Source organism: Notothenia rossii, assembly GCF_949606895.1.
Source record: "Notothenia rossii genome assembly, chromosome: 4".
In the NCBI taxonomy this organism is placed as follows: Eukaryota; Metazoa; Chordata; class Actinopteri; order Perciformes; family Nototheniidae; genus Notothenia; species Notothenia rossii.
In genome coordinates, this window is record NC_136902.1 from 1,739,707 (window position 1) to 1,811,795 (window position 72,089).

General features: G+C 41.0%; 3 protein-coding genes across 3 annotated transcripts in view; all 3 read left to right on the top strand.

Annotated features, from left to right (window-relative positions):
- The window catches only part of LOC307035628 (zinc finger MYM-type protein 1-like), a 4,893-nt gene extending 1,918 nt beyond the window's left edge, over positions 1-2,975 (top strand). Inside the window, exon 2 of the mRNA XM_079675214.1 lies at positions 1-2,975. This exon is cut by the window's left edge and continues 905 nt beyond it. Within this exon, the coding sequence (XP_079531340.1) occupies positions 1-1,122 (1,122 nt within the window). The 3' untranslated portion in view covers positions 1,123-2,975.
- A 27,859-nt stretch (positions 2,976-30,834) lies between these two features.
- LOC307035617 (NLR family CARD domain-containing protein 3-like) lies at positions 30,835-43,975 on the top strand. The gene is made up of 8 exons (XM_079675194.1): positions 30,835-30,921; positions 32,252-32,330; positions 32,470-32,695; positions 32,840-34,646; positions 34,734-34,907; positions 41,150-41,296; positions 42,313-42,362; positions 42,451-43,975. Exons 1-8 carry the CDS (start codon positions 30,884-30,886, stop codon positions 43,050-43,052), a joined length of 3,123 nt encoding a protein of 1,040 aa, XP_079531320.1. The 5' UTR covers positions 30,835-30,883; the 3' UTR covers positions 43,053-43,975.
- Positions 43,976-62,872: 18,897 nt separating this feature from the next.
- The window catches only part of LOC307035686 (NLR family CARD domain-containing protein 3-like), a 19,504-nt gene continuing 10,287 nt past the window's right edge, over positions 62,873-72,089 (top strand). Inside the window, exons 1-4 of the mRNA XM_079675317.1 lie at positions 62,873-64,536; positions 70,009-70,116; positions 71,842-71,920; positions 72,060-72,089. The exon at positions 72,060-72,089 is cut by the window's right edge and continues 178 nt beyond it. Of these exons, the coding sequence (XP_079531443.1) occupies positions 64,511-64,536; positions 70,009-70,116; positions 71,842-71,920; positions 72,060-72,089 (243 nt within the window). The 5' untranslated portion in view covers positions 62,873-64,510. The remainder of the gene's footprint in view (positions 64,537-70,008; positions 70,117-71,841; positions 71,921-72,059) is intronic.

Genomic DNA, 72,089 nt, shown 5'->3' on the forward strand with positions numbered 1-72,089 from the left:
CGAAATATTGCCTTTAGAGGGACGACAGAAACACTTAACCAGCCAAATAATGGCAACTTCCTGAAGGAGGTAGAGCTCATGGCGAAGTTCGACCCAGTCCTCAAACAGCATGTTGCTGAGGTCCAAAGAGGAACCACCAATATTTCCTATTTGGGAAAAAGAATTCAAAATGAACTGATAGATTGCATCAGTGGGAAGATTGGGGACCATATGGTCAAGGAAATCAAACAATCCAAATACTTTTCAATTATTTTGGATTGCACCCCAGATTTGAGCCATACAGAGCAACTATCAGTCATTATTCGACTAGTTACAACCCAGGACACACCCCAAATAAAAGAACATTTTATGGGGTTCCTTGAGGTAGAACAGTCCACTGGAGAAAGCCTTTCAACCCTGATTCTAAAGAGATTAGAACAGCTTGATATCCCTTTTGAAGACTGTAGAGGGCAGTCTTATGACAACGGTGCAAATATGAAAGGAAAGAGGAAAGGAGTCCAAGCCAGACTTGTTCAAATCAATCCAAGGGCTTTATTTGTGCCATGCGGAGCACATACATTGAACCTGGTGGTAGCTGATGCAGCAAAAAGCTCTGCAGAAGCCACTAGCTACTTTGGCTACCTGCAGAAGCTTTTCACACTCTTCTCTGCCTCCACTCAGAGATGGTCCATCCTAAAAAGCCATGTGAACATCACATTGAAATCATGGTCTGATACCAGATGGGAGAGTCGGATCAACAGCATAGAGGCTGTAAGGTATCAGGCTGCAGAAGTCAGAGATGCACTTCTAGAGGTGAGGGATAAAGCCACAGATGGAGTCGTAAAAATTGAGGCACAATCTTTGGCTGAAGAGGTTGGATCATACCGCTTTGCAATATGCACTGTGGTATGGTATGACATCCTGACCAACATCAAACATGTCAGCAAAATGTTGCAATCAGTGTCAATGCAGTTGGATATTGCTGTTGACCTCCTGAGAAAAACAGAAGTTTCTTTGGTCAGCTACAGAGGCAATGGATTTGCTTCTGCCCAAGCATCTGCCAAAGACATCTGTGGCCAAATGAATGTGGAAGCTGTTCTCAAGCAGAAGAGGCTGAGATCAACCAAGAGACAGTTCTCCTAGGAGTCCCAGGAGGAGCAAGTGAGTGATGCACTAAAGAAACTCAAAGTTTCTTTTTTCAATATGGTGGTGGATGTTTCCATTGCATCACTGCAGGAGCGATTCAAGGCCTTAGGTGAAGTAGAGAAAAAGTTTGGGGTGCTACTCAACTTCCCTGACCTGCCAAAGGAAGATCTGACGAAGCAGTGTGAAACACTCAGCAACACCCTGAGCTGGGGTGGGCAGTCAGACCTGGATAAGAGGGAACTTGCACTGGAGATGCAGAATTTCCCAGCTTTGCCAAAAGCCAACATGACTACCCTGGAACTTCTGACTTTCCTACAGGAGAAGAAAATGAACGAAGTGTATCCAAATATGTGGGTGGCCCTCAGGATCGCTGTCACTATTCCAGTGACAGTTGCTGCTGGGGAGAGGAGCTTCTCCAAATTGAAGCTCATTAAAACATACCTGAGGTCGTCAATGGCTCAAGAACGCCTCAATGGATTAGCTTTAATAAGCATCAATCGCAAGGTTTCGGGGCAAATATCATTTGACGACACAATAAATGAATTTGCAGCAAGGAAGTCCAGACGTGTCCGACTTTAAGGATGTGGACTAATTAAAGGACACAATAACATAGCAGAGACTTGTTGTTCTGATTGCCTGTTTCATTTGATTTATAGTGTGTGTAATGTTGTTCATTATCTTAATTTATTTGCAATAACCTCAGTTGTAAGAGCTCCGTTGGCTATATTTTTGTCCACGTTTGCACTTTCTTTTCTTGAAGTTTTAAGAGAAGCTACTTTTGTTTGATGAGTGATTTTCATTTAATAACTACAATAATAATAATAAGGATAAAATAAATAAAAAATATGTTACATTTATTTGTTATTGGCTGTGGGTTATTGGTTATGTTCACATACTTATTTGGTTATTAAAATGTAAACCGATCTTTTTCATATGGGTGTTTGGAGTTGTACCCCTAGATCTAGTCTCTAGTAATTCTGCTCAAAGTGCACCAGATTGAAGCATTTTACTTTAAAATGTTAAAACAAATCTTTCCGAAGGGGGCATACCCCCGGACCCCCCTAGAGGATGTGACATCCACCCCCCAATTAAAACATGTTCATACAATAATGAATACATTTGAAACCTTCTTTATGTATATTACCTATGTCAATAAGTTTCAGTTTTTGTAGTGTATTGGTCTTTTGTAGAGATTTTTCATTTATTCTTTATATATTCTATTGTGTATTGCTTGGAGGCGGGGGGGGGGCACCAAATCATAATCTCGCCTAGGGCACCAAAATGTCTAGGGCCGGCCCTGAGTAGAAGAGCAAGGCTATGTGTTGTGCGCTTACTCAACCCAGATAAGATTCTTACTCCAAGTAGTGGGGTTCTGAGAGACGAGACACCGCAGACCGGTCTCTAACTCCTGGTGGAGCCGCTCGGTCTGTCCGCTGGACTGAGGGTGAAGGCCGGAGGAGAGGCTAACGGTGGCACCCAGGAGAGCACAGAACTCCTTCCAAAACTTGGAGACAAACTGGGGACCACGATCCGACACAACATCTTTAGGGAAACCATGTAACCGGAAAACATTGGACAGGACAACCTCCGCTGTTTCCTTGGCAGAGGGTAACTTGGGCAGAGGAACAAAGTGCACCAACTTTGAGAATCTGTCGACAATGGTCAAAATGGTTGTGTTACTTTGGGACAGGGGAAGACCCGTTACATAGTCCAGAGAGACATCCGACCAAGGGCGAGTAGGTACAGGAAGGGGACGTCGGAGACCAGGAGATGGCCGACGACAAACTTTGTTCCGAGCACACACCGGGCATGCAGCAACATACTCCCCCACTTCACTCTCCATCTTGGGCCACCAGAAGCGTTGCTTGAACACAAACATGGTCCATTTGATCCCCGATGGCAGGAGAGAGGGGACGCATGAGCCCAGTGGATGACCTGAGAGCGAAGAGGAGAGGGCACAAACAACCTGTTCTGAGGGCAACCATTCGGCCCTGGGTTACCAACATTTGCTTCTCTGACCCTCTCCTCAATAGCCCAGGTAACAGCACCGACCATACATGAGGGAGGCAGGATAGTAGTGGGGGGAGAATGGTCAGAGCCCGTATCAAAGAGACGGGAGAGAGCATCAGGCTTAGTGTTTAGAACCAGGACGATAAGACAGTGAAAAGTTGAACCGATTAAAAAAAAAAGAGCCCATCTGGCTTGACGAGGGTTGAGTCTCTTCGCTGTGCGCAGGTACTCCAGGTTCTTGTGATCGGTCCACACAAGAAATGGCACTTCAGCTCCCTCTAACCAGTGACGCCACTCCTCCAGTGCCACCTTAACAGCCAACAGCTCTCGATTCCCCACATTGTAATTCCTCTCAGCAGGAGAAAGCTTCCGGGAGAGGAAAGCACATGGGTGAATCTTGTTGTCCTCTCTGGAGCGCTGGGAGAGCACAGCACCAACCCCCACGTCTGAAGCGTCCACCTCCACCACAAACTGCAGACGTGGGTCCGGGGAGATCAGTATAGGGGCCGTGGTGAAGGCCTTCTTGAGCCTCGGGAAGGCTTTGTCCGACTGAGAGGTCCACTGAAACCTTGTGTTTGGGGAGGTTAGTGCATGCAATGGAGCAGCAACAGTGCTAAAGTTTCTTATGTATCGCCTATAGAAGTTGGCGAACACTAAAAACCGCTACACTTGCATGCGGTTTGCAGGGACAGGCCATTCAGAGACATCATTAACCTTAGCCGGATCCATCAAAAACATTGCCCACTGACACAAGAAAGCCCAAAGATGAAACAGTGGAAACATCAAACTCACACTTCTCGGCCTTGACAAAGAGGTGGTAGTCCAGGCGACGCTGTAGGACACGGCGTACATGATCTCTGTGGGTCTTTTTGTCAGGGGAGAAGATGAGGATGTCATCCAGGTACACGAAAACAAAGATGTTAAGCATGTCTCGAAGTACATCATTGATCAAAGTCTGAAACACAGCTGAGTCTCTTGCGTTTCAGGCTTTGGATACGCTGTTCAGCCATGCATCGGTTATTTGGCATGCTGGGATGTTCTTGTCTAAATGGTAAGTCTAGGCAGTAGGGTCCATCTGACATTGTTGCAGAGTGATTCATAATGTTCAGGAATTGTTTGTCTTCTCTGGACATTTCCTCTGTTTCCTTGCTTGTATTTTCATTGAAATCATGATTGTATTGTTTGACCAATAGCTCCTCTAGGTGTGTAATGGATATCCGATTGACAGCAGCAGCAGGGTGGCCATTAGCATCTCTAGTGTCGTTGCTTCCTTTTAGGGGACCATAGAAGACCCACCCCAGTAGGGTCTTCACAGCGTATGGCCCTTCTCCTTGGCTATTGATCAGCTCCCGAGGTTCCAATACCTTAGGAGAATGTGTCCCAATGAGTAGGTCAATGCCAGAAGCAATTTCATGAATTTTGATGTCCTTTAAGTAAGGCCATTTTTCCAGATCTTCCTCTAGAGGAATATTGTGCTTGGAAACAGGCATGGTCTTATGTGTGAAGACATCGGATAGTTGAAGGAAATTGTCTTCGTCCAGACTCGATATTTCCAAACCTGAGATATGATGATTAAACAAAATGTGTTCCTGATTCATTGTCTTTTGGAGAATGTTAGTCCTTTGTCCTGTAAGGTTTAGCCTCCTCATTAGACTTGCTGTGCAAAAGGTAGATGAACTTCCCTGGTCCAGAAATGCATAAGTTTGTAACCCTTTGTCCCCCTTGTGGCTCTTTACTTGTACTGGTACGATGGAGAAGATGGAGTTTTCATCACCGGCCCCAATGTGCCCACATGTGTGAGGTGAGATGACACTATTACTTTCCATTGGCTTCCCATTCTGTTCTGTGTGTTCTGCTTCCTCTCTTTTGCCTTTCTGTTCAATGTGGAGTATTTCAGGATGACTGTGGTTGCACATATAACATGTCAAACGACTGTGGCAGTGTTTGCTCATGTGTCCTATTTTTAGGCATCCAAAACAGACTTTCCCTCAAGAAGTCCAGCCTTTCTCTGTGTGTTTTCTTCAGGACGTGTGGACACTGCTCCAATGAGTGATCACTTCTACTGCAGAACAAACACAAATGTAGGGAGTTGGTGCTTGATGCAGGTATCTTCCTTCCATTTGTCGTAGCGTCTTCTAGCACTGGTGTTCTTGGACGCGTAACAGTTGTTGCAAAACTACTTCCTCTTAGGCTTGGTTTTTCCCTTGAGAAGGTAGAGCTTCTGACAGTGGTAGATGGTTTATCATCTTAGATGCTTCCAAACAGAGGATCTGAGTATCTTCACTTTCCTCTCTATGAAGTCGACAAGGTCAGGAAATGTATCTCGATGCCCACGCTCTCCCTGCAGCTGACATGCTCTATTCCTCCACTTGTCTCTGAGTTTGTAGGGTAGTTTCTGAAGTATGTGTTTCATGTTTGAAACAACATTCATTTCATCCATACAGGTGAGATGTTCCATTGCATTGCACCAGCCTCTTAGGAACAAAGAGAAGGCTTGCAGTGCTTTCACATCTCTGGCTTTGATCATTGTCCAGGTAAATGCTTTGTTCATGCATGCAGTGGCGATCTTGTGTTCATTACCAAAGTGTTCTTTAAGCAGATGTTTGTCCTTTGATAACCTTGAGCTGGAGGCAGATGTTGGCAGCTGCGCACTAGGTCCTTTGGTTGTCCTCTAGTGTATTGCTCTAGGTAATGCAGGCAGTCACTTTCATCATCAGTTTTCCGCTCTACTCCTCTTTCAAATGCACGGATGAAGGCTTCAAACTGCAATGGGTCACCGTCATAAACAGGAATGTCTCTTGGAGGTAAAGTAGAAGTGAGATGCTGTTGAGCCAGCATAGCAGTGATGTCATTTTGCCTCTGGATTAAGTTATAGATGTCACCTTGATTACCATTGTTGATTACAGGTGGTGTGATGTCAACATATCCCTGCACATGTGTCTCTATACTTGGTCTGGGAATAGAGGTTTGGGCTTGATGAGGTAAGTATTCAGTTGCATGTAGATTAAATCTTGCTGTAGGGTTTCTGAAGTAAGAGCTCATCCCATCTGATGCTCTAGAGGTGTGTCTTGAAACCCATGCTGAGCACGTTTAGCCTGGCATTGGCCTCTGTCAGTTTAGTTTGTAAATCCAATTGTTCCTTCTTTCGTTTCACCTGTTCTTCTTGTTGTTTCAACTGTTGTTTCAATTGTTCCCCTTGTTGGTTTAACTGCTCCCCTTGTTCATCAAGCTCATGTTGAATATCCAGTGCTGCAGCCCTCTCGCTTAAAGCCGCCCTGTCTGCGTGGGCTTTAATTCGAGCAGAAGAGGTGGATGATGCATGTGATGAATCAGTTTTGTGTTTTGACTGAGGGTGTGATGCCTTTGAAACGCTGTCATCAGGTCCGATGTCCTCTGAGCTGACACTTTGTTCTATGCTGGCACTTCCCACAATAGAGTGTGTGATTGACTGTCCACTCTCAGATAACCACACATTTGCATCTTGTATAAATCCATCATATACATGCATCTTTTCCTGCAGCCACTGCTTTTGCTTTCCCATTTCTTCTTCAGGCAGTTGAAGGTCGGTTAATGATTTGTGAATTTCCTTTAATTCATCACATAACCTCATAAAGTTAACTCATTGTAACTGTATTTCCTTTGCATTGTCTTTTGAGTTCGTAAGCTCTTTCAGTCTTTCCATTAACTTCTTTACTTGTTTGTAGCTGAAGTTTCTTGCTTTTTGACAGTTTACAATGAACAATTCCAATCCTTTGGCAGTGTGAGTGATAATCCTTTTTTCTCTCACAACAATTCAATGAAATTACAAATTAAAATGTGAACTGGATAGAGCTTAGGCGAGGGCTCGGTCCTGGACACAACATGTAATATAAAATGTAAAAAAAACACAAAGGTCAAAATGGCACCTTTATTCTTTAGAGATATTCTAATGTCAACAACATAATGTTTTACAGTGGAGAAATATTATGAGCTTAAACTTATAATTCTGTTTAAAATGTGAATTCTCCCTTTAAAATATGTCATCCTCATGGTTCAGTCACAAACCACTTTTAATGTTTGAACTATAAATATGTAGTAATATGAAAGTTTTAAAGATCATTAAAAGGGCAACTCTTTCAGTGAATGATACACACCAACTTTAACATATACTCTGTTTCATGTTGTTGCTGCTATAAAACCTGAACATCTCCCTGGGGATTCATGTTTGATTTGATCTTAAAGATTTAAATCACACATGGTAACATTTCAAATGTATTAAAGAGAGGACTTTGTAGGCAGGGTTTATCATTGACAATGTGTTGATGAGGAAAAGACAAGGTTTAGAAAGAAATAAGGAACTCACCATGACGAATGGAAATATATGGGTGTTAGTAATCTGTTGGTCTTCATGTTCCCCATTTGTATTTGTCTGTGTGCTGTGTTCAGTTATCTTCACTGGCTGAGTGAACTTTCAAATCATTTCACTCAGACGTGAGTGATCATATTTGGCTGTCTGTGCAGAAACTCCCTAAATAATCAAATCTAAATAAAGTGTAGTTACAGTGAGACATCGTCAATATGAAACACAACTGGAAGAACAACGAACAGACAAACTGTCCTCAGGGTGTGAACGTGTGCAATGTGGTTTTAATGTAACAGTGCCTCCAAAAGTCCCTTAAGTCCATAGCCGTGGGAACATGTTTCAAATGGGGGGTGCTGTGGGGATGACACCAGGGCTGGTTCTGACCAATGTGCTGCCCTATAGGCAAGATTTTAGCTGGCAATGAAAAACCTCTACAAAAGACACTACAAACAGAGAAACATATTGACATGGTGGACAGCTTATATAACAAGGCTTCAAATGTATACTATTTAGTATTGCATGAACATTGAACATGTTTTAATTGGGGGGTGGACTTCACATCCTCTAGGAGGGTCCGGGGGTGCCCCCCCGGGAAGATTGTTTTTTAACATTTTAAAGTAAAATGCTTCAATCTGGTGCACTTTGAGCGCCCAATTACTAGAGACTGATCTAGGGGATACAACTCTAAACACCCATATGAAAAAGATCGGTTTGCATTTTAATAATCAAATAAGTATGTGAACCAGTGCTTGAATTGGGCCGGTACTCACCGGTACGCAGTACCGGCACTTCTGATTTTTACACATGTGGTACCGGCACTTCTTACTGAGTACCGGCAAGGTGCCGGTACTCAGTAAAATGCCGGTACTCAGCCGCCGGCAATATACGTATATATTGTAAACGCAACGCAGCGCAAATGTGGGTCTGACTCTGCCTCACAGAGGGTGACTGGCTGTCTACATGACGTGGCCTGCCGACATTGCCACTTTCATACAGATCATACTAATGCCCTCGATTGGTCTCTGTGTGTCATTCAAGCTCGGGAGGATGTGTGTTGGTGTATGTGTGGCGCGCGCGAGCGAGAAAGCGCGCGCACCGGTTACGTATATTGTTGTTAGCATCTGGTGCTAGCTAGCTGCGCTAACGGATATAAGGAGCTGTTTCAACAACAAGGTGGAGGGAGAGTCCTTTGCTGTCAGACTGAGAGGCTGATAACTACAGCTCTGGTGAGGTAAATTACTCTCTGAGTCTTTAGTTAGTTAACTTAGATTAAGTTATCTCATTGGGTCTCAAACGGTTCGGTCACCATTTATGTAAACACATATTTCCATTTGAGGGGGTAGTGATTCGTAAAATATGCATGAATAATACAAACAAAATGTTAACTAGGTGAAAAAAGGTAAGATAAACTTGTTGAGAGCTAAAACTAGTCTTTGCTGTTGCCTCAAAGAGGAGCAGGGGGGAGAGGAGGGAGACAGGAGAGGCCGATTCAGGAGCCCAGACATACTCACAACTATAAATGAACCAAAAACAAATAAATAAACAAGTTTCAATGTTTTTCATATTGGATATTGTATGTTATTGGTTATGGCCATGTACTTATGATTTTATGATTATTTAAATGTATACATTTTTGTTTCATATGGGTGTAGTCTCTTTATTTCCCCCTCAAAATGCACCAGATTGATGCATTTAAGTCCAACATTTAAAAGAAAATCTTACCGGGGGAGCATGCCCCCGGAGCCCCCTATAGGATTTGAGGCCCGGCCCCACTGTTCCCAAATAGATTTGCAATTTTTTTAAAATAGTAACCCATCTCCATATGTTTCTTTTGGGGTAGTAGATTTAAACTAGAGGGCCATCACTTTGTGCAGCAACGCTATTGACAAATAAATCCAGCAAAATGGCACAAAAACCTGGTAGTGGCCTCAGGGACGAGGAGTCATTTAACCAGCCAGTAGGAGTCAAGCTTTACTTTCTTTTATATCCATAAAGAAAAAGTAAATCTGTTTACAGTTGTTTCATTGTGGATGTTGAGAGGTATCCATATATCTCTTCATTTTGCTCTCAAAGTGCACCAGATTGATGCATCTAACTTCAATATTTAAAAATAAATGTTCCCGGGGGAGCATGCCCCCGGACCCCCCTAGACTAGAGGGTGTCAGGTCCACTCCCCACTTATAAAAATAGCACTTTACCACTGCACCCCCTCTAATCTCAGATGCACCCTGAGTCATTTTGTTTAAGTACAGTGAGCCTTTCTAAAATATACAGTAAAGAGACAAACCCACCAGCATTATAGGATATACTATGACTTTGTGCCAAATACTTGTTGCTGATTTAGAGTACTGGCACCTTTTTTATTCCAATTCAAGCACTGACTGAGACAGGACAACACATGGAGAGAACAGTACACCTATTGTGTAAGTACATACAAGCAGGTCACACAGTATGATCACAAATACATACAATCTGTTACAAATCTGTTTTTATTAAAAAGTGCAGGCTGCATTATGTGTTCTCAGCCTTGGAGAAACTTGACACGTTTTGGTATGTGTCTGAACCTCTCTATAGTGGTTCATTAATAAAACAGATATTTCAACGTGTGCCTACTTTGTTCATGTTCTGTTGAGGTTAATTTCAGTAGTTGTGTGCTATAATGTATATACAAAGTGTGAAGAGGAGGCAACTTTAGAATAGGGAATCTGTTCAGGTCAATTAGAGTCAAACTACTAGCTTATTGGTTATGATGAACAAGACTTCTCTTTAAAATAGGGAACATCTTCTTAGATAGAAATACCTCATTTTGAGTTATTTAGACACAATTAACACTTATAGTTTCATGTCTTGTTACATAAGAAGAGATCATATGTGTTAAGTGTTATTATGGGAGAATTACTATTCTTGTGGTACTACTGCCTTATTAGGCCCATATTGAGCAGAGCATATTAAGACCAAAACTCATGTACAACAACTTCCTTACCTGCAATAAATAAGCACTAATTAGAGGGTTATTGAGGAAAGACTCAACTAATGGCTTATTACTTATAATATGGTCATGTAGAATAAGGCATTGATAAGTGTTTTATAATGACTAATAAAGAGCCCATATACTGCTAATATGCATGTTGATTAACAACTCATTGAGGGTGAATTTGTGTACCTTAATATAAAGTGTTACAGTGATTTTATTGAAGGTAATTAATTAAAAGGCCTATTTTATCAGTATCAAAAGTATGCCTTTTTCTATTTTAGAGCAATAGCCCCTCCAAATGTCTGTGCACGTCCCTGCATGTAACGGAGTATTGCCTCTTTCCTGTTCTGTTTACGTGGAGCTATGAAAAACACGGACGTCTTCTGGATATCCGGGCAGAAGAGAACATTTCACAACTTTTGGAAAAGGTGCACAAGAACGAGGAGGTCTTCAAAAATCTTTAGTGAAAGAATGAAGCAGAATGGATTTAACCGGAGTAATGAACAGTGTCATGTAAAGTTAAAAGCTCCGTTGACAATACATTAAAGTGCACGACGCGCTGCAGAAGAGTGGCAGCTCCCCGATATTAGAGACAAATGTATTTGTTCTGACGACCTCGACAATATCTGGAACACAAGACCCATAGTGAGCCCCGTAGATGAGGGAGTCCTATGAAGCAGCTGTTAGGTGTGAATGACCAGAGAGAACATGCTCAGTGTGAAATGAGACTCCATAATGATGTGTTTAATGTGAGGTCACACTGACATCTAGTGGTGATCTGCAGACATCAACACAAGGTCAACATTAAACTCCTCATAACGTTAAGCATTATTGAGAATATGATTAATTCACATGGCTTTGGTAACATGATGCTTTATTAAAGCTCTTTAAAAATGCATATCGTTAAAGCTGGTTTAAGATCACCCCATGTCTGTCCTCCTGAGTCCTACATTTGATTGTTTTTATTGAATTTTCATTGACTTTTTGTTGTATTTTATTGTATTTTTATTGACTTCTATCTTGTCTTTTTATTAATGATTTTCTATATGTTTGTTAACAATGTAAAACCTACTGAGACAATCGTGTTTTTTTACATTGAACCAAATAAATAAACTTTTCTCTGATCAGCTGTAGCTATGGCAACAGGTGGCAGTTAGCCTACATTAGCTTTGATGCTAGCTAACATTACCCACCGTTTAAAACACATTACCGTAATTACCTGAACATTTTAAAACGCATTCATTAAAACATGTAAGGTGCTTTAAAAGTGATATAACGTAGTGAAAGGTCTTAACAAGTACCTTGAGCGCTGTTGCTGAGCTGAGGTATGTCAGTGTTTGGAAATGAAGCATCACAGAAAGCACCGGGAGGAGGACCGGGGATGTCCTCTCTGTTCATCCGGGAGAGGGAGCAGGCAGAGCGGCCAGCAGACAGAGCAAAGACCCCTGGTAGTGCGCCAGACGCTGATGCAAATCGTGGCCAAACGGTGGGACTACATTTAACATTTCACACACAATACACCCTGAAACTACACACTGCGGAGATTTAGACCTGAGATTAGGGAAGAGCATTTCCACCACAGAAAAGAACATGATCTACTCTGTTAGTCATTGATATGACATCTCATATGATTTACTATACTCAGATCTAGTACTTGAGTAAAAGTAGAAGTACTCAGATATTGTACTTGAGTAAAAGTAGAAGTACTCAGATCTTGAACTTGAGTAAAAGTAGAAGTACTCAGACCTTTTACTCATTATGCAGATGAAATACAATATAAATAAAATGTTATGTAAGAGCTCTTATTTTGAAGTGCTTCCTGTTTGCTGTTTAGTTTCACTTCGTGCTCGTCGGTCGTGTCGCACCTTCTTCTTCTTCTTCTTCTTCTTCTTCTATCGAAAGGTTTGTAACTTTTTGTGACTTTAGAGTTTTTAGAGACAACTCTGATTATCAATCATTGCTCAGAGAATAAGAACAACTCTTTAGTTTAACTTTCAGAGACTCAGAGACAGACTTTAACTCTCTTCCTGTTTTTAGCTGAGATACACCTCTCCACAATAACTAATATTATTATTATTATTGTTATTATTATTATTATCAATCGTTACTCAGAGAATTACTCAGAGACCCTCTCTCTCTTTATTTCTGTCCTTACTACAGTAACTGTGTGTGTGTGTGTGTGTGTGTGTGTGTGTGTGTGTGTGTGTGTGTGTGTGTGCGTGTGTGTGTGTGTGTGTGTGTGTGTGTGTGTGTGCGTGTGTGCGTGTATGTGTGTGTGTGTTTCCTTTATACAGTCTATTGTTGTTCCTCGTCACATGACCAGCGAAGTATTTAAAGTTAAACATTTCAAAAGTGGTAAAGGTAAAACATTGGAAATATAAAGAGGATTACATTAATAATAAAAATACTTTTTTTAAATACTAAAATAATACATGTGGAAATCTAAACATTAGTATTTAAAGAAAACACTAATGTTCCTCCCTCAGCCACCAGAGGGCGACACATCCCACAGCCTCACTCACAGGTGAACTGATTCATACAATACAATAGAATTCCTTTATTGTCATCGCACCAGGTACAACGACATTTAAAAAAACAACAACCTCGCAGTGCATTTCCACATAAAACGAATAAATATATATCTACATAAACATATACACACATAAACATATGCTCACACATCCATACCAACATGCATACATGCCCGCACATAATTTAAATACAGTTTACAATATAAAAAACACAGGGATGATATTTTGCATCTCTGATGTCGATCAGTTCATAAGTTAATAACACTATTAAAAAGTAGTGCAGTTGCAAGTTGTAACTGTTCAGTTCAGCGTTTGACAGGGTTCAGTTCTCGTATGGCTCTGGGGTAGAAACTGTTTTTCAGTCGGTTTGTCCTTGATTGAATTGACCTGTAGCGTCTAGCGGAGGGCAGAAGAGCAAACAGGAAGTGTCCAGGGTGTGAAGAGTCTGAAATTATTTTGCCTGCTCTGTTGAGGCAACGTTGGCTGAAGATAATTACAATTACAATTCATTAAAATACAAATCATTTTAAAAATACAAAAATAAAACATTAAAAAACAAATTAAACAGGGATAAGAGTTGAAGAGCAGGACATTCAACATTTTTGAATTACATAAAAACAATTCAAATCCTACAAGAACATATATGAAGCGGAATAAAAAATAATAAGAACATTTTAAAAATGCAATAAAAGGTCAAATGGTATTTACATAATATATGTGGGAGTATAAAGATGAGTAAATACAACATAATAATTAATGTATAAATACAACAGCTACAAAATAAAATGATGAACGTGGACATTTAAAGATTAGAAATGAAAGAAAACAATACGTGAAAATACAAAGAGGAATAAATAAAAGGGAATGTAATAAATAATAATACAATTAATAAATGTAGTCAACAGGAGTAGTGACAAAAAGAGCTCACAATAAATGAAACGGTTATAAAAATTACATAAATTCAAGAATATAAATACTATATGAAGTGGAGGAAAAGTACACCATTTACCTCTGAGTAGAAGTACACCATGTACCTCTGATAGTGAAGTAGAAGTACAAAGAAGTATAACATGTAAATACTCAAGTAAAGTACCTCGAAATTGTACTTAACTACAATACTTGTAAATGTACTTAGTTTACACACAACTGCAGCTCAGCACGCACTGGTAACACTCAAACATCTGTGTGTTGAAGCCCAGAGCAGCAGACCTGAACCTGGACCTGAACCTGGACCTGGACCTGAACCTGGACCTGAACCTGAACCTGGACCTGGACCTGGACCTGGACCTGAACCTGAACCTGGACCTGGACCTGGACCTGGACCTGGACCTGGACCTGGGTCCCGCTGTGTTTCCTCAAAGAGTGACCGCTCAATGGAGCCTCAATCTGCTGATGGGGGGTAAGAATTTAAAACGGACTGAAAGCCATTTGAGTCAGTTGTTGTCTGTGTTGAAGCTTCTGTGTAACCTTCAGGAAATCCTGGTTATTAGCGACGTCGGTGGGCGTTAAGTGAACTGCAGTTAGCATCCTGGACATGAACTCAGTGACGTTCTCCACTAAAGAGATGTGTTTACGTTAGCTTCACACTGCTGGCTGTAGAGCAGCTGAAGAGACGCGAGACACTTTGGAGATAAACTTCACATCTTTAGGATTTACTCTGAACATCTTCCAGAGTCCTTCACATAGAGAGCAGTCCACCGGCTGATAGAGGAGACTCAGAGAGTCTGGAAGGTTCATCTGTTGGGAAACACAGAGCAACCCTGTCTCCTAAAAATTACATTCCCACAGAACAGAACTGCATTCTCAATTACGTTTCGCTAGAGTTTCTTATAAATGTATCTTAAATACGTTTATTTTCTACATATCTTTGTCATTTATTGTCTTGCTTATGATAATGATAATATTCATTTATAAATATCGTTTTAGAGCACACATTTGAAATCGAGAATCGGGCTCGATATGTGGTTAAATTCAAATCAGTAGGCGAGGCTGTAATTTCTCCAGCTGTTACTCTCATGAGCGAGGCAGAACATAATAGTTTTAACATCCCAAAAAGCTGCTGTGTCGTTTATTGCTCCTCAAACATTAAAACAAATCCAGAGTTACGTGTTTCTGAACTTCCTCTAAGAAGAAAGGACAGTAACAGAAGAGCTCTGTGGCTTCAGGCTTGATCGCCGTTCAAATGACAGCGTTGGTTTCCCCAAAGTGGGCGGGGCTGTAAAGTGAAGTAGATTTGACTCTCATCTATTATTCAAAACCATTCTATTTATTCTAATGTAAATTACATGCCAGTGTTCTATCTTTTTATTCATTTGTTTTTATTTTGAATCGTATAATGTCTGACTTTTTTTGTCGTCTGTGAGGAAAAGAAATGGGGCTTCGAGCCTGAAAATACTGAAATCTGTATTTTTGAAAATCTTTTTTTCCTTCCCATTTTGTTATTCTTTTCTAAATAACACAATGTTATTTACTCAACAATAACACACAATTATCCTTGTTGTTATTTATTCGTTTAATGTTTGGGCTTTTTAGCCGTAAATAAAGTCACCGGAAACAGACGTAGGCCTATAAGGGACATTTCGAGCGATGCACACCACAAACCCACTGAACTGATTACCCAAGATCCTCAGCTTGAAGCTCGTTGATTGGATGTTTTAGCCGCAATGCACGTTGGGATATGATGTTAATGCGATATGATATCCGAAAACATTTAAAAAAAATAAAATACTTTATTCCGAGTGTTCTTGCTTTTCTCTTTGGAAGTCATCACATAAAGGCATTGTAATACACGGTTCGGCTGCATTACATATGACGGCCCGTCCACACACAGGCATCAAAACATCTTGAAAGATCTTGATGCTGGGCGTGTCTGAAGCTTGGCGATTTTTTTGCGAGCAATGCGACCAACAACCAATCACATGAATCTCCCGCCCCCGACATACAAAGCAATAGCAATGTTTAAACGAAGTAAACTGGATATAAACTCTCCAAACAGGAGAAAACCTACCAGTTTCACCCACTGTCTCTGCCCCCTCCCTCCATGCCTGGTTCCTCCGGTTTGTATCCCGGTAAATAGTTCTGGTCGTAAAGAACCGGGTGATTTGCTACCGTAATATCTCGTTTGGAATATGAGGAAATGAACTGCGGTCTGGCTCTCCCAGCTTGCACGCGGTTTGACTGGCTAGCGCTTGCACTGGCGGGATTTGCATAAACGGGATTTGATTGGCTGATGCCAGCTTCGAAAGCATCGGGAGCATCAAAAGTTGAACATTGCTCAACTTTTGATGCTCACGATGCTTGCAAAGCCATGCTCCGCTCCCCACAATGCAGTTCGGCGAAGATTACAAATCTTCTACGTCCCCCCCATTCAAGTGAATGGGCGAAGCTTTGAAAGATTTTTTTCATGCCTGTGTGTGGACGGGCCGTTACATATCTGCCGTAGTTCTTTATTTATAGAGCCCTGATTAGAAGACTTCTGGACAAACTTGAAGAACTGAAAACTGAATATGTGACGTGGATCATAAATATATCAACAATTAAACAACATCTTACATTTCTTTTCACAAAATACGTCTCCTCGCAGTATCAATAGTAATTCGGCTGACTTTTATATTTGATCCAATCGGTAGATAGGTTATATTTACACCATAACGGTGCACAGCTGATAGAAAAGGACTTGTAGTTTTTGAAGATATTACTGATTTTCTTTGAATATAAGAATGTAAATACTGAGTTGAGAGAATAGTCAGGGGATTGGGGTGATGGGAGACACATCTATGGAATCACAATTTCAATAGCTTACCATTAAATGACGGATATACCTTTCTGTGATGCCCCTGTGGGTTCATCAGTGGAGAGGGTGTGGCTGTGCTGTCTGTGCTGCACTTGCTGCATTGATTGCAGTAACTCAGGACACCTGGGTTTGGTGTCCTGCAGTTCTTTAAAGCCTCTCTGCTCCTCTCTGCTATCTCCTGCAGGCACCCGGCTCTTATGAGTATACCCAGTGTTTATGTGACTTGTTGGTGCAAATAAACACCTTTTTCTACCCGTTAATGTGTTGTGTCTCCTCTTTGTTGTGGCCTTCTGAGCCAGGTCACAACACTTTCTGTCTGTGATGTTTTACAAATCAGATATTAATGTGTAGTAAAACATGAGACACAGCAATATCCTGTAAAATTATGTAAAAACATGAACTACACATCTTCAGATGTTATACATACATAAGTGTCTGTGTGTACCTTGTGTGCACCGCCTAGTGGTTAAAGCACGTTATTGAATTGTTTTTGTTGAATAATGTTATTTTTGTTGAATAATGTTATTTGATGAAAAAAAGATTAAGAGTACATACTTTCATAGGGGGAAAGTAGAAGGTCAATGATAGAAATATAGAATATAAAAAAATCAAGAAGATACTGTAAGTGAGCTCTATAAAACAGTTTAGTGCTGGATGTACAAAGATATTAATTTGAGTATCTATTGCAGGTCTCCCTTGAAAAAGAGATATATGATCTCAATGGGACCAATCTGGTTAAATAAAGGTTTGAAATGAAATGAAATGAGGATGTGGAAAACAGACAACGTTATTAACACATTAAAGAATACTTTAGGTTAACCTGTTAAGCCCGAGAGACCCCGGTACCGGGGCACTGCCGCAACACCTCGCAGGAAACAGTGTCTGAGGGCATGTTCATTTAATAAACTATGAATGTTTTATATCCATGTAACGGTAAGAAACTCATCTAACTGATCATTTAATTTTTTTCAAAATAAAACCCACAATGCTAACGCTGAGCCTCTGAATTAGCAACGAGCAAAGAATGTGGTCTTCAATGGCATTAAAACGATAAAAACGCTGCTGAAGTTAATCCATAGGTTAATCCAATGTGTCTGTGTCCCTTTGAAATGATTTCTGATAATCCATGAGCAATAAACCTGCTTTTCCGTTTCCAGATGTCAGAGCTAGAGCTCTCTATAGCTTCACTCTCATGCAAAACTCCGTCCGTGAAGCCCCCACCTTTTTGTTTTACCATGTGTGTGAGTGGGGAGATTCCCCTTTGATTCTATTGGCTCTAACGGTCAGAAAGAGATGTCAATCATCAAAATCGACCAATGGGTTCCAGAGATATGGAAAATCCACCCAAATGGCCCCAGAAGTGTTTTTTTTGTGCTAAATCTGTCTAAAAAGGTCAGATTTAACTTGTTGTGCATCAATCTTGATACAGGGTACTTATATGTTCTACTTTCCTAAAGCTTTTAGTCTACCTTACCATCCAAGGTTAGTTTTCAGTATACGTAAAAAAGAACTTTTGGACGGACACTATAATTTACAGTTTTTTTACTTTGTTCAATCTGAATTTTCATTCAAATAAAAAACATCTATATTGATTCTGACTTTTCTACATCCAACTCACAGGTTTATCATTACTTTGAGAAAAAATATTATTAATTTATCCCTTTTAGAAGTGAAGTTATGGTCATTTGTTCTGGGAATGTCATTTTCGAGCCTGAGACCTGAAACACAGGCTCAGGGATAAACTGGTTAAGGTCTTCTTTCAAATAAGAAAAAAGCTTTAGGGGTATCTACAGATAAATATTAAGCCTGACAAAGTACTTAATGCCTAATATATTGCTTTCCTGCAATGTTAACTATGTTGAAGCACTTATTTTAACTGATATTATACACATTAATTATACTCTTATGTAGATAGTATAAGAAATGTGCAGAATGACAGTTTAATGGTGGAGGTACACACACATATTGATAGATGTCTTGTAATGCGCTGTTGAGGAACCTGTGACCCAAGTTTTTCATTCATTGCATAACTACACTATGATATGTCAATAAACCTTAGAAAATCTTGAAATCTTGAAAGGGATGTGCAAAATAGCCATAATACAGTTTTTAATGAACTATTAGTAGAGAATAACGAGTAATGAATATACTTTATAGATCTGCAGATAAATGTTTAGTCTTCTCAAGCACCAACTATCAAATATCTCTCCTGATTGTTGGCACTTGACAATCACCTTCCCTGAATGTTACTCTGGTGTAACTAAAGTCTGCTTTAAGGGTTGTTTATATTTCACATCATTAATCAGAATCTGCAAAGTAACTAAAATAAATGTAGTGGAGTAAAAATACCAGGTTAACCTCTGAGTTGTAGTGGAGTAGAATTACAAAGTAACAATGAGCTGTCATGTGGGTATATATTAATGCTGCCCATTATGGACACAAGCGATTTTCACCCATTTAGTCATTACATGTTTTAAATGTGTACACACCTATGTGTTTCCTATCGCCTAAACCTCCAGGGCTGTACACAGTTTAATACTGTCAACTTTTAATTTTGGGGAAAACGGATATCATATCGCATTAACACCACATCCCAACTAGAACATCCAATCAGCGAACATGAAAACATTCCCAGTGAAAGATGCAAAAACAAATAAATAAAAAGATAAAACACTGGCATGTAATTTACGTTAGAATAAATAGGATGGTTTTGAATAATAGATGAGTCAAATCTACGTCACTTTCCAGCCCCGCCCACTTTTGGGGAAACCAACGCTGTCATTTGAACGGCGATCAAGCCTGAAGCCACAGAGCTCTTCTGTTACTGTCCTTTGTTCTTAGAGGAAGTTCAGAAACACGTAACTCTGGATTTGTTTTAATGTTTGAGGTGCAATAAACGACACAGCAGCTTTTTGGGATGTTAAAACTATTATGTTCTGCCTCGCTCATGAGAGTACCAGCTGGAGAAATTACAGCCTCGCCTACTGATTTTAATTTAACCAGATATCGAGCCCGATTCTCGATTTCAAATGTGTGCTCTAAAACGATATTTATAAATGACTTTTATCATTATCATAAGCAAGACAATAAATGGCAAAGATATGTAGAAAATAAACGTATTTGAGATACGTTCATAACGAACGTAACGTGGGAGAAAATACGTTTCTAGCTAAACGTATTTGAGAATGCAGTTTAGTTCTGTGGGAACGTAACAGAGTGATTTATACCATTACATTGTAAAGAGTGACTTTAGAGTTAACATATTTTCATCAGTTTTTCTCCAGCGTGCCCATGTGTAGCTTGGGAACCAGAGAGTCACCGGTTCAAGACCCCAGAAGACCAAGTGCTACCCAGGTGTCCCTGAGCAAGGCAGCGTTCCCCACACTGCTCCCCGGGCCCGTACATATGGCAGCCCACTGCTCCTAACACTAGGATGGATCAAATGCAGAATGTACATTTCCCCTCTGTGGGACGATGAAGAGCTCCTTCTTCTTCTCTTGATGCATCTGTTTCTGTTTCAGGGTCCAGCAGCAGAGACCAGACTCTCCCAGCTGTCTGTCCCTCAAGAGCGACCGGTCGATGGGTGACTTCATAAACTTTAAAGGACGACCTCCGTCTGCTGATCAGAAGTAAGCTGTGACTCACAGTAAGAGTCCGGTTATGATAAAACTGGTTGATATGAATTATTTTCCAACATATTTTTCAGCAGTTTTTCTCCAGCATGTTTTACGGCCTGATAAATGGAACAAATAATCAGGAGAGTGAGAGCGGTGTTTCCTCAGCGAGAACTTTACTCTATTCAATTGCATTTCCAAAAGTACAGCAAGTAGAAAACATGCAAAGCTTCTTCAGTAGAGTCCAAACACTTTTTCCTTTCACAGCATTTATCTAAGACTTCTTACTTTTCTCTCGGCAAGGCAAGGCAATTTTATTTACATAGCACCTATCAGTACGCGACAATTCAAAGTGCTTTACAAAATAAAAACAAAAGACATTTAAGAATAAATACAGCATAAACACATTATTAAATAGTGTAAGAGTCGGGAGGGCTGATAATTTATTCCGGGAAATTACTCAGACCTACTAATTGACCTAACAGAAGCTATTGAGTAAGTTTACTGCTTGGCTCAGATCCACCAACGTCAGCAGGATCTCACCTCTACTAACTCCTGAAGAACCAGGTTCAATGAACTGCTGTTTCAATTCAGACAACCCGCTAAATCTGTTTAAGCGATCCAGAAGGATTTTGGTATCAGTAATGAGGTGTGGCCCTACCTAAGTGTGAGTTTGGCAGGGTGCAATCTTACCTTGAAGCAGGAGAGGAGAGCGCAGATGTCTTTTAAGTTGTCCCAATCCAAAAGGTGGGATCAGTTTATTTGAAGAGAAATAGGTCCAAACTAATACAGGGTTTTTACCTTCTCTCGTTACAACATTATACTCATACTAAACATATCATTCTGTGATCATGTTCTAATATGAAACCTTAATTCACAGGCTCTTGAGGCCTAGTAAACAGGGCCGGATCTAGACAATTTGCTGCCCTAGGTGAGATTTTAGGCGACATTTTATATAAAGAATAAACGAAAAATCTCTACAAAAGACAAATACACTGCAAAAACAGAAACTTATTTTCATAGGTAATATAAGTCAAAATGGCTTCAAATGTGTTCAGTATTGTATGAACATGTTTGAATTGGGGGGTGGACGTCACATCCTCTAGGGGGGTCTGGGCGTATGTCCCCCCGGGAAGATTTTTTTTTAAACATTTTACAATAAAATGCTTCAATCTGGTGCACTTTGAGCACACAATTACTAGAGACCTGATCTAGGGGGTACAACTCTAAAACGCCCATATGAAAAAGATCTGTTTACATTTTAATAATCAAATAAGTATATGAATATAACCAATAACCTACCATAGCCAATAACAAATAAATGTAGCTTATTTAATTTTTGTTGTTCATTCATATCTTATTTTACCTAGTTAACATTGATTTATTTATGCATATTTTTGTATCTCTCCAACTTTAAACACTATTTTTGGTTAACTGTCCTATAGTATACATTGGAAGGATTTCAAACCTGTTTTTATTTATCCTAATAATTATAAAGGAGGGCCTTGGAAATATGTGTTTACATAATTTGTGGTCAAAACGTTTGAGACCCACTGAGATAACTTAGACTAAAATTAACCATCTAAACACTCAGAGTCCTTTACCTCACTGAGCCTCTCAGTGTGACAGGAGAGCTCTCCTCCACCCTGGTTGTAGAAGCATCTATTTCTTATCTCCGTTAGCGCAGCTAGCACCAGATTCTAATAACAACAGCGCCGGTACCGGTGCGCCCTCTCCCTTGCTCGCTCTCTCGCTATCACGCTCGCACTTTGGCTGTGAGCTGCGGGCGCCTGATAAGCCAACATCCCCCACTTTCATCACTTACAGCGCCCACCGTACAGGGCAAATTAAACGTGTAACCGGGGTGAAAAGGATGTTATATTTACTTAATTATGAATGTTGTTACATCTAGGCCGAACATTTGGATGAGCGCCAACGGTCAAAAATGTTTTTTCCCTCCCAGAGCAGCGCCCCCCAGATCTGGCGCCCAAGGCGACCGCCTGTGTATTATGCCAGAAATTGGCCCTGCCTAGTACATACAGTGGCAATGTCTCAAGATTTAGCAAAAATACACCTTACACCATACAGTAACACAAATACTACAAATCAACATTACAAACAATCAAAAATGAAAAAGGGTTATTATTACTTATTATTATTTTAAGAAAAGAAAAAAAAGTTTAATTTTTTTTTGAAAAAACTTTTTTTTTTTTGGTACCTTGCTGGCGCCCCCTAGCAGCGACGCTCATATTTCAGCAGCGGCGCTGCGCCACCACTATCTGTATATAGGGGAAACAAGAATATAATTGACTATATTTGATTATAACTAACTTTCGTTTTCATTATTCAACCTGATATGGAGATCTCAAAAATGGCATTTAACAACAGGCATAAAAATGCAAAGATAATTAAATCAATAAATCAATAAATCAACACAGCAGGTACAGAATACATGAATAAAAGGCATACTGCAGTGCGAGTATGGGCAGCTCAATTAAAAGCAGCAGCAAAAAGACATGTTTTTAGTCTGGTTTTGAAAATAGGAAGTGTTTCAGCGGACGTGCACTATTCGGGCAGTTTGTTCCAGATTGTCGGGGCATAATAGCTAAACGCTGCTTTTCCATGTTTAGTGGTTATTCTTGGAACAGAGAGCAGACCCAACACAGAAGACCTGAGACTCCTGGATGGTTCATAGTTATGCAGGAGATTGTTTATATACCTCGGTCCTAAGCCATTTAGTACTTAACAGCAGTAGTATTTTAAAATCAATTCTTTGGCAGACTGGAAGCCAGTGTAAAGACTTCAGAACAGGAGTGATGTGATCCACTTCCTTAGTGTCAGTGAGGAACCAGAGTAAAGACTTCAGAACAGGAGTGATGTGATCCTCTTTCTTAGTGTCAGAGAGGAACCAGAGTAAAGACTTCAGAACAGGAGTGATGTGATCCACTTTCTTAGTGTCAGTGAGGAACCAGTGTAAAGACTTCAGAACAGGAGTGATGTGATCCACTTTCTTAGTGTCAGTGAGGAACCAGAGTAAAGACTTCAGAACAGGAGTGATGTGATCCACTTTCTTAGTGTCAGTGAGGACTCGAGCAGCAGCGTTCTGAATCAGCTGAAGCTTTCTAATAGATGTTTTAGTGAGACCTGTGAAGACACCATTGCAGTAGTCCAGTCTACTGAAGATAAAAGCATGGACACATTTTTCCAGATCCTGCTGTGACATCAGTCTTTTAATCCTAGATATGTTCTTTAGGTGATAGTAAGCTGATTTAGTAACTGTTTTAATGTGACTGTTGAAACTCAGGTCAGAGTCCATGACTACACCTAGATGTCTGGCTCTCTCTGTTGTTTTGAACATTGCAGACTGAAGCTCAGCGCTAACTTTTAAACGTTCTGCCTTGGCTCCAAAAACCATTACCTCAGTTTTATCTTTGTTTAATTGGAGAAAGTTGTGACACATCCAGTCATTGATTTGTTCAATGCACTTACTCAGTGTTTGAATTGGAGCATAGTCTCCTGGTGAAATTGTTACGTAAATGTGTGTGTCATCCGCATAGCTATGGTAACTTATTTTGTTGTTCTTCATTATCTTAGCCAGTGGTAGCATGTAGACGTTAAAGAGAAGAGGCCCCAAGATGGAGCCTTGAGGAGCTCCACATGTCATATTTGTCAACTCAGATGTGTATTTACCTATAGAAACAAAGTTTTTTCTGTCCTTTAAGTAGGATTCAAACCAATGTAGAACTGTTTCTGAAAGTCCCACCTAGTTTTCTAGTCGGTCTAGTAATATGTTGTGGTCAACAGTGTGAAACGCAGCACTGAGATCTAATAATACTAACACTGAAGTTCTGCCACTGTCTGTGTTTAAGTGGATGTCATTGAAGACCTTTACAAGAGCAGTCTCAGTGCTGTGGTTTGGAAGAAAGCCTGACTGGAACACATCCAAACAGTTATTTAAATGCAAGAAATTACTCAACTGTTGAAAAACAACTTTTTCAATGATTTTACCTAGAAATGGCAGGTTTGATAAGGGCCTGTAATTGTTCATTACTGAAGCGTCTAGATTATTCTTAAGTAACCTCCGGCTCGAAGGAAGAAGCTTGAATTCTGAGTGCAGAGGGTGGGAGTCATCGTCTAATATGGAGCTGGATAACCGCTGTCACTGCCTGAGGTACAGGGTCTCCAGGTTTAGCTGTGGCTCACCAATCAGTCTGCTGGACCACTTTACGATCTGACTCAGAGAGTTTCTGCTCTTTAAAGTCAGGTTACCATGACATTAGTGAGAAAGACAGAATTGACTGGATCAAAGCACGATAAAACATAATCTTCATGGTTTTGTCAATGTTAAAATAGGACAATTTCCAAAGACAGTACAAACGCTGGTGCCCCCTTTTGCACACAGCTTCACAGTTTGGATCAGAGCTCCATTTTGAGTCAATAATTGTCCCCAGATATTTGTATGATTGCACAAATTCTACTTTCTGATTCTGGATTGTTAAGACTTCATGTATGTGGGGATGTCTTCTCAAATCAATGATCATGTCCTTGGTTTTGCTTATGTTCAGTTGGAGATAGGACTCCTCACACCACCTGACAAAGTCGTCCATGACAGGGCCATGGCTGGTCTCATTGTCCTGGAGCCTACTAACAATTACAGAGTCATCTGCATACTTTAAAATAGTCCTATTTTCCCACCTGCTTTGACACATATTAGTGTAAAGTATAAAAGTGGTGAAAGCACACATCCTTGTGGGGAGCCAGTGGAGGAGCTGACTTGATCAGATAAGGTCCCATTCACCCTCACTCTTTGTGTCCTATTGGTTAAAAGAATCAAGAATCCAGCCCATAAGATTCTTGCTTATTTCAAATTGTTCTAAAAGTCTGCCAATTAGAATATGAGCTTGAATTGTGTTAAAAGCAGAGGAAAAATCAACAAATAAAAGTCTAGCATGAGATCCATTTCCCTCCAAGTGTTTAAAAAGTAAGTCAGATAAGGTGACCGTGGCGTCCTCCACTCCTCTGTGAGGCCTGTAAGCAAACTGCATGGGATCGAGTGCATGCTCAGTCTTCCTTAAGATTTCTGCTCTGACTAGTTTTTCCAATGTCTTCATTAGAATTGATGTAAGTGCAACTGGTCTAAAATCATTAAGAGTTTTGGGGCCTCTGGATTTGGGAACAGGGACTACCACAGCATCCTTCCAAACCTTTGGCACATGCTGTGTCTGTAAAGACATATTCAAAATGTAGTGGAACACAGGGCTAAGTTCTTTTGCACAAAGTTTAAGTCAACGACCCCAGATGTTGTCAGGTCCATGACTCTTATTTTACTAAATGGAAGGCCTTTTCCACTTCCCTCTGATCTATGTTAAAATGCTTATTGTCTTCAAGTTTAAGCTTCAGTTCAGATATATTATTACTGAAATCAAATGTGTCAAATCTAGAAAAAAAGTAATTTAGGGCATTTGCAAACTCAACATCTGAATTAAAGCCATCCAGAGTCACATGGCAGCTATTCTTTGTTTCCCGGAGGCCTGTTATGGTTTTCATGCTACTCCAGACTGAGCCAAGGTTGTTTGCAGCCATTTTGTTTTGTAGTTCAGATTTAAAATTCTGTTTAGCTTTCAGAATTTCTATTTTAAGTTCCCTATCAGCATCATGCAGATCAGAGGCACTTCCCTGTTTAAAAGCTTGTTTCTTTTTCTGAATGCTGGACTTAACCACCTTGGTCACCCATGGTTTGTTATTAGGGTATATTTTAACTTGCTTACACGGAATAACCATGTATTTACAAAAGGCTGTATATGAGCATGTTACATCAACAAGTTCATCCAAGTCGGCACCACAAGACTCTTTGAACATATCCCAATCAGTGCAGTCATAACATTCCTGCAAACAGGCTACAGATTCTTCTGTCCAGACATTTATGTCCTTTGTCAAAGTTTTCTCTCGCTTCAAAACTGTTTTGTATATGGGCAGTAAATGCACACAGTTATGATCAGCAGAGCCCAGTGGGGGTAATGGGACTGACTTATAGGCTTCCTTACTGACCCATAACACAGGTCTAATGTTTTATCCCGCCTGGTTGGACAGGAGACATATTGATCAAAGTTAGTGAGTGTCTTTTTAAGGGTCACATGGTTAGAAATCCCCAAGTATAAAGTTTGGTGCGTCAGGTGAAATTGACTGCAGTTATTTCACCAAATCAAAGATAGTGCTGGAGGCAGAGGTGGCATTTGCCCTGGGATGGATGTACACTATTGTTATAGAAACTTGGGGAAACTCACGGGGCAGGTAGAAGGGACGCAATGAAACGGATAAAAGTTCAACATCTGGGGTGCAAATGAGTTCTCTGACAGTCACAGAGCTACAGTACTGTTTGTTTACGTACAAACATACTCCGCCCCCTTGAGTTTTTCCTGTCACTTCCGCCTTTCGATCCAAAACCGTCAATAAACAGATCGTTGTCCTGGTTACAGTCTGTGAGCCATGTCTCAGTGAAGGCCAAAACACAGCAGTCCCTGAAATTATTCTGAAACCGAACATTACCCTGAAGCTCTTCAACCTTGTTCCTCAGCGATTGAACGTTCCCCAGGATCATCGAGGGCAGAGGAATCCGAGGGAGCCACTGCCTTCTCATGCGTAATCTTACGCTACCTCGTTTACCCCGCTTCCTCCTCTGGTGCCCCGTTGCACCACAGGTTTCATTTGGATTCCTCCGAATAATGTCCGGTAACTGTAACGTGGTATCTATCACTCGAGCCAGACTTGCCATGTTCAGTTGCAGCAGCACATCTCTGGTGTACTGTGTCCTCTCCCGGATGACAGCCCCATTGACATCACATGCTAAACATTGAAGGAATACGATCCACAGAATCACAGAATAAAGAATGTCCATTTTGACTAGCGGCGCAGGGAGCATTCAATCATACAGACGCTTTATCGAATAGGTCGGTGGCGCATTAAAAACCTTTAAAACAAACACAAAACAAACAAAATGGAGGACACCAAACTTTTCCCTGCCGGTCGCAGCGTGCGCATGCGCCCAGTGTAGATGGCCACTAACTAACAGGGCGTGTGTATCGCTCACTGATTGGACTCAGTGGAATCAAGGGGTAAGACGCAAGGAAAATACGCAAGTGAGGGACGCGAGTATTGAGGTTAAGAATAGTGAGATGCAGCCTAAAAGCCATTTGAGTTAGTTGGTGTCTGTGTTAAGCTTTTCCGTGTAACCTTCATGAAATCCTGTTTATTAGCGACTTCGATGGGCGTTAACCTGTTAACCTTTTTTTCACGAAACTGTGTCTCAGGGCTTCTTAACATTTAACAACCTATTAATGTGTCATACCCACTTAACGGGAAGAAACTCAGCTAACTAACGATACGAACCATTTTTACCGTAACAAAACACAAGTCTCACAAGAAGCGTCTAAATGAACCCTGAGCGAAAGAATGCTAACGCACTTAGCACAGAACTCACGGTAGAAAAAAGTATACTTATCGGATCTGCACAATCAAGACATTAGCTAGCAAGCTGAGATTCCACAGATTCTAGGGGTATAAGTATCATCACTGAGTGATCAAAACTCGCCGCATGGGAAGCGAACCCAGACAACACACAACGTAGCTTTACGGAGCAAAATCGGGAAATATGTCTTACCTTTTGCTGTTTCTGATCAATAGTTGTGTTCAATGGCATTAAAACGATAAAAACGCTGCTGAAGGTTAATCCAATGGTTTATCCAATGTGTCTGTGTCACTTTGAAAGGATTACGGATAATCCATCTTCATATGTATGTCAATAACGGAGATTTCATATATAGCTGCTACGATAGCCATAGTATGACAGCTTCTGGTTTTGGGCATTCTGGCTACGCATCACTCTATTCACCAATGGTAATGTTTGGATGGATTTTAGGAACTTCCCTCTCGATTCTATTGGCTCTAACGGTTAAAAAGAGGTGTCAATTATCAAAATCAACCGAGGGGGGCCAGAGATATGGAAAATGCACCCAAATGACCCCAGAAGTGTTTTTTTTTCTAAACCTCTCTAAAAAGGTCAAATGTCACTTGTTTTGCATCAATCTTGATACAGGGTACTTATTATATGTTATAGTTTGGATTCCTAAAGCTTTTAGTCTATATCCCATCATCCAAGGGTGGTTTTCACTATAAGGAATGGTTTCTTTCTGGACGGACACAATAATGTACATGTTTTTACTATGTTCAATCTGAATTTACTTTAAAAATAAAAAACATCTATATTGATTCTGACTCTTCTACATCCAACTCACAGGTTTATCATTGCTTTGAGAAAAAAGAGGATTAATTTACTCCTTTTAGAAGATATGGTCATTTGTTCTGGGAATGTCAGTTTCGAGCCTGAGACCTGAAAGCAGGCTCAGGGGTTAACAGGTTAAGTGAACTGCAGTTAGCATCCTGGACATGAACTCAGTGACGTTCTCCACTAAAGAGATGTGTTTACGTTAGCTTCACACTGCTGGCTGTAGGGCAGCTGAAGAGACGCGAGGCACTTTGGAGATAAACTTCACGTCTTTAGGATTTACTCTGAACATCTTCCAGAGTCCTTCACATAGAGAGCAGTCCACCGGCTGATAGAGGAGACTCAGAGAGTCTGGAAGGTTCATCTGTTGGGAAACACAGAGCGATTTATACCATTACATTGTAAAGAGTGACTTTAGATTTAACATATTTTCATCAGTTTTTCTCCAGCGGTTCAATGTATGGGCGGTGGTGGCAAAGTCCGTAGGGACTTGGCTTGGGAACCAGAGAGTCACCGGTTCAAGACCTGTTGGAGATTTGGAGGATGTTCAAAACCAACCTCGTCTCCGCGTGTCGTTTGATAAGCTGGGTAAATTCGTAAAAAGGAAGGGATTAAGAAACACCAGAATGCAAGTTAAACAATAATCTTGTTTTAATGATAAAAAGTAACAATACAAATACAAATACAAATACAAATACAAACACAAAGGAAGTACTTCCTGCTCTTCCTCCAATCTCACGGATCTGGTCAGTTTGAAGAAAAGAAGAGGCTGGTTTAAAGAAAACATAGGCTTATATCCAAAGCCCCAGGAGGAGCTATGCGGCTGCCCCCCCCCCCCCCCCCCCCCGAGGGGTCCTCCACTTAGAAAAAACAGCCAATCAGCGCGAGCCAGAGGCGACCCTTACATTCGAGATAACAAACCCCTCCTTGCAAGTTTCACATACTTTTGGCATTTTATAAAGATAGTTTAAAGATATACAAATATCACATGTGAGTTACCTTAACCTCAAACAATAATAACAAGAGGAAAACATCAGCTCTGATCTCAAGCAGTAAAAAGTACCGCACACTCATTTAGCCTGCAGCTCTTCCAGACACTTGAGCTATTGTTCTTTAAGAATATTCCCTGCAGAATCTTTATTTCAAATAAAAGGTTTCACATTGCATATTTCCAGCTTCCTTTACACATACTGCTATTATTAATACAAAGTAATCAACCACACACATCTATTTAAAACAAGTAGATTTCCCTGATCATTTGACATGCTGCTTCCATTTCCCATAGAGTAATAAAACATGTTTAAGCTCATTTCTCCACACTGTTTGTAGCCCTCCAGTACCCACATATGAAAGAATAAAAGCAGAGGAATCAAATAAAACACCAATACAGGAATAGTTGATAAATGATTATACAGGACATCTGATCACAGTAAGAAATACACACACATATTCTCTAGGAAGTGACCCTTGTTATAGGTCCGAATGTCCTGTCCCCTGAAAGTCATGAGTTTTGGTTGATTAACAGAAGTTTAATTGTTCTTGTGGCTTAATGGCTTCCCTGAACTTCCCTTCACCCCAAAGTCAGCTTACTAGGAATGAATACATTTTATTGATAAGCTCAAAAGGACGTTTATCTTGGTTACTGCTGGGTGACCCAAGTCTCCAGGCCTGCAGGATGTGTAGGAGATAAACATTAATTCTACAAGACTTTAACTACATTATCTGAAAATGTATCTGGGACTTCCCCTGTTGATTGCAAGGACTATTGATAATTAACAGAGAGACCCTAGGGGCCTCTTCTTGGTATCTGCTAGGCAGAAGTCACTCAATGCAGAAATCACAAGTTTAACACATATTCTATATAAGGTGACATTAAAATGAATATACCAGATTGAACTTTCCTGCCATAACACGTTACTTTAATCCTTCAAATAACTCAAATAATACTTCAGACCCCAGAAGACCAAGTGCTACCCAGGTGTCCCTGAGCAAGGCAGCGTTCCCTACACTGCTCCCCGGGCCCGTACATATGGCAGCCCACTGCTCCTAACACTAGGATGGATCAAATGCAGAATGTACATTCCCTCTGTGGGACGATGAAGAGCTCCTTCTTCTTCTCTTGATGCATCTGTTTCTGTTTCAGGGTCCAGCAGCAGAGACCAGACTCTCCCAGCTGTCTGTCCCTCAAGAGCGACTGGTCGAAGGGAGCCTTCATGAACTTTAAAGGACGACCTCCATCTGCTGATCAGAAGTAAGCTGTAACTCATAGTAACGAGTAGCTCAACGCTTCTGCCCATTCACTTTGAATGGGGTGACGTCACGCTTCGCCGAACTGCATTGTGGGAACGTAGCTTTGCTTGCGTTGCTTGCGTTGCTTGCGTTGCTTGCTGCAAAAGTTGAGCAATGATCAACTTTTGAAGCTTCGGCGGAAGCGTCAGCCAATCGAATCATCTGCCAGTACAAACTCTAGCCAATCAAACCGCGTGCTTTTGTGTCCGGGGCGGGAGATTCATGTGATTGGTTGTTGGTCAAGTTTCAGCCCCCCCCCCCCCACCGGCAAGCTTCAACGCACGCCGCTGTGTGGACGGGCCGTAAGAGTCCGGTTATCATAGAATAAAACCAGTTTGTATAAAGTCTCATCCGACCCCTTCTCTTGTCCAAAGTTGTAGTGACCACGATATCCATTAGTTTTGTGTCCTTTGTTTGTGATTCACTCGTGGGGCTGACCGACGAATAGACGCTTGTAGTTTGAGAGAAACAATATAAATGTCCAGATGCGATTGAAAAGTAAGATAGTTTATTCCAAAAAAGGCAAAAATAAATAAACGTTTTTAAACAAACTATTTGTCATATAAACTGATATTTCAATGTTAAAGGCAGAAGAACCAAGCTGTGACGCTCCCAACCAGCAAGGTCTAAGAACTGTTTGCTCCAGTCAGTCACACCAGTAGGCTGCAGCACCTCTCCTTTTATGCTGCAGCACCTCCACCTGCAGAGTAACGCACTCAAATTAAATAATAAATAATATACACCACAGAATCTCAGGTTATACTCTAAAAAGATAAGATAATATAATCTAAGGAAATGGCTCCTACCAAAGTGTTTAGTTGTGAACGTCCACACTGGGAGGGGCAGTGAAACTCCATCTGAAAACTCAGGCTGTTCAGAAGCTGTTCCACCATCTCTCAAACACTTCTGATGGAGGAGACTGAGCCTTCATCAAAGTCACAACCAGCTCTACTGCCAGGTGAACCCTGACCCCTGCTGTGGGGCTGGAGGTGGAGCTGGGGGGGTAACGGGGGCTGGTGTAAGAACTGTCCCTAGGTCTGTCCTCTTCCTGATGAACAGCTGTTAGCCAGCTGCAGAGTCCAGTCTCTATCCACACAGCCACGTTCCAGGAAGACCAGAATGAAGGATGGACAGAATCCTCTTCAACAGTAGCTGGAAATAAATATTCCTGTAGTGCAAAGTTCCCGCTGACGCACAGGACCACCAGCCTGTTTCCCTGTCCTCCTTTACCCTGAGTGTGTCTCTGTGTGGACAGACATCATGTGAGCTAATGCTTCATGGTTCCTCCACAGAGGGGACCAGGAGAGCTGGGAGGTTCCCGGTGGTCAGTCTGCCCAGCAGCATCAGACACAGCTGGACTCCATATTCACGGTGAGTACATGTACTCCAGATACTTGACCTCTCTTCTGTTCACAGTCATCTCCATGCTGCACTTTCAGAGAGTCAGTCTGTCCGGATCTGATGTTTGGATCCATGGTTTATAGTTTGTGTCCTTCATGTGATGTTCCAGCTGCTGGAGGACCACATCGTCACCTTTGTGAAGAGCGAGCTGAAGAAGATCCAGAAGGCTCTGAGTTCAGATTACCCAGAATGCTTAGAGGATCAGAGTGAGGATGAGGAGCTGTTGGAGGCTGAGGATGAAGAGCAGAGGAGGAGCAGAGAGGCATTCCTGAACATCACACTGCACTTCCTGAGGAGCATGAAGCAGGAGGAGCTGGCTGAGCGTCTGCAGAGCAGTAAGAGGGTTTCTATAGAGAGTTAACACTCTGGATAAATGTCTCCTCTGCTGATGTCTCAAGAGACCAACATATATCCATATTTCATTCAGAGAACCAGAGTTGCAGTGTGACCTCATGATCTTTTGTTGTGTGTTCTTTCAGGAACTCGTGCTGGAGTCTGTCAGCGTAAACTGAAGTCCACCCTGAAGGAGAGGTTCCAGTGTGTGTTTGAGGGCATTGCTAAAGCAGGAAACCCAACCCTTCTGAACCAGATCTACACAGAGCTCTACATCACAGAGGGGGGGTCTGCAGAGGTCAATGATGAACATGAGGTCAGACAGATTGAAACAGCATCCAGGAAACCAGACAGACCAGAAACAACCATCAGACAAGAAGACCTCTTTAAAGCCTCACCTGGAAGAGATGCACCAATCAGAGCAGTGCTGACAAAGGGCGTGGCTGGCATTGGGAAAACAGTCTTAACACAGAAGTTCACTCTGGACTGGGCTGAAGGCAAAGCCAACCAGGACATCCAGTTCATATTTCCATTCACCTTCAGAGAGCTGAATGTGGTGAGAGAGAACAAGTACAGCTTGGTGGAACTTGTTCATCACTTCTTCTCTGAAACCAGAGACGCAGGAATCTGCAGGTTTGATCAGTTCCCGGTCGTGTTCATCTTTGACGGTCTGGATGAGAGTCGACTTCCTCTGGACTTCCTCAACACTGAGATCCTGACTGATGTCACAGAGTCCACCTCAGTGGATCGGCTGCTGACAAACCTCATCAGGGGGAAGCTGCTTCCCTCTGCTCGCCTCTGGATAACCACACGACCTGCAGCAGCCAATCAGATCCCTCCTGAGTGTGTGGACATGGTGACAGAGGTCCGAGGGTTCACTGACCCACAGAAGGAGGAGTACTTCAGGAAGAGATTCAGAGATCAGGAGCAGGCCCGCACCATCATCTCCCACATCAAGACCTCACGAAGCCTCCACATCATGTGCCACATCCCAGTCTTCTGCTGGATCTCTGCTTCAGTTCTGGAGGAGGTGTTGAAAACCAGAGAGGGAGGAGAGCTGCCCAAGACCCTGACTGAGATGTACATCCACTTCCTGGTGGTTCAGTCCAAAGTGAAGAACATCAAGTATGATGGAGGAGCTGAGACAGATCCACACTGGAGTCCAGAGAGCAGGAAGATGATGGAGGCTCTGGGGAAACTGGCTTTTGAGCAGCTGCAGAAAGGCAACCTGATCTTCTATGAGTCCGACCTGACAGAGTGTGGCATCGATATCAGAGCAGCCTCAGTGTACTCAGGAGTGTTCACACAGGTCTTTAGAGAGGAGAGAGGACTGTACCAGAGGGACCAGGTGTTCTGCTTCGTCCATCTGAGCGTTCAGGAGTTTCTGGCTGCTCTTCATGTCCATCTGACCTTCATCACCTCTGGAGTCAACCTGCTGGCAGAAGAACCAACAACCTCCTGGTGGCCTAAAGTCTTCAGATCCAAACCTAAACTAACAGATCTCTACCAGAGTGCTGTGGACCAGGCCTTACAGAGTCCAAACGGACACCTGGACTTGTTCCTGCGCTTCCTCCTGGGTCTTTCTCTGCAGACCAATCAGAAACTCCTACGAGGCCTGCTGACACAAACAGGAAGTGGCTCAGAGACCAATCAGGAAACAGTCCAGTACATCAAGAAGAAGATAGAAGAGGATCTGTCTGCAGAGAGAAGCATCAACCTGTTCCACTGTCTGAATGAACTGAATGATGGTTCTCTAGTGGAGCAGATCCAACAGTCCCTGAGTTCAGGAAGTCTCTCCACAGATAATCTGTCTCCTGCTCAGTGGTCAGCTCTGGTCTTCATCTTACTGTCATCAGGAGAAGATCTGGACGTGTTTGACCTGAAGAGATACTCTGCTTCAGAGGAGGCTCTTCTGAGGCTGCTGCCAGTGGTCAAAGCCTCCAACAAAGCTCTGTGAGTACAGAGATCATTTGATTTAGTGAATCAGTTATTAATACACTGCTGTCTTCTGAATAACTGTTGTCCTCATCGTCTCTTCAGGCTGAGTGGCTGTAACCTGTCAGAGAGAAGCTGCTCAGCTCTGTCCTCAGTCCTCAGCTCCCAGTCCTCTAGTCTGAGAGATCTGGACCTGAGTAACAACGACCTGCAGGATTCAGGAGTGAAGCTGCTGTCTGCTGGACTGGAGAGTCCCCACTGTGAACTGAAGACTCTCAGGTCAGAGACCAGAACACTTTGACTCAGCCAACAATCAGCCCTGCTGTGTGGTGTGGGAATACCATCATCAAAAACATCATTCAAGAGAAACACAACACAATATATCAGTCACAATTCACTAAATGGTTCTTGGCACAAACTTCTTTCAAGTTCAAAAACATCCCCCCTTGTGACACACAGAAACAAAACAAAGGGCTGGGCCCCTCACTAGAGGTGAGGTATTTTGCCTCATAGATCAATCAAATGTAGGTAAATGAATCTTGATACTTGAATATGCTTTATGAAAAACACAGCCTACAGATGTAGCGATTCATTTCAGAAAGTTTGAAACGCGAGGGCCGTGATTGGTACGTGATCTGCCCTCGCTCAAGGGAAAACCTCCAGCTTGACTTGAGACCGCCCCCGTGATAGATAAATGTAATTATAATGAAGCCAGCTGCAATGGATCATTGATCCACCAGGGGGTGCAGTGGGGTTCCACACTGGAGCTCATGTGAAATAAAGTGAGATACAGTACGCTGGATGTACAGCGGAACTTTGTTAAGATCCATATGTCACGGATATCATACTCTGTGCTAAATAAGACACATGTACTCATTTACAAAACATCAACATGTTGTTATTTAACAAAATAATTTTGTTATTCGAAAAAAACGAACGGGAGGAAATGCAGCCCGGCTCTCGATTTTTAATCCTAATTTAATCATCATCTTCACCACGATCATTTATGTTTATGTTCGCCGAATTGACATGAAATCACTGACACATATGAATATACTTTATTCAACTTCATTAAAACGTTATTAACGTGCCTAAACTCAGTAATTTACTAAAAATATGTATATTTTAATGGAGCCTCGTCGGTCGATCAGGATCCCAAAGTGTAGCGGAGGGATCCTCATCTGGATGAAGGGTGTTATTTTCCCCATAAGGAACAAGTCGCTGCAAATTATCCCGCTTATTACACGGCCACATTCTCAACAAAGTAACGACATGACTCCCAATATTAATTTAAATGCTTTTATGGATTTAGAAAATGTTTTTATTGATTTAAAAAATAGTTGTATGTATTGATTTAAATTCACATGCATCCGCTAAGAAAAATAGTCCGTTGTTACCGTTTTTTAAACAGTCTGAATGAAACGGCAGCTCTCAGCTGTGTATTTACACAACTAATGGCCCATCAACCACAGCTCTCTCCCCCCCTCCCCCCCTGATCTTTCTTCTCCAGCAGCTAAATGAACAGTAGGTTACTCTGAGTGACCATAGACTGTATGTGACAAGCTTACAGTTAGTGACGTAACAACACCATAAAAGCTGGTGGGTTGAAAGCAATACGGGAGGTAAAAATAACTACAATAATTGTGACTTATTTATTGTGGCTTTTATGTTTTTAGGTATAAAATGTAATTCAGGCTTATAGTTCACCCTTCTCTAAAAGCCTGCAACAATGACAATATTCATAGTAATTGAATAAATCCTTCCAACACACATTGTAAAAAATAGCCTACTGTAAGTTAAGAAATCATTTCAATATGTACATCTTCTGATGTAACAACAAGAACATTATAGATAGTAACATAGCTGAACATGGTATTGCACATTTAGCTTTGAGTGTTACTGACCTGAGAGGTTTTTATTACATGAATTAAGGTGACTGAGGCTTTTTAACATACAGGGATGCAAACTCATCAGGTATGAAAAAGGTGACAAGGATCCGAGCCCCCGACCCCCCCACCCCACGGAATGACAGAGGATTTTAGCAGAACAACTAAAGCAGCAGTGTTAACAATAACAGAAACGCCAAAGAGTCACATAATAGAAATAAATAAAAGCATTTATTTAATTGTGTAGCAGTCAGTTTATAATTTTGGCAGCACTGTTGAGCATTTTGAAAATGTATTTTCATGCCTCTGTGCAAGGCTTAGTCTTTCTATCTTTATAGCCACATGGTGTAAAGTAACTAAGTTCATAAACTCAACAAGTACTATACTTGGGCACAATTTTGAGATACTTGTACTTTATTTAAGTATTTCAATGTTTTGCTACTTTGTTCTTCTACCCCACTACAGTTCAGAGGTACATGGTGTACTTCTACTCCACTACATGTATTTAATACCTTTAGTTACTTCTCAGATGTGGATGAATGATGTGAAATCTAATCAAGTGTTAAATCAGACTTTAGTTCCACCTGGAGTAAATCCACCAGCTACCCTGCAGTATACAAAGTCATTCAGACTAGCTGCACCTTTACCAGCTTTGAGAACACTTTCATGATCAATCATTATAAAACATATCATATCTATTATTCTGAAATGGACCAATCTGCACAATGACTACTTTTACTGTCTTTCACTATATTTTGATGAGAATACTTTTCTACTTTTACTTGAGGAACATTTGGAATGCAGGACTTTTACTGAAACAGAGTATTCCTACACTCTGGTACTTCTACTTTTACTCAAGTACAAGATCTGAGTACTTCTACTTTTACTCAAGTACAAGATCTGAGTACTTCTACTTTTACTCAAGTACAAGACCTGAGTACTTCTACTTTTACTCAAGTACAAGATCTGAGTATTTTTACTTTTACTCAATAACAAGATCTGAGTATTTTTACTTTTACTCAAGTACAAGATTTGAGTACTTCTACTTTTACTCTAGTACAAGATCTGTGTGCTTCTACTTTTACTCTTGTACAAGATCTGAGTACTTCTACTTTTACTCAAGTACAAGACCTGAGTACTTCTACTTTTACTCAAGTACAAGATCTGAGTACTTCTACTTTTACTCAAGTACAAGATCTGAGTACTTCTACTTTTACTCAAGTACAAGATCTGAGTACTTCTACTTTTACTCAAGTACAATATATATACTTATACCACCTCTGTTTATAGCCTATGAAAAAAACTATTAGAAATAGAAGGCTAAAGCTAACGTTAGCAGATAGTGACAATGTATGCTAGCTAGCTAGCTCAACGATTCCTTAAATAATATTGCCACAGAAAAACTTTTCAGTTCACATCACGCTCTGCCGGTCCGACAGGGAGCTCTGCTCTGAACACCTGAACGGCCCGTTCTAACAGCTGTTCACCAGCGGTCCAGTCTGTGCCACAGTGACTCCGGACTCACAGTTAATATTAACGAACGCACCCGTAGGTAATGTAGCTGCTGAAGCTAGACCATCATCACGGAGCAGCAGAGGCTTATTATACATCATGAGCAGAGCCGACAGGCAGGAGGACTCGAGCACACAGCTCGTACTTCATTATAATATATAAAAACAGAACACCATGCGTGTCATGATGGCACATAACAGCTCACGGCCGCAGATTACTCCGGGTCCCAGCCCCCCCCATACCCCAAAAATATTTGTATTGCAGATCTACATGAATCACACAAACGACTTATTTTGGATTCAAAACGGCGAATTTCGCCGAAAGGTGAAAAGTTTGCATCACTGAACATAGACAGAGCACAACTGAAACATAACATCTGAAACGATGTAACAACATAATACACTTGTGGGGATGCTTGGGATGTGAGGAGTGGGGGACACGGCTTAGAACGGGCGTGTCGCCTGGCAGGACAGGAGAGTGTGTGCACCAGTCTGCCTTGATCTATGAATTCATGTCCGTGACACTCACTGCTGCCCACAGCTGTTTCATAGAAGGAAATTCCTTCACTTCATGAAAGTGTTTTAACCACACACACCTCTACACACACACATGACGGGTGTTATTTTCCCCATAAGGAACAAGTCGCTGCAAATTATCACGCTTATTACACGGCCAAATTCTCAACAAAGTAACGACATGACTCCCAATATTAATTTAAATGCTTTTATGGATTTAGAAAATGTATTTTATTGATTTAAAAAATAGTTGTATGTATTGATTTAAAAAATAGTTGTATGTATTGATTTAAATTGACATGCATCCGCTAAGAAAAATAGTCCGTTGTTACCGTTTTTTAAACAGTCTGAATGAAACGGCAGCTCTCAGCTGTGTATTTACACAACTAATGGCCCATCAACCACAGCTCTCTCCCCCCCTCCCCCCCTGATCTTTCTTCTCCAGCAGCTAAATTAACGGTAGGTTACTCTGAGTGACAAGCTTACAGTTAGACACAACACTGTCATTGCAAGTGACCCTCAGTTAGTTGACTTTTATGTTCAACTGCTAAATTCGTTACTGATAGAAAAGGGCTTCTACTGTACCTAATTACCTTAACACTAGAACCGCCAGAGGTTTTTGTATAGGCCTACCTAAACCCGTCAAATCCCGCTATTAGAATGCAATTTTTAACAACATAGGGTGCTACATAACACACTTTCAGGAAAAGTCACGGACTGGGAGACTTTAATATTTTATTGAAAAAAAGTTACATTGCACACACACAACACACATCACACAAATTGACCCGATTGGCGGTTCTAGTGTTAAATAAACTCACTAATTAATGAAACCAGTTCAATACGCATTATTCTTATTCTTATCATTCTTTATGAGCGCAGAAATAGTCTTAAAATCAGATCTGTTTTTTAAATGAAATCTGACGGCAGGCAGTTAGCTCTGATCACCTATGACAAATGCGCCGCACCTAATCGCTGGCCATTCAGCCACAGACACTGTTCGAAATGGGGGGGAGCTAGGGGGAGCTTGGCTCCCCCGAAGAGGGAGGGAGCTCCCCTGAAGGCTGACTTTGAGATAAATAGGGGGAGCCCAAAACAATCGTGCATATTTGTGTCACACAGATTAGAAATGTTGAGTTTCTGTAAATAACAGTTCTTGAAATAAATAATAGTTATTGTTCATTACAGTTTCTGAATATTTGTTTTATAGTAGAAGAGTGTTTTTATAGCAATTGATCGCATCCGCGCTGCTGCGCCAGTCAACAGAGCGTGCATGTGACATATTTAGTAGCAGGATGTGCTCTGAAAAATAGGGCTCCCCGAAAGCAAATGGGTAATTTGAAAACTGACAGAGCTCCCTCTCTACAAATCAAACTGTAGAAGGTGTGAAAGCACCTATTGTTTTAAATAATGGTCTGAATGTGACCTGTGAGCCTTCTGAATTACCGTGGGACAGCACATTCTAAACTAAAATGTTCAATCAATAAAGTAACATCTTATCTTATCTTAATTATATCTTCATATTAATAATAATAATAAATCATACAGTATGTGTCCGAAAGGGAGCAGGAGGAAGCAAACACAAAAATATACTGCATATTAAAGCAAACGATTGTAAAGGTTAAAGTATGAGCATAACAAATAAAGAAGTGTAATGTAAACATTTACATTATAATTATGATTATTTAATATATAAAGACTATATATTATTGAATTACAAGATTAGATATACTTTAGTTGATCTAAAATATTGATGTGTTCAAATGCTCTTCAAAACACAACTGAAAGTCCATGAAGCTTGTCTTTCTGTATTTGTGAATGAAGCGCCATCTCCTGGTTAAAACCTGAAATTGAAAATCTGGCAACGCCCTCTTGGAAAATAGTGGGAGGGCTTAACATTCCTCTATACTGGTCTTTGGCAGGCCGTAGGCAGGAAGCTGTAAGCTGGAGTCTGAAATGAAGTGCTCCATCTGTATATCCAGCTCTCCAGAGGGTTTACTTCACTTTGTTGGCGGCTCATCCGTTAACACAGAACCCTCAGATTGATTCTAATAAGGAGAAACAGGAAGGGTTTGTAAAGCAAATCAGTTATTGGGCTTTTTTTTACCAACTAACTAAATGCTTTCAACTTGAATTGACTGAATTTATTTGTACATTGGGCTTATGAACACATAAATACTTCTGTTTATATATATATATATATATATATATATATATATATATATATACAGTATATGTTTATATATATATATATATATATATATATATATATACAGTATATGTATATATATATATATATATATATATATATATATATATATATATATATATATATATATATACAGTATATGTTTATATATACATTTAAGAAGTACAATATAAGAAAAGCACATGTTTCTCTCTAGTCTTTCTTCACATTATTCTCTATTCCTTTGTTTTATGATCTGTTCATATCAGTAAGACCCTTACCATGTCTGTCCATTTGAACTGTGAGGCAGTGACTGGAGTTGTAGGTGTAGAGATGACCCAGAGGTGATGCAGTAATAAGCCCCGCCCCTTCCAGTCCTGGACCCTCAGATGATCTGACGGCTTGTTTGTGTGTCTGCAGGCTGTCAGGCTGTCTGATCACAGAGGAAGGCTGTGATGCTCTGGCCTCAGCTTTAAACCCCTCCCATCTGAGAGAGCTGGACCTGAGCTACAATCACCCAGGAGCCTCAGGGGGGAGGCTGCTGTCTGCTGGACTGGACACGCTCAGGTATGGAGAGGCTCTCAGTCTGATAGAGGAGGTAGAAACTGGCTCCTATGACCTGAAACACCCAGAGCTGATAGACCCTGACTCTTCACACTGTCTGCCGTCAGCTGTTAGCATCAAACACACATGTTCCACAACTGAGAGGAGACCCCCCCTCAGTGGGTCAATGTTCATCGTGGAACCACAAACAGAAACAGAGTGGGGGGGTTTTAATGTTCACACAGATTTAGCACAGGAAGTGACATCATGAATAAATAACTGATTCATTTCCAGATGTTTTATTCTGAGTCCTAGCAAACGGCCAATCAGAAGAACCTCCCCTGGAATGAAAATAATGATGTATTAGTTTCAGTGTTGGGAGTAACGTGTTACAGTAATCAGATTACATTTGTCTGTAACGCGTTACTGTTGGTTCAGCAGTAATTCCATTAGATAAGAGAAGATAGTACTTTATTGATGCTAAGCACTAAATGATCTCGTTGCCTGCGTTACGTTAAGCTCTTCAACTTTCTGAATAACGGGAGGACAGAAAAAGCAGAGATGAACAGGCGCAGCAAACATCGTGGAGGACATGTTGCCCGTTTCATTACATCCATGGTTTCCACGGTGGAATCACCATCTTTCTAAAAACATATTGAGCCAGAAATACGTAACAGCAACAAGAACAAGAACCGGGGGGGGTGAGAGAGTCTGGGGCCCCTCAAATCCAGAGAGATCTACACAGAAAGCGTTTTTTATAGAAATGTAACAAAACTCAAACATGTTCAAACATATTCAGGAATCAGAAATCAAGAGAAAAGATAAATATGAAGCGCACAGTGAACCAAAGAGAAACCCATATTTCCTGATGCACACAAACGCTGCACACAGGAAGCATGCCCCCACCTGATCAACACCTGGAGAGGAGATCATAGACATCATGAAAGAGACACCTCAGTGTTTGTAGATGTTTCTGGAGGCAGACTGAGGTGGACATATCAGATCCTTTAAAGACTAACTGACCCCCCCTCTGCTCTCAGCCTGGAGCCTGCTGCAGTCCGGTTCTTGAGGCCAGGAGGTCTCAGGAAGTGTAAGTGTGTTTTTAATCATGAACATCTTCACACTGGGACATCACAGGTACTTTAATAACCTTTAATACCTGCTGTGTCTCTCATCAGATTCCTGTGGACTCACACCGGACTCAAACACAGTGAGCAGAAACCTCCAACTGTCTGAGGACAACAGGAAGGTGACATGTGTGAAGGAGGAGAAGCAGAAATATCCTGATCATCCAGAGAGGTTTGACTCCTGTTCTCAGCTGATGTGCAGAGAAGCTCTGACTGGTCGCTGTTACTGGGAGGTCGAGTGGAGAGAAGTGGTTACTATATCAGTGACTTACAGAGGAATCAAGAGGAGAGGAGGCAGTGAGGACTGTGGGTTTGGATTGAATGATCAGTCCTGGAGTCTGATCTGCTCTGGTGGTGATTACTATGTCAGGCACAATAAGAAAACAACACACATCTCCCCCCCCTCCTCCTCCTCCTCCTCCTCCTCCTCCTCCTCCTCCTCCTCCTCCTCCTCCTCCTCCTCTGGTAGAGTAGCAGTGTATCTGGATCATCCTGCTGGCTCTCTCTCCTTCTACAGAGTCTCCTCTGACTCACTGATCCACCTCCACACCTTCAGAACCACATTCACTGAACCTCTCTATGCTGGGTTTTGGATTGGGTATGGGTTTGGGTCAACTGGTTCCTCTGTGTCTCTGTGTTCTCTGCAGGAGTGACCCCCCCCCCCCACCCACTCCCCCCGAAAAGAGAGGTGCTGATAATAAAAGGGAAAAACTAAGATTTCTGAGACTTTCAGAAAAAGTCAGAATTCTTAGATTATCTAAATAAATTCTGTTTGTTAATTTTCTTTTTAAATAAATCTAAATGTTGAGATTTCAGAAAATAAAAGTTTCTCAAAAAGAAACCAGAATTGTAAGATTTTAAGAAAACTCTCAAAATAAAAGTCAGTCTTTGCAAAGATGAAACTCAGAAAGAGGTTGAATACCAACAGGAAGTCCATTCTGATTTATTTCCACACGGAGGCTTTTATTCTGAAACTGCAGGAAAACCTCCATTTCTCCCAAAGTCTTCCCACCATCTGTAGTTTGTGAACACGTGACATCACTTCAGTTTGAATGGCAGCAGTAAAGGGTTACTGAGGCTCGTTGAGAACAGGTCATAGTGACGAGTTCAATCACTTCTGCAGAATATAATATATGATGTCTACAAACTAACATAACGTCTAAAGTGCAAACGTGAACAGAAAGTGCAAACCACAGCGTGCATGCATTTGAGCTCAATGAGCGGCTTCCTGTGAATATTTAAAATATAACGTGGCCCTCCACAGCAGAGTCTGAGCGGCACAGAGTGCAGCTTTTATTTCAATGCTCGCTTTTTACTCTCATGCAAACCTGCTCATTACTTTTTAAGAAGGGTCAGATTCAATGTTCCTGATTTGCATTTAGAAACTAATCTTCCCTCAACAACTCGATGATGTTTGAATGAACACGGCTGCTTCTGGGGTGAATGTAAACCTCTGATCTGGGTTAGATGGGTTTATTAACAGACCAATCACAGGATGATTGCCTCATCATTAACACTCATGTGCTTTCAATGTAAGCAGCTGATCTAATTAATAAAGTGTGTGTTTTGAGTCGGACTCGTGTCTTTGTCTCAGTTTGATGACTTCTTCCATTCTTGAGAGGATCAGAAATTAAAAAAAATGTGAGATTTTGAGAAAAAAAATCATAATTTTGAAAAAAATCATAATTTTGAGAAAAAGCTAGAATTAAAAGATTTTTTGAAAAAAATCATAATTTTGAGAAAAAAATATGGATTTTGAGAAAAAAGTCAGAATATTGAGATTTGAAGAAAAGTCTGAATTTTGAGATTTGGAGAAAAAGTCCGGATTTTTAGATTTTTGAGAAAAAGTCCGAATTTTGAGACGGGTGACCCGCAAAAAAGTTGATTCGCGGGTGGTATTTTTTCAAACACTTTTTTCCGGGTTCGGTTCTGGGTAAAACAAAGACGATCTGGGTCGGGTCGCGGGTGTTGCATTATAAATATATTTAAATAATAATAATTTACTTTAATGTTTAAATCCTCAGACCTCTCCCCCGCGGGACCGAGCATAATCATAACCTCTGCAGCGCATCTATCTGCTGCTGAGCGCGCCACGTTCTGAATGGCTGAGGTGAAGCTCTCTACGGAGAATACAGCATTTTCCAACACTTCCTCAAGAGCGAAATCCAACGTCCGGGAGGCTTTTGGTGTCATCCTAGATGCAGAAAATAACCAACATCCCACGCTTTTTGAGACAAATATGCAACTGCGTGTGTTAATAATTGCACGTTTTCACTGCTCATATATACGGGTTCGGGTTGGGGTCGGGTTGCGGATCCTGTGCCGACGGGTCGGATCGGGTTGCAGAACTAATTGGTAATATGTGCGGGTCGGGGGGTGGGTTCGGTATTGCACGTCGCGGGTGCGGAGCGGGTCTTGAAAATCAGACCCGTGCAGGACTCTGATACATGGCCGTATCTACCATTGAGGTCACTGAGGTCCGGACCTCGGTAGTGTTTTTTGAGCTGTGTTTACAAAACTTGTGAAATAACTGCACTAAATGGGGTTCTTTGCAGTACTTCCATTTACTGACGATGGGGGCGCTGCATAACTACGTAGCCTCGATTAAAGCAAACAGAAGAAGACGACATGTATCAACAAACCACCGCAGCCCGGACGCGAGAGGCGAAGTCCCGCCCATCTACTTCCGACCCATGGGACCCCGGAAGCAGAAAATTATACATTGACGTCAATAGAGAGCCGCAGTGACGCGTCGTAAAACCCAGAAGTAAGTTAGCATTTGTAGCACTTCCGGTTCCTTCCTCAAAAAGCAATGCATTTTTTCCATAGGGTTTTGGAAAATAGCTCGAAATAAGGTCTGTGGTTGACACAAATTGAAGAGGTAATTGACGTTTTGTTCTACGACATTAAATACATCAGCAGTGACCCCACTGGGGATTTTTGAAGAGTTTACGTGTCTGAAAAACGATGGTTGTTACCGAATGGCTGAATAGGACTACAGAAATTGTCGAGGCCGTTGTACGTCATTACGCCGAACACGTAAACACTCCCGCTAAGTGTGTTTTCCCCTGTGTTCTGCTTAAAAGCAAGTACCTGCCTATCTTTAGTATCTGTATATCTATATCTGACCATTAGAATCTGTATTTTTGAAATTGTCGTTTTTAACACCGTAGTTTTACAAATGATAGAATAATTAATTACCAGTGTTTTCCAATTGTACTCGGCAGTTCGTTTCGTTGGCTAACGTTAGCTAAAGCTAGCGCTACTAGTTAGCTACGCAATGGTTTGTTGCTTTGCTCCGGGTTGCAGCCACAGGTCTTCGCATGAAACGTGCTTGTTCTATCGTTTCCCGGCCAATGTTTTCCAAAGGAGAGTCTGGATTCGTGCCATGAGTTAGCTGACGTTACATTTTTGTCCATGTCACGGTGAAATGTAAATGATGGGTAGTGACTGTATCGCCGTTTTAGAGATGGCGCTGCTGAAAAGACCGCAACATAAGTAAAGATAATGAATACATCCTATTAAAACCTGTGTGGCTTATATGATAAGTCTAATTAGTACAAGCAGCATAACGTTTCACCATGTAACTAAAGATTGTAATCAGGGAAATCAGTTTGACATATTGAACTAATAACAAATCACCTCTGGCTGGCAGAGAACTCTCTGCTCCATAGCTTCTCTTGGACGTAAAATCACATGTACATTTTACATTTATATTCAATTTAATATTCCATCCCTCACATACTTTTGTATATAATAACTTATATTTTGTTTTTCTTGTTATGCTGCTGCAACACAAACATTTCCCAAATTGGGATCAATACAGTAATATCTTATCTTAATTAAGAAATATAACTATTATAATTAGTGTAGCAGCTGACACCTATTTTCAATATGGATTCATCTACCATTTATTTCTTTAGTTCAATTTTCATCTATAAAAATGTCAAAATAGTGAAAATGTTCACGAGACTTATCAAAGTGCAAGGTTATGTCTTTAGATGTTTTGTTTTAGCCTATATGTCTTAATGCTCTTACAGTATATGTGACGGTGTGACTTCCATGAAACAAATATTTTATATCTTCCCAACAGACGAGCTGACAGGAAACCTAACACTCTAACAACCACAACATTGCAAAGGCGAGTAAATGTAAATTAAAAACAATTCACCATTTTATTATTTCTTCTTCTTTCTTGCAGTGAGGTGAAGCTGACCTTGCACTTGGTGCCAGTAAGGATGTTCCTCACGCAGGCTGAATGTTTCTCCTTCCTTACTGACAAAGAAGCCCTTGATTTGCAATGCTTCACTAATTGTCATTTCCCTGGCTCCGTAGGGACTTTACCTCCAGCACAGCGGAAGACCCTACCAGACCATCTGGAGATGCCCCCAACAATCCTGATAGGGAGAGCCACAAATCTGACTCATGGACCTGCATCTGGGTTGCAGTGGTGAATGCCCTGACGCCCTCACATTCATTCATAGTCCCCCACTGTACAGACAAAACACCACCAAGGGCCTGTTGTTGCCTTAGCACCCTGGCAGTAAGGGAAGCAGTCACACGCTTTGACCTCAGGACAGCTCCAAAGTTGCTGGCAGTCAACCTTCCTTTCCTGAACAAATGCCAGTTTGGGCTGGTTCGCTGACCAGTGGTAGCCACCTGAATTGCCCTCTGTTGCTCTTCAGACAATGCCATGCTTGCCACAATTGCCTCAGGTCCCTGATGCCCAACAGATTTGATAATTTCAGGAACAGTAAGTGTTTCCAAGCTGTAGTGTTCCTCTTCTGACTCGGGGGAGAGAAGCCAAGAAATTCCTGAGAACCTGCCCCCGAGTCTGTCCCTCAGCCAGTCACGATCTTCGGAGGTGGGCTCTCTTGTCAGCGGGTTAAATTAGTTATTGGTTTCAACAGTCACATTAAAACAGTTACTAAATCAGCTTATTATCACCTAAAGAACATATCTAGGATTAAAAGACTAATGTCACAGCAGGATTTGGAAAAACGTGTCCATGCTTTTATCTTCAGTAGACTGGACTACTGCAATGGTGTCTTCACAGGTCTCACTAAAACATCTATTAGAAAGCTGCAGCTGATTCAGAACACCGCTGCTCAAGTCCTTACCAGCACTAAGGAAGTGGATCACATCACTCCTGTTCTGAAGTCTTTACTCTGGCTTCCTGTGTGTCAAAGAATAGATTTCTAAATACTGCTGCTGTTTATAAAGCACTGAATGGTTTAGGACCAAAATGCATTTGTGACCTCCTGCTAAATGATGAACCATCCAGATCTCTCAGGTCTTCAGGGACGGGTCAGCTTTCTGTCCCCAGAGTCAGAACTAAACATGGAGAAGTTCAGTTCTTATGCTCCAAATATCTGGAACAAACTCCCAGAAACCTGCAGGTCCGCTGCAACTCTGACTACTTTTAAATCCAGGCTGAAGACTTTTCTTTTTGTCGCTGCTCTTAGTTGAACTATTCATATCTTAGACTGCACTGTAACTTTTATCCATGTATTTTTTCTTTTAATGTTTATTTTATTAGCTTTTCTTTTTAATGACTGATTTTAAATGCCATTTTCTTAATGTCTTTCATTTTTTGTAAAGCACTTTGAATTGCCTTGTGTTGAAAAGTGCTATATAAATAAACTTGCCTTGCCTAATAAAGATTTCATGTGACACATACAATTGATTTGTTGATGGGAATTAATGTGAATAAATTAACTCGGTCTTAAAAGGTTAACGGTACTCTTGCTATCACTACTCACCGACACTATAAACCTTGTCCCTCATGCTAGCCCTGACAACACCGGTAAGCACACCTTCATCTAGGCTGCACTGTAACGTGTCCTGACTTGTAGTGGTTCTCTCCTCTATCTACACTCTTCTTGTCATCTTTGTAAAACGATATCAGACTGGTAATTGACACAGCCATGACTTCTAGTTAAATTCAGTGTGGCTAAAATGAAAAGCTTTGTTAAAATATGCAAGCACGCGAAAGTCAAATTCAGCTTTATTGTCAAAAATTCTACATGTGTTATACATCCAGAAATGTCGAAATATCGTTTCCCACAGTGTGACATGTATACATAAAACAAAAAGGGCCTAGATAAACGTGGTAGACATTAAACAAAACGGGCCTAGATAACCGGGGTATACAGTTTAAAATGTTAATATATTTAAAGTTTTCAAAGTGCAGTTTCAGTGCAAGTCAGTTGAAACGATCTTAAGTTGGCGTGACGTTGAAGTCGTGCGACCCTGCTGCTGTACTGGCTTGTAGTTCGTTTATAGCATAACGTTAGCCTTTTGCTTCTGCCGACTAGATTTATTATTCAAAAATTATAAAAGTAGGGTTGACATGTGGATATTATCCGGCTGAACAAAACGTGATCCATCTCTTAAATATGTGTCAACCACAGACCTTATTTCGAGCTATTTTCCAAAATCCTATGGAGAAATTCTATTGCGTTTTAGACGAAGGAACCGGAAGAAGTTTACTTCCGGGTTTAAGGACGCGTCACTGCGGCTCTCTATGGAGAGAGAAAAGTCATCTTTCGATCCCGTTTGAATTGTGCCACGAATGACACATATGAGGTTTGTCAAATTAAAAGAACATTTTGCAAGTCAAAAACATTAAAATGTGTCGTAAAACTGTGAAGTTACAATTTGTTTTGTGTGTGAAACCTCTCAGTGAACTACAGGTCTCTGGTCTCGCACAATACGCGTCACCATCACAAAGATGGCTGTCACGTTAGTAAATTTCACCTGTTTCTTTCAGAATGAGGCGAAAAAGTATAAAAAGAGGTGAAAATCACTACAAGTCTGGGCATGTTGAGAGCTGTACATACACGAAAGGGAGCGGTTCTGTAAGAGCCAGCATGCGGGACCGGCTTTACAAGGTTTCAGTGAGTAATATGAGTGCAATGTTTAAGGTTAATGTCAGCTAGCTAACAAGGTACACTAACGTGTTTTGTTTTAGAAACTAGTTTTCTCCTTAAGAACTTCGTGGTGTCTGTGTATGCTGTGGATAACATTAGTGTTCACAAGAACAAGATACACTCCCGTGTTTTGTTTTAGTTGCTCTTCAGATTGAAGCGGCCAGTTTGATATCCACTATATGTCTGATCTACTTTTTACATCTCGTTGTGTCATTTGAGTTTATTTGCTGTGTGTAGATTCAAGGATTTTGGTTATCTTGTCCAGGGATGCAAACTTGTCACCTTTCGGCAAAATTCTCCGTTTTGAATCCAAAATAGGTCGTTTGTGTGATTCATGTAGATCTGCAATAAAAATATTTTTGGGGTATGGGAGGGGGTCTGGGACCCGGATTAATGTGCGGCCGCGAGCTTTTTTTATATATTATAATGAAGCGCGAGCTGTGTGCTCGAGTCTTCCTGCCTGTCGGCTCTGCTCATGATGTATAATAAGCCTCTGCTGCTCCGAGATGATGGTCTAGCTTCAGCAGCTACATTACCTACGGTGCGTTCGTTAATATTAACTGTGCGTCCGGAGTCACTGTGGCACAGACTGGACCGCTGGTGAACAGCTGTTAGAACGGGCCGTTCAGGTGTTCAGAGCAGAGCTCCCTGTCGGAGCGGCAGAGCGTGATGTGCACTGAAAAGTGTTTTTTTCCCGTCGCAATATTATCGTTGAGCTAGCTAACTAGCATACATTGTCACTATCTGCTAACGTTAGCTTTAGCCTTTGTTTTCTAATCGTTTTTTCATAGGCGAAAAAGTACACGTCCCACCGTCCGGGACGTGTTATTTACAATATCGGACAAGTAGATATTTCAATTGACTTGTCCGGCGGACAAGTGACGTTTTTCGCCCTGATTTATTGATAAATTCAGTTTACAGAAGGCAGAACTCATTCGCAAATTGTCAGTGTCCGCCATTGTTTGTTTAGAAATGTTAGTTTCGGTTCTGCTTGTCGATTCCTAAGGGAATGCATCTCGCCGCTTTCTGTACAGTTAGGGCGGGGCGGGGCAGCGCTGGAAGTGTAGCACGGTGGCAGGGTTGGGAAGCAAAACTCTGTTCCGAGTAGGAACAAATAACAATTGTCCGGTACCGGGATTAATAAGAGTTGTGAGGATAGGAGGCGAGGCCAAGCCCCGCGGACCACAGCTCTCTCTCTATGCTCCGGATCAGCTGTTCGCTGCATGGTGCAGCTCAGCGTCTCTCTCTCTTTCTACACACAGCGGATCCGCTGCCCGTTTAACAGCCTCATCTTTTTCAAACTTTCTTATGTTCTTTCTCTAATACGTAATGAAGGTTATTAAGCGTTTTAGCTCCTGTGTTGTTAATATTGACCGCCATTTCCTTTATGAAGTGAAGCAGCCTCCCTGTGTCCTCGCGCTGTCCTCACATCCCCGGACCCCCAGACTCGGAGGAGCACAGGGATGTCAGTATTGTTTATGAAGCAGGGTATAGAAAGTACATTATTGAAATGAAAATACTATTTATTTACTTTTACAAACAGTGAGCAGCTGGGCAGCTGCAGCATGTAATACACATGCGTAAGGACATGTGTAAGCGTGCAAGCGTCTTTGAGTTGTAGAAAAGCGCTAGGCCTTATTATTAGGCTACTAATAAGTAGCCTAATAATTAATTATTACTTATTATTATAAGCTATTATTATTAGCCTATTATCATTATATTTAAGGCCTAGCGCTTTTCTACATAGGCAGGTATCAGGCAGGTTGCAGTGTAACATCAGAGGATACTGGGCCAATTGTACATTCTCAAACTGCACCACTTAGAACTAACTAAATAATGAAGAGATTAATTTTATATAATTGTATTCAATAACCATAAGAAATTAAACAGTATGAAGTGATTTGTAAATAGGAATACAGATTTGACTTAATGTTTTCATAAATATATTTTTCTCCCACTTTATCATGGGACTTATTTTTACCCTCTCAAAGAACCGAAAATAACCAGAATCGAAAAGCAGAACCGGAATCGTTCGAATCCAAACGATACCCAACCCTATGTGTGAAAATGTAAAATACGATGGCGAAGAAGAAGATTCCAGTGGCCCCAATTTTTTTCGTCCATTCTGGACAAGTGAAAAATGTATTCGGACAAGTAAATTGCCAAACTCACTTGTCCATGGACAAGTACTCTCTAAAAACTTTTTCTCACACTGCAAACAGAGGTGGTATAAGTATATATCTTGTACTTGATTAAAAGTAGAAGTACTCAGTTCTTGTACTTGACTAAAAGTAGAAGTACCAGAGTGTAGGAAATACTCTGTTACAGTAAAATTCCTGCATTACAAATGTTCCTCAAGTGAAAGTAGAAAAGTATTCTCATCAAAATATAGTGAAAGACAGTAAAAGTAGTCATTGTGCAGATTGGTCCATTTCAGAATAATAGATATGATATGTTTTATAATGATTGATCATGAAAGTGTTCTCAAAGCTGGTAAAGGTGCAGCTAGTTTGAATGACTTTGTATACTGCAGGGTAGCTGGTGGATTTACTCCAGGTGGAACTAAAGTCTGATTTAACACTTGATTATATTTCACATCATTCATCCACATCTGAGAAGTAACTAAAGGGATTAAATACATGTAGTGGAGTAGAAGTACACCATGTACCTCTGAACTGTAGTGGAGTAGAAGAACAAAGTAGCAAAACATTGAAATACTTAAATAAAGTACAAGTATCTCAAAATTGTGCCCAAGTATAGTACTTGTTGAGTTTATGAACTAAGTTACTTTACACCATGTGGCTATAAAGATAGAAAGACTAAGCCTTGCACAGAGGCATGAAAATACATTTTCAAAATGCTCAACAGTGCTGCCAAAATTATAAACTGACTGCTACACAATTAAAATAAATGCTTTAATATATTTCTATTAGATTTGACTCTTTGGGGTTTCTGTTATTGTTAACACTGCTGCTTTAGTTGTTCTGCTGAAATCCTCTGTCATTCTGTGGGGTGGGGGGGGGTCAGGGGGCTCGGATCCTTGTCACCTTTTTCATACCAGATGAGTTTGCATCCCTGTTGTCAGTTTGTTTGGTTATCTAGGCACAGCTGAGTGTGACTCCCTCTGGTACACTGGTATGTGTTTTCCTAATGTAGAGAGCATTGATTATTAATAAACTACACACTGACTCTAGATCCTGACCAAATCCTTTTTTGTTGATCAAATGTTTTTCAAAAATGTATTGTATATTATATAACAGCTGCACATCACAGACCGGAGTCTCTGCTACTGTGGACCACGAAGGAGGGGATCATCATCCCCATCCCCAAAGACCCTGCATGGCATGGAAACCTCCTCCTCCTGGAACAATTGTACACCCAGCATATGCTCCCTGTGTTGGCCAGTAGAGAGGAGGACATTTAAATAAACATACTCTTAACACCCTCGGACTCTGCGTTGTGTTTCGTATGTGTGATGGGGTGTTATGCAGAGGGGAGGAAGACAGGACACAGCAGATTGGGATTGTGGGGGAGATGCTGAGCAGTTATTTAATTGTTGCGTGTAATTATTATTATACTGTGTGCTTCTTAGTTATTCCATCTTTTGCTGTAACATGGATCTGTATGTAACTCTATATTTACTTGTTATCTGCCACACTTCCTTTTACATCATACACCATCATTATACATGGTGTATATAGGATATATATATTTATATATATTTGTATACATATCTGTAAATTGTATAATTTTATTTTTTCGTATTTGGGATTTCTCTTTTGTCCACTCAAATACACTTGGCCCTTTCTCTTTTCCATGTGGAAAATGGCAGCTGCATATTCTGCTTTTCTCCTCTGGCTCCCTGTCTGCTCGTCTACAATGAGACAATTATATAATTAATTACTAATAATCATTTAAACCTGTTATTACCAATATTTCACAAATTCTTCATGTCAACTTAAGAGCACAGCTGTATGTTGAGTGTCAGCTTTGCTTGGTTCATCTTACTGGGGGGGGGGGGGCAGCTACATGGATGTCGGTGCAGTCCACAATCATTTTGCAGTTGAAGGCAGAATGAATTTATTATTGACTCAGAATGAAGCACAACTTCATGTCATACAATACATTGACTTTATTTGTAACTGTGTAAAAACATAAAGCATTGATTAGCAAGCAGGACCTGCAGGAACAGAGAATGGTGATGGATGGAGCTGGGGAGAGAGAAGAATAAAGAAAACAGATCAACTTTATTATCGGATATTAAAAATTCAATTTCAAAACAAGTTGCCGCTCCTACAGTTTTCTAGTATGTAAAGATGATTTCACATGACCTATGCAAAATATCACACTCAATACAGGTGTCTCTCTGGGGGGTGCATTGTGCCTTTGATGTATATAAATATTATACCATAACCAAATACTATTACGTACAGTGGAAATCAGGTTGCCAGAGCAGGTCAGTCCAGTGTGCATGTTCCTCAGGGTCTCAGCAGTTACAGGTGAGGTAAAGACAATAAAAGAGAAACAGGTCAGTAACAACACTTTAAAGAAACAACACTGAATAATTATCTCTTTGAATAATTTTCTCTCAGTAATCACTCAACTACTGTCTTTCCAACAAACAGATTGACTCACTCTCACTATCATCACAATGAAACACGTCCAGAAGAATGTCATGCAAAGCTCCCTGCCTGCCTGCCTTCCTTCGACTCTCCCTGAACTGCTTCCTTAGCACCTGGTGGAGGGGGCGATAGGCTACTCTTCAAATGTTTCACGAAATACTTACCATGATGACTACTCTTACTGTTTAACATTTTGGTGTACTTCATGTAATAAAATAATAACTTCATGGTAAGGCTACTAAAAATGACAAGGCTAAGTAATGTAATGCTAACTAACGTGCTCGCTACTCGTCGCTACTAGCTAGTTAGCTAACTTGACTATGTTCCATGCACAACATGTATATTACCTATGATATTACCTGATATGTCTGATCCAGCGACTCCTGGTCCTTTCATCAGACGGGAAGCGATAGAACGAGCAAGTGGTATGATCTCTTTTGTGATTACAACCTCGTACAAAGCACACAGGCATCTTGTAAAAGTGAATTTATTTGAGCAATCTCTTATATTTATTGGAGGGAATAAATCAGTTATGAAATCTTCTTCTTCGCTTTAATTACGAGTCTCAACCACTTGGAGCATTATCGCCTGTGACATCACATGCGCGACCCAGAATGGGATTTGTAGTCTTTGTAGTCGCGTATCTTTCATAGTCTTATATTTCAACAGTTTTACGACAAAATGTGACTTTTTTGACATGGAAATGATTGTTTAAGATTGACAAACATCATATGTGTAGTTCGTGGCACAATTCAAACGGGATCAAAAGATACATTTTCTCTCTCCATTGAATTAAATGTATAATTTTTCGCTTCCGGGGTCCCATGGACCGGAAGTAGATGGGCGTGACTTCGCCTCTCTATAGGCGGAGCTCCTTGTTTCTCACGTCAGAGAATTTTCAAATCTGGATCAGTCTGTATCAGATCCGTTGCAGCCCCGTTTTTAGAGATTTGGGTATGGAGGAAAATAGAGAGGGTTGTGTTTTCTGACACTTGGTGAGTTCCCTGGAACACCGGGACACATGTTGTATAATTGTGGACAATTTTTTCTTCAAATAAACTGATCCCACCTTTTGGATTGGGATAACTTAAATCTACGCTCCCCTCTCCTGCTTGAAAGGTAAGATTGCACCCTGCCACACTCACACTTAGGTAGGGCCACACCTCATTACTGATACCAAAATCCTTCTGGATCGCTTAAACAGATTTAGCGGGTCGTCTGAATTGAAACAGCAGTTCATTGAACCTGGTTCTTCAGGAGTGAATAGAGGTGAGATCTTGCTGACGTTGGTGGATCTGAGCCAAGCAGTAAACTTACTCAATAGCTTCTGTTAGGTCAATTAGTAGGTCTGAGTAATTGCCGAAATAAATTACCAGGCCTCCCGACTCCAACAGATGGGTCAGATTCAATGTTCCTTATTTGCATTTAGAAACTTAATATTCCCTAAACAACACGATGATGTTTGAATGAACACGGCTGCTTCTGGGGTGAATGTAAACCTCTGATCTGGGTTAGATTGGTTTATTAACAGACCAATCACATGATGATTGCCTCATCATGAATGTGCTTTCAATGTAAGCAGCTGATCTAATTAATAAAGTGTGTATTTTTGAGAAAAATAATCATAATTTTGATATAATGAGACAATAACAGACTACAGATGCGGACACACACACACACACACACACACACACACACACACACACACACACACACACACACACACACACACACACACACACACACACACACACACACACACACACACACACACACACACACAGGTCCAGACCTCGGTAATGTTTTTCAAGCTGTGTATACAAAACTTGTGAAATAATTGCACTAAACGGGGTTCTTTGTAGTACTTCCATTTACTGACGATGGGGGCGCTGCATAACTACGTAGCCTTCATTAAAGCAAACAGAAGAAGACGACATGTATCGACAAACCACCGCAGCCCGGACTTGTACCGGAGCAGCGGAGAAGTGATTAGGTATCGAGAGATCTGAGTCCAGCGGGCTGCTTGTGTTTCTGTTCATCAGGACATCATAGGACCAGCAGATCCTGTGTGAACGCTCTACGTTAGTCAGTGGACGTCCGACAACATGCACACTAACTTATATTGCAGCTATACTTTGGTTTAAATAGCGTGAATAAACTAGCTAGAGAGCTAAAGTTAATTACATTCATCCAATATCAGAAGGATTAGCTTTTAACAAACGTTGTAATGCTTTTCTTTCATTTCAATTTGAGTAAAACAATGAAGATATAACATTGTATTGTTTTCTTTTTACACTGACTCAGATATAATGAAAAGACTACGTCAGTCGAAGCTCAGCTTTGGTAAGGAAGAGACAGGACAGGCAGAGAGAGAGAGCGAGCGAGCGAGAGAGAGAGAGAGAGAGAAAGTGAGAGAGAGAGAGAGAGAGAGAGAAAGTGAGAGAGAGAGAGAGAGAGAGAGAGAGAGAGACTGCATGTACAGTCAGACAAAATAATGTAGGCTTAATAACCCCATCTATTTATCTATCTATCCATCCATCCATCTATCTATCTATCCATCCATCTATCTATCTATCCATCCATCCATCTATCTATCCATCCATCTATCTATATATCTATATATATATCTATATATCTATAACAAAAGTCTTCATTTACAATAGGCATAATTGTAAAACCACATTCATCTATTGCAGTTATGATGTCATAATAAAACACAATTTGTTTACATCTTTGTTCTCTTTTGAGAATCAAACAAATCAGATTTAAATAAAAAAAAGAATGCAAACAAACAAGTGAAATGAACTAAATTGCTGAATTGCTTTTAATTCACTGGCAGGAGCGACAAGTGAGGAGGAGCAAAAAGTGAACCATACGGGAGAGATTGAACAAAGAGAAAGAGGAGAGGACAGAGAGAGTAATGAACAGGAAGAAGACAGAGAGACTCAAGAAGATGGAAGAGAGGGTGCAGGTTATGGAAAGGAGAGAGACGTGGAAAATGAATGTTGACAATGTGTTGTGATCATTTCAGCCTCTTCTGCACGTCCTGATCATTAATAGCAACAATCAACTGATTCTTATGCATTACACTTTCAAAACTAATGTATGCTGCAGCCCACTGACATGGTTTGAAATCAATATATTATCCAATGTGTGACCCCCCACAGGACTTAAAAAGCACCTAACTAGATCATGGAAATCCCAAAAATCGCGGGGGGTGTCCCCCGAACCACCCTAACATATTTGGACCTCGGTATTTAGGAAATCCTGGATACGGCCCTGTGTATATATTTATACTCTCATAACAACGTAACACGATCAGAGACTGGATATATCCCCCCCCCCCCCCCCCCTCTGGTCGCTAGAATGAGGGAAATAACTTAGGAGCCAAAAGTTGTATTTACAAGTATTAAAAGGAAGCAGAGGACACCAAACCAACTGAGCCCTGTCTGTCTGCCGCATCTACGCACACACTGTAACACACACACACACACACACACACGCACGCACACACACACACACACACTGTACCACACACACCTACAGCTCCTAAAGCATATCATCAGGCTACAGCCGTTGTGTATTTTATTATGTGAAGCACTAAATGGTCTTAGAAAAATATCGACTCTTTGTTTGTTTACTAAACTAAACTCGGTTAGAGCTCCTCCAGAGAGCCTCCTCGATGCTCGATGCTCGGTCCTCGAAGTGCATTTAGAGAAATGAGATGTCCTTCAACATGGCGCGCTGAAATCCATTTCCGGGTCACTACCGGACGACCGAGGATTCGAGGAGTCGAGGAGGGGGAATTAGTGAAATGAGAAAGGGTCCCGGGCTGCGGTGGTTTGTTGATACATGTCATCTTCTTCTGTTTGCTTTAACCAAGGCTACGTAGTTATGCAGCGCCCCCACCGTCAGTAAATGGAAGTACTACAAAGAACCCCGTTTAGTGCAATTATTTCACACGTTTTGTATACACAGGTCAATGGTGGATACGGCCATGACCGTAAGTGTAAGTGTAAGCCTTATGCTGCGTTCACACCGGACAGACGCAAATTTGTTCCGTTGGCGAGCATGAAGCGGTGGACGTGGAGCGAATCACGCGATTGAACTGTGCCACGAAAAACGCGAGAGTTCAATTTTTTCAACTCGAGCGCCAAATTCACGTGACGCGTTCTTGCGGAAGCCAATCAGCCGTGAGGATCTCAGCCTGCCGTCACTGACGTTCAACCAGAAAACATCAGCCATTAGCTGTTAGCAGTTAGCACACAGAGATCACAGCTCCTCATATCTGTTCAGAAACTGGACAAAAGTTAAACAAGTACCACAGACTGTCTGTGTCATGGCGAATACAGTCGCTGGTGTATTTATATCTGTAGGCCGTTGTTATGAGTGTGGAGTGAGCATATACAACGTTAGCTTAGCCTGGTTGACCCAATCTCCATTCAGAAAACAAGCATTTTATATTATGTATATAATAATTATAATAATATAATATTCGCATCGCGTCCGGTGTGAACGCACAATTAGACTAGAGTAAGGTGACCAGATTTTCAAAATTAAAACCGGGGACATTTTGAGTTTTGCGGTCAATATATCATTAACATATCCAATTTTCTTCACTGTTAAAGAAAAAACGGGAACATTTTAACTGTTGGATACAAACAGAAGGATGATAGCCCATATATGAGATTTGAAAAGTATTTTATTTTGAAACTCTACATCAGAATGTCCTGATTTTCTCTGATTGACTAGATGGGGTGTCCTGCTACAGCCTGAAGTGAAATAAGTATTTAATTGACTTTGATGACTCTTTGATTATGGACAGTTTCCAATAAATAATAATCCAAATATAGATGGACAATAGATCTAATTTGAGATTTTAAACAGCATACATTTTAAATGGTGCTTCAGAAAGTAATGTTATTTTAGGAGTGTTGTGAGATGGCGTCAACATCAATTGAAATTAGTCACCCAGTGGAAATGTCAGATATGTCTTCATAACTGTATACTTACACTTTACATTCACTCAGTTATAATGTGGTAGTTATACGTAGTTTGTTTTAAATTATTATTGATCACATTATATAGTACATATTTCTTAATTTAAGCTCCAGTATATATGAATATGTTGGTGTGTTTTTGTAGGTATATTCGTTATTGACCAAGTAAACGCTTTTATTTTGAAGGCAGTTTTTACAGGCCTCTACCGTAATGCATAGGATACTCGCGCACCGCAATACAACGTGCGGGCTGGCTTGACTTTGTTTTCCAAAGTGGGGGCTGGCTTGACCACAGTCTGTGTTTACCCAGTGTTTCCTGACATGAAACGTTTTATTTCACCTTGCTATGTGTTTGTAACGTATATTAAAAAACGGGGACATTTCCGGGGACAGTTTCAACCGGGGACAGGCCAATACAAACGGGGACTGTCCCCGGAAAACGGGGACGTCTGGTCACCCTAGACTAGAGCAATGCGATAGGAGCGATTAGAGCAAAGCGAATATTCGCATTGCGTCCGGTGTGAACCCAGCCTTACACTTACACTGTAAGGATTAGTAACATGTATTGTGTTTGTGATGACATTTGGAAACAAAATAAACACAATGAGAAAATGCTTTAGCATTCACGCTAGCGTTAGCATACACGGTGGCGTTAGCAGACATGCTAGCGTTAGCCATACCAGCCTATATACATGCTTATTGCACGGCTAGCATTAGCTATATTTACCTTGTTTACACTTAGCGGTCCGATGTGTTAATCTGTGCATGTTACTCTTGCATGTATGAGATCATTACGTGCCTTGTAACTTCCGTTTTATAGTTTCACTCCGTTTGAATGTCACTGGACTGCAAATAAGTCAATAAAGGAGCATGGCTGCTCATTCCCTGGCTCTCAAAAGAGTTTGGCTGGCTGTTTAATCTATGTTCACACTGAGACAGGACAACACATGGAGAGAACAGTACACCTATTGTATAAGTACATACAAGCAGGTCACACAGTATGATCACAAATACATACAATCTGTTACAAATCTGTTTTTATTAAAAAGTACAGGCTGCATTATGTGTTCTCAGCCTTGGAGAAACTTGACACGTTTTGGTATGTGTCTGAACCTCTCTATAGTGGTTCATTAATAAAACAGATATTTCAACGTGTGCCTACTTTGTTCATGTTCTGTTGAGGTTAATTTCAGTAGTTGTGTGCTATAATGTATATACAAAGTGTGAAGATGAGGCAACTTTAGAATAGGGAATCTGTTCAGGTCAATTAGAGTCAAACTACTAGCTTATTGGTTATGATGAACAAGACTTTAAAATAGGGAACATCTTCTTAGATAGAAATACCTCATTTTGAGTTATTTAGACACAATTAACACTTATAGTTTCATGTCTTGTTACATAAGAAGAGATCATATGTGTTAAGTGTTATTATGGGAGAATTACTATTCTTGTGGTACTACTGCCTTATTAGGCCCATATTGAGCAGAGCATATTAAGACCAAAACTCATGTAGAACAACTTCCTTACCTGCAATAAATAAGCACTAATGAGAGGGTTATTGAGGAAAGACTCTCAACTAATGGCTTATTACTTATAATATGGTCATGTAGAATAAGGCATTGACAAGTGTTAATGACTAATAAAGAGCCCATATACTGCTAATATGCATGTTGATTAACAACTCATTGAGGGTGAATTAGTGTACCTTAATATAAAGTGTTACAGTGATTTTATTGAAGGTAATGAGTTAAAAGGCCTATTTTATCAGTATCAAAAGTATGCCTTTTTCTATTTTAGAGCAATAGCCCCTCCAAATGTCTGTGCACGTCCCTGCATGTAACGGAGTATTGCCTCTTTCCTGTTCTGTTTACGTGGAGCTATGAAAAACACGGACGTCTTCTGGATATCCGGGCAGAAGAGAACATTTCACAACTTTTGGAAAAGGTGCAAAAGGACGAGGAGGTCTTCAAAAATCTTTAGTGAAAGAATGAAGCAGAATGAATTTAACCGGAGTGATGAACAGTGTCATGTAAAGTTAAAAAAAAGCTCCGTTGACAATACATTAAAGTGCACGACGCGCTGCAGAAAAGTTGCAGCTCCCCGATATTAGAGACAAATGTATTTGTTCTGACGACCTCGACAATATCTGGAACACAAGACCCATAGTGAGCCCCGTAGATGTGGGAGTCCTATGAAGCAGCTGTTAGGTGTGAATGACCAGAGAGAACATGCTCAGTGTGAAATGAGGCTCCATAATGATGTGTTTAATGTGAGGTCACACTGACATCTAGTGGTGATCTGCAGACATCAACACAAGGTCAACATTAAACTCCTCATAACGTTAAGCATTATTGAGAATATGATTAATTCACATGGCTTTGGTAACATGATGCTTTATTAAAGCTCTTTAAAAATGCATATCGTTAAAGCTGGTTTAAGATCACCCCATGTCTGTCCTCCTGAGTCCTACATTTGATTGTTTTTATTGAATTTTCATTTACTTTTTGTTGTATTTTATTGTATTTGTATTGACTTCTATCTTGTCTTTTTATTAATGATTTTCTATATGTTTGTTAACAATGTAAACCCTACTGAGACAATAGTGTTTTTTTTATATTGAACCAAATAAATAAACTTTTCTCTGATCAGCTGTAGCTATGGCAACAGGTGGCAGTTAGCCTACATTAGCTTTGATGCTAGCTAACATTACCCACCATTTAAAACACATTACCGTAATTACCTGAACATTTTAAAACGCATTCATTAAAACATGTAAGGTGCTTTAAAAGTGATATAACGTAGTGAAAGGTCTTAACAAGTACCTTGAGCGCTGTTGCTGAGCTGAGTTATGTCAGTGTTTGGAAATGAAGCATCACAGAAAGCACCGGGAGAGAAGGACCGGGGATGTCCTCTCTGTTCATCCGGGAGAGGGAGCAGGCAGAGCGGCCAGCAGACAGAGCAAAGACCCCTGGTAGTGCGCCAGACGCTGATGCAAATCGTGGCCAAACGGTGGGACTACATTTAACATTTCACACACAATACACCCTGAAACTACACACTGCGGAGATTTAGACCTGAGATTAGGGAAGAGCATTTCCACCACAGAAAATAACATGATCTACCTGTAAGTCATTAATATGACATCTCATATGATTTACTATACTCAGATCTAGTACTTGAGTAAAAGTAGAAGTACTCAGATCTTGAACTTGAGTAAAAGTAGAAGTAGCCTACTCAGATCTTGTATTTGAGTAAAAGTAGAAGTACTCAGATATTGTACTTGAGTAAAAGTAGAAGTAGCCTACTCAGATCTTGTACTTGAGTAAAAGTAGAAGTACTCAGATATTGTACTTGAGTAAAAGTAGAAGTACTCAGATCTTGAACTTGAGTAAAAGTAGAAGTACTCAGATCTTGTATTTGAGTAAAAGTAAAAGTACTCAGACCTCTTACTCATTATGCAGATGAAATACAATATAAATAAAATGTTATGTAAGAGCTCTTATTTTGAAGTGCTTCCTGTTTGCTGTTTAGTTTCACTTCGTGCTCGTCGGTCGTGTCGCACCTTCTTCTTCTTCTTCTCTCGAAAGGTTTGTAACTTTTTGTGACTTTAGAGTTTTTAGAGACAACTCTGATTATCAATCATTGCTCAGAGAATAAGAACAACTCTTTAGTTTAACTTTCAGAGACTCAGAGACAGACTTTAACTCTCTTCCTGTTTTTAGCTGAGATACACCTCTCCACAATAACTATTATTATTATTATTATTATTATCAATAATTACTCAGGGAATTACTCAGAGACCCCCTCTCTCTTTATTTCTGTCCTTACTACAGTAACTGTGTGTGTGTGTGTGTGTGTGTGTGTGTGTGTGTGTGTGTGTGTGTGTGTGTGTGTGTGTGTGGTTGTTTCCTATATACAGTCTATTGTTGTTCCTCGTCACATGACCAGCGAAGTATTTAAAGTTAAACATTTCAAAAGTGGTAAAGGTAAAACATTGGAAATATAAAGAGGATTACATTAATAATAAAAATACTTTTTTTAAATACTAAAATAATACATGTGGAAATGTAAACATTAGTATTTAAAGAAAACACTAATGTTCCTCCCTCAGCCACCAGAGGGCGACACATCCCACAGCCTCACTCACAGGTGAACTGATTCATACAATACAATAGAATAGAATTCCTTTATTGTCATCGCACCAGGTACAACGACATTTAAAAAAAAACAACCTCGCAGTGCATTTCCACATAAAACGAATAAATATATATCTACATAAACATATACACACATAAACATATGCTCACACATCCATACCAACATGCATACATGCCCGCACATAATTTAAATACAGTTTACAATATAAAAAACACAGGGATGATATTTTGCATCTCTGATGTCGATCAGTTCATAAGTTAATAACACTATTAAAAAGTAGTGCAGTTGCAAGTTGTAACTGTTCAGTTCAGCGTTTGACAGGGTTCAGTTCTCGTATGGCTCTGGGGTAGAAACTGTTTTTCAGTCGGGTTGTCCTTGATTGAATTGACCTGTAGCGTCTAGCGGAGGGCAGAAGAGCAAACAGGAAGTGTCCAGGGTGTGAAGAGTCTGAAATTATTTTGCCTGCTCTGTTGAGGCAACGTTGGCTGAAGATAATTACAATTACAATTCATTAAAATACAAATCATTTTAAAAATACAAAAATAAAACATTAAAAAACAAATTAAACAGGGATAAGAGTTGAAGAGCAGGACATTCAACATTTTTGAATTACATAAAAACAATTCAAATCCTATAAGAACATATATGAAGTGGAATAAAAAATAATAAGAACATTTTAAAAATACAATAAAAGGTCAAATGGTATTTACATAATGTATGTGGGAGTATAAAGATGAGTAAATACAACATAATAATTAATGTATAAATACAACAGCTACAAAATAAAATGATGAACGTGGACATTTAAAGATTAGAAATGAAAGAAAACAATACGTGAAAATACAAAGAGGAATAAATAAAAGGGAATGTAATAAATAATAATACAATGAATAAATATAGTCAACAGGAGTAGTGACAAAAAGAGCTCACAATAAATGAAACGGTTATAAAAATTACATCAATTCAAGAATATAAATACTATATGAAGTGGAGGAAAAGTACACCATTTACCTCTGAGTAGAAGTACACCATGTACCTCTGATAGTGAAGTAGAAGTACAAAGAAGTATAACATGTAAATACTCAAGTAAAGTACCTCGAAATTGTACTTAACTACAATACTTGTAAATGTACTTAGTTTACACACAACTGCAGCTCAGCATGCACTGGTAACACTCAAACATCTGTGTGTTGAAGCCCAGAGCAGCAGACCTGGACCTGAACCTGGAACTGGACCTGAAGCTGGACCTGAACCTGGACCTGAACCTGGACCTGGACCTGGACCTGAACCTGGACCTGGACCTGGACCTGGACCTGAACCTGGACCTGGACCTGGACCTGGACCTGAACCTGGACCTGGACCTGAGTCCTGCTGTGTTTCCTCAAAGAGTGACCGCTCAATGGAGCCTCAATCTGCTGATGGGGGGTAAGAATCAAACGGACTAAGGGTGGATATCAGGTTACTTATTTTTAATTCCCTGCGCCATCTTGAGTAGCGCCCCATTGCCCTTATTTGTGCCAGAGGGCTGAGGATCGAGGATCGAGGATCAAGGAGCAATAACAGAGGAGCGATAATCGAGGAACCACCAGACCATCCTCGGGTGAAATCTTCAGCACTCGCCCCGCCCCCTTACTGCGTATCAGGTTCAGGTTATTTATTTGTACCCGTAGGTAGATTCTGTTTGCAGAGAAAAAGACAAGGGTTCCTTCCTGACACTAAAAACAAACACAAACAACAGAACCATCTCTAATCAAAGGACTAGTAGAAGTAGAAGTATACCCTGCTCAACCAGATCTCAAAATATTATTTAAAAAACATTTTAAGAAGGAAAACACTAGTACAAACATGGACATTCAAAATTCACAATTAAATAAATAAATAAAAAAAGGCATCTGTGTGACGCTCCTATGATGTGTTCATTTGTGCAATAGCTGCTGGGATAAAACTGTTTTTATACCGCTTCGTTCTACTCCTTGGGACGAGGAACCTCCGGCTCGAAGGAAGAAGCTTGAATTCTGAGTGCAGAGGGTGGGAGTCACCGTCTAATATCGAGCTGGATAACCGCTGTCACTGCCTGAGGTACAGGGTCTCCAGGTTTAGCTGTGGCTCACCAATCAGTCTGCTGGACCACTTTACGATCTGACTCAGAGAGTTTCTGCTCTTTAAAGTCAGGTTACCATGACATTAGTGAGAAAGACAGAATTGACTGGATCAAAGCACGATAAAACATAATCTTCATGGTTTTGTCAATGTTAAAATAGGACAATTTCCAAAGACAGTACAAACGCTGGTGCCCCCTTTTGCACACAGCTTCACAGTTTGGATCAGAGCTCCATTTTGAGTCAATAATTGTCCCCAGATATTTGTATGATTGCACAAATTCTACTTTCTGATTCTGGATTGTTAAGACTTCATGTATGTGGGGATGTCTTCTCAAATCAATGATCATGTCCTTGGTTTTGCTTATGTTCAGTTGGAGATAGGACTCCTTACACCACCTGACAAAGTCGTCAATGACAGGGCCGCTGCTGGTCTCATTGTCCTGGAGCCTACTAACAATTACAGAGTCATCTGCATACTTTAAAATAGTCCTATTTTCCCACCTGCTTTGACACATATTAGTGTAAAGTATAAATAATAGTGGTGAAAGCACACATCCTTGTGGGGAGCCAGTGGAGGAGCTGACTTGATCAGATAAGGTCCCATTCACCCTCACTCTTTGTGTCCTATTGGTTCAAAGAATCAAGAATCCAGCCCATAAGATTCTTGCTTATTTCAAATTGTTCTAAAAGTCTGCCAATTAGAATATGAGCTTGAATTGTGTTAAAAGCAGAGGAAAAATCAACAAATAAAAGTCTAGCATGAGATCCATTTCCCTCCAAGTGTTTAAAAAGTAAGTCAGATAAGGTGACCGTGGCGTCCTCCACTCCTCTGTGAGGCCTGTAAGCAAACTGCATGGGATCGAGTGCATGCTCAGTCTTCCTTAAGATTTCTGCTCTGACTAGTTTCTCCAATGTCTTCATTAGAATTGATGTAAGTGCAACTGCTCTAAAATCATTAAGAGTTTTGGGGCCTCTGGATTTGGGAACAGGGACTACCACAGCATCCTTCCAAACCTTTGGCACATGCTGTGTCTGTAAAGACATATTCAAAATGTAGTGGAACACAGGGCTAAGTTCTTTTGCACAAAGTTTAAGTCAACGACCGCAGATGTTGTCAGGTCCATGACTCTTATTTTACTAAATGGAAGGCCTTTTCCACTTCCCTCTGATCTATGTTAAAATGCTTATTGTCTTCAAGTTTAAGCTTCAGTTCAGATATATTATTACTGAAATCAAATTTGTCAAATCTAGAAAAAAAGTAATTTAGGGCATTTGCAAACTCAACATCTGAATTAAAGCCATCCAGAGTCACATGGCAGCTATTCTTTGTTTCCCGGAGGCCTGTTATGGTTTTCATGCTACTCCAGACTGAGCCAAGGTTGTTTGCAGCCATTTTGTTTTGTAGTTCAGATTTAAAATTCTGTTTAGCTTTCAGAATTTCTATTTTAAGTTCCCTATCAGCATCATGCAGATCAGAGGCACTTCCCTGTTTAAAAGCTTGTTTCTTTTTCTGAATGCTGGACTTAACCGCCTTGGTCACCCATGGTTTGTTATTAGGGTATATTTTAACTTGCTTACACGGAATAATCATGTCTTTACAAAAGGCTGTATATGAGCATGTTACATCAACAAGTTCATCCAAGTCGGCACCACAAGACTCTTTGAACATATCCCAATCAGTGCAGTCATAACATTCCTGCAAACAGGCTACAGATTCTTCTGTCCAGACATTTATGTCCTTTGTCAATGTTTTCTCTCGCTTCAAAACTGTTTTGTATCTGGGCAGTAAATGCACACAGTTATGATCAGCAGAGCCCAGTGGGGGTAATGGGACTGACCTATAGGCTTCCTTACTGACCCATAACACAGGTCTAATGTTTTATCCCGCCTGGTTGGACAGGAGACATATTGATAAAAGTTAGTGAGTGTCTTTTTAAGGGTCACATGGTTAAAATCCCCAAGTATAAAGTTTGGTGCGTCAGGTGAAATTGACTGCAGTTATTGCACCAAATCAAAGATAGTGCTGGAGGCAGAGGTGGCATTTGCCCTGGGATGGATGTACACTATTGTTATAGAAACTTGGGGAAACTCACGGGGCAGGTAGAAGGGACGCAATCAAACAGATAAAAGTTCAACATCTGGGGTGCAAATGAGTTCTCTGACAGTCACAGAGCTACAGTACTGTTTGTTTACGTACAAACATACTCCGCCCCCTTGAGTTTTTCCTGTCACTTCCGCCTTTCGATCCAAAACCGTCAATAAACAGATCGTTGTCCTGGTTACAGTCTGTGAGCCATGTCTCAGTGAAGGCCAAAACACAGCAGTCCCTGAAATTCTTCTGAAACCGAACATTACCCTGAAGCTCTTCAACCTTGTTCCTCAGCGATTGAACGTTCCCCAGGATCATCGAGGGCAGAGGAATCCGAGGGAGCCACTGCCTTCTCATGCGTAATCTTACGCTGCCGCGTTTACCCCGCTTCCTCCTCTGGTGCCCCGTTGCACCACAGGTTTCATTTGGATTCCTCCGAATAATGTCCGGTAACTGTAACGTGGTATCTATCACTCGAGCCAGACTTGCCATGTTCAGTTGCAGCAGCACATCTCTGGTGTACTGTGTCCTCTCCCGGATGACAGCCCCATTGACATCACATGCTAAACATTGAAGGAATACGATCCACAGAATCACAGAATAAAGAATGTCCATTTTGACTAGCGGCGCAGAGAGCATTCAATCATACAGACGCTTTATCGAATAGGTCGGTGGCGCATTAAAAACCTTTCAAACAAACACAAAACAAACAAAATGGAGGACACCAAACTTTTCCCTGCCGGTCGCAGCGTGCGCATGCGCCCAGTGTTGATGGCCACTAACTAACAGGGCCTGTGTATCGCTCACTGATTGGACTCAGTGGAATCAAGGGGTAAGACGCAAGGAAAATACGCAAGTGAGGGACGCAAGGATTGAGGTTAAGAATAGTGAGATGCAGCCTAAAAGCCATTTGAGTTAGTTGGTGTCTGTGTTAAGCTTTTCCGTGTAACCTTCATGAAATCCTGGTTATTAGCGACTTCGATGGGCGTTAACCTGTTAACCTTTTTTTCACGAAACTGTGTCTCAGGGCTTCTTAACATTTAACAACCTATTAATGTGTCATACCCACTTAACGGGAAGAAACTCAGCTAACTAACGATACGAACCATTTTTACCGTAACAAAACACAAGTCTCACAAGAAGCGTCTAAATGAACCCTGAGCGAAAGAATGCTAACGCACTTAGCACAGAACTCACGGTAAAAAAACGTATACTTATCGGATCTGCACAATCAAGACATTAGCTAGCAAGCTGAGATTCCACAGATTCTAGGGGTATAAGTATCATCACTGAGCGATCAAAACTCGCAGTATGGGAAGCGAACCCAGACAACACACAACGTAGCTTTACGGAGCAAAATCGGGAAATATGTCTTACCTTTTGCTGTTTCTGATCAATAGTTGTGTTCAATGGCATTAAAACGATAAAAACGCTGCTGAAGGTTAATCTAATGTGTCTGTGTCACTTTGAAAGGATTACGGATAATCCATCTTCATATGTATGTCAATAACGGAGATTTCATATATAGCTGCTACGATAGCCATAGTATGACAGCTTCCTGTTTTGGGCATTCTGGCTACGCATCACTCTATTCACCAATGGTAATGTTTGGATGGATTTTAGGAACTTCCCTCTCGATTCTATTGGCTCTAACAGTTAAAAAGAGGTGTCAATCATCAAAATCGACCGAGGGGGGCCAGAGATATGGAAAATGCACCCAAATGACCCCAGAAGTGGGTTTTTTTCTAAACCTCTCTAAAAAGGTCAAATGTCACTTGTTTTGCTTCAATCTTGATACAGGGTACTTATTATATGTTATAGTTTGGATTCCTAAAGCTTTTAGTCTACTATCCCATCATTCAAGGGTGGTTTTCACTATAAGTAATGGTTTATTTTTGGACGGACACAATACTTTACATGTTTTTACTATGTTCAATCTGAAATTACTTTAAAATAAAAACATCTATATCGATTCTGACTCTTCTACATCCAACTCACAGGTTTATCATTACTTTGAGAAAAAAGATGATTCATTTACTCCTTTTAGGGAAGATATGGTCATTTTTTCTGGGAATGTCATTTTCGAGCCTGAGACCTGAAAGCAGGCTCAGGGGTTAACAGGTTAAGTGAACTGCAGTTAGCATCCTGGACATGAACTCAGTGACGTTCTCCACTAAAGAGATGTGTTTACGTTAGCTTCACACTGCTGGCTGTAGGGCAGCTGAAGAGACGCGAGGCACTTTGGAGATAAACTTCACGTCTTTAGGATTTACTCTGAACATCTTCCAGAGTCCTTCACATAGAGAGCAGTCCACCGGCTGATAGAGGAGACTCAGAGAGTCTGGAAGGTTCATCTGTTGGGAAACACAGAGCGATTTATAACATTACATTGAAAAGAGTGACTTTAGATTTAACATATTTTCATCAGTTTTTCTCCAGCGGTTCAATGTATGGGCGGTGGTAGCAAAGTCCGTAGGGACTTGGCTTGGGAACCAGAGAGTCACCGGTTCAAGACCCCAGAAGACCAAGTGCTATCCAGGTGTCCCTGAGCAAGGCAGCGTTCCCTACACTGCTCCCCGGGCCCGTACATATGGCAGCCCACTGCTCCTAACACTAGGATGGATCAAATGCAGAATGTACATTTCCCCTCTGTGGGACGATGAAGAGCTCCTTCTTCTTCTCTTGATGCATCTGTTTCTGTTTCAGGGTCCAGCAGCAGAGACCAGACTCTCCCAGCTGTCTGTCCTTCAAGAGCGACCGGTCGAAGGAAGCCATCATAAACTTTAAAGGAGGACCTCCATCTGCTGATCAGAAGTAAGCTGTAACTCATAGTAACGAGTAGCTGAACGCTTCTGCCCATTCATTTTGAATGGGGTGATGGCACGCTTCGCCGAACTGCATTGCGATGCTCGCTAGAAAAGTTGAGCAATGTTCAACTTTTGAAGCTTCGGCGGAAGCGTCAGCCAATCGAATCATCTGCCAGTACAAGCTCTAGCCCAGGGGTGGCCAACCCGCGGCTCTTTGCCCAGTTTCATGCAGCTCTTCAGTTCATATGGAATTGTATGTGTGAGTGTGGGGGAGAGACACGGACTCCTGACAGTTAAACCTGATACTTAGTAGGTCTGTTAAGGGGATTGAATGATCATTCTGACGTACTTTCGTCCCGGCTCTCCCTACGTGTGTGTGTGGTGTCAGGTGTCAGTATGAGAGGATGACAGCGCGTCTAATTTTGATGTGGCCCAAGAGCCAATCACAATAATACCTGCGATGCAGTGAACCAATCACCTTTGAGGGGGGGAAAACCTATCGTTGATTAAACACTATCTGACCATGAACTGAGTTTGATCCTAAAATGGCAGGGAAGAAATGCTAAGCGAAAATATGAAGACGAACATAGGACGTTTTTAGTAGAGTGGGAGAGTTCATGTTTTTTTATCGAACGCAAATGCAAGCCATTTTGCCAGACCCATTTCAAGGCTTCAAATCTTCAGCGCCATTTCACCTTCCCAAAAGGTACGGAACTTCGCAAGCAGAAGATAAACACCTTGAAAAGTCAGGCAGAAAAGCAGACACAGTTCTTAAAAAAAATAACGAAGCACTTTTAAAGTGAGATAAAAAACCTTTTCGATTTTGTTTACTGAGAGTTTGTGTGTGAGTGCACACAATGATCATTGTTATGTTGTTATGTTAACTGGCCTCTGAATACTGGTACTGTCTGTCTGTCTGTCTGTCTGTCTGTCTGTCTGTCTGTCTGTCTGTCTGTCTGTCTGTCTGTCTGTCTGTCTGTCTGTCTGTCTGTCTGTCTGTCTGTCTGTCTGTCTGTCTGTCTGTCTGTCTGTCTGTCTGTCTGTCTGTCTGTCTGTCTGTCTGTCTGTCTGTCTGTCTGTCTGTCTGTCTGTCTGTCTGTCTGTGTGGGTGGGTGGGTGGGTGGGTGTGTGTGTGTGTGTGTGTGTGTGTGTGTGTGTGTGTGTGTGTGTGTGTGTGTGTGTGTGTGTGTGTGTGTGTGTGTGTGTGTGTGTGTGTGTGTGTGTGTGTGTGTGTGTGTGTGTGTGTGTGTGTGTGTGTGTGTGTGTGTGTGTGTGTGTGTGTGTGTGTGTGTGTGTGTGTGTGTGTGTGTAGGAGGAAGAAGAAGAAAGTAAAGGAGCACAGAGAAAGGCTGAGAACAAAAGAGAGAAGGAAGGGGGGGTGCACGCGTGACTGTGAAAACAAAACCGTGTGCTTTTGTGTCCGGGGCGGGAGATTCATGTGATTGGTTGTTGGTCGAGGTTCAGCCTTCAGATTGGTCTGTCCTCTTCCTGATGAACAGCTGTTAGCCAGCTGCAGAGTCCAGTCTCTATCCACACAGCCACGTTCCAGGAAGACCAGAATGAAGGATGGACAGAATCCTCTTCAACAGTAGCTGGAAATAAATATTCCTGTAGTGCAAAGTTCCCGCTGACGCACAGGACCACCAGCCTGTTTCCCTGTCCTCCTTTACCCTGAGTGTGTCTCTGTGTGGACAGACATCATGTGAGCTAATGCTTCATGGTTCCTCCACAGAGGGGACCAGGAGAGCTGGGAGGTTCCCGGTGGTCAGTCTGCCCAGCAGCATCAGACACAGCTGGACTCCATATTCACGGTGAGTACATGTACTACAGATACTTGACCTCTCTTCTGTTCATAGTCATCTCCATTCTGCACTTTCAGAGAGTCAGTCTGTCCGGATCTGATGTTTGGATCCATGGTTTATAGTTTGTGTCCTTCATGTGATGTTCCAGCTGCTGGAGGACCACATCGTCACCTTTGTG

What these genes read in the sequence shown, in the direction of transcription:
- LOC307035617 (XM_079675194.1), top strand. Translation starts at nt 30,884, where the DNA reads ATGAACTTTAAAGGACGACCTCCATCTGCTGATCAGAA. An exon ending in TGTGAACTGAAGACTCTCAG is followed by an intron (nt 34,908 to 41,149) that starts GTCAGAGACCAG and finishes GTGTGTCTGCAG; the next exon opens with GCTGTCAGGCTGTCTGATCA. An exon ending in GCCAGGAGGTCTCAGGAAGT is followed by an intron (nt 42,363 to 42,450) that starts GTAAGTGTGTTT and finishes GTCTCTCATCAG; the next exon opens with ATTCCTGTGGACTCACACCG.